This window comes from Pinus tabuliformis, chromosome 6, assembly GCF_031772625.1.
Source record: "Pinus tabuliformis cultivar Carrire ecotype Pingquan chromosome 6, CPIR1, whole genome shotgun sequence".
NCBI lineage: Eukaryota > Viridiplantae > Streptophyta > Pinopsida > Pinales > Pinaceae > Pinus > Pinus tabuliformis.
The window spans coordinates 941,003,792-941,075,880 of NC_142292.1; the positions used below are offsets into that span (position 1 = coordinate 941,003,792).

The 72,089-nt window shown below is 33.4% G+C and overlaps 2 pseudogenes; one reads left to right on the forward strand and one right to left on the reverse strand.

Moving 5' to 3' along the window:
- Window positions 1–17,220: 17,220 nt before the first annotated feature.
- LOC149262012 (uncharacterized) lies at window positions 17,221–50,371 on the reverse strand (annotated as a pseudogene).
- Window positions 50,372–52,041: 1,670 nt separating this feature from the next.
- Window positions 52,042–52,461, forward strand: LOC149262013 (uncharacterized; annotated as a pseudogene).
- Window positions 52,462–72,089: the final 19,628 nt, after the last annotated feature.

Consider the following 72,089-nt stretch of genomic DNA (forward strand, 5'->3'; position numbering starts at 1 on the left):
AGATAGATTACAACGTTGAATTGAGGCTTCTATGATTCATAATATTTGAAAGAATAATTTCGGCGTAAATCACATACTAGTCAACCTAATATTATGATTTTAATTAAAATATATATATATAGAATAAATAAATAAATTATCGTTTCAAACCAACCATTGAAATTATTAATCCTAACTTTTACCTTAATAACCTAACATTATTATATATATATATATATATATATATATATATTAATATTAATTTAAATAAATAAATAAATTCTCTTTTAGAACCAACCATTTTACCTAATTTAACTTATTTCCATAAGAAAAATAATAATTATAATAATAATATTAAATTAATAAATAAGAATTTGCCCTGGGTTCTAAGGTCAAAATTAGCCGTTAATTAATTTAGCCGTTCGAGACTCTGGTCAGACTATTTATCATGTTATTTCTTCAACTTGTCCTAACGATGAACCACATTAGTTGGTTCAAAACGCGTTGACAAATGTATATCTACATATAATTTACACCGAAATTATTCTTTCAAAGATTACAACGTATTTGATTTTTCACGGATATCTTACTAGGCTATGTGTTTAACAACAAAAAATAAGTCCTTTTATTCATGTTTTCCCACAGTGTTGTCGGTTGTTGAGCCAGGGTACGTTATGGGCTGATTTTCTCAATGTCGGCATTATGAAAAATATACAGAAGTGGACAGCAGTGTCAATGTTTTTCTGCATTTCATTGCTTATTACATGAATTTCTTGTTTCTTTGTTTTCTATGGGACTGCTTTTACGGTGAAATTTACTAACATTTATAACATTTTTGAACTATTTTCGGAGTTTATATTATCCGGTTGAAAGATTGAAAATAGCTCGAGTAAGAGTTTGGCAATATAGAAGGTGTCAATTCCAGCAAATAGTTACGAATTTTAAATCCATGATGTTGTGGACGATTTGAGTATTACAGTTAGAGGTTCACTGAGGAAGTTAAACTATATTATTTTGTTTTGAAATTCGGGATAATACGTGCCCTCAAACTTGAGAGTATTGTTTGAACTATTAATTTTATTTTTTTAAGGTGTCAATTAATATTATATTATTTTGTTTGAACTACTAATTTTATTTTTTTAAGGTGTCAATTAATATTATATTATTTTGTTTGAACTACTAATTTTATTTTTTTAAGGTGTCAATTAATATTATATTATTTTTTTTGAAATTAGGATAATATGTGCCCTGAAACTTGAGAGTATTGTTCGAACTACTAATCTTATTTTTTAAAGGTGTCAACTAATATGCAATATTTTGGTGCTATATTTTACTTCAAAGTGATTGTAGGGTCTAACATTGTAAGATTTTCTGAGATTAATATTTTAATATCCCTTCTTAATTTTAATTGTTATAGGTAGAGGCACTTACAATACCTAATTGCTCTCTTTGAAATTCAAATACATTTTTGCCTAATGGCTTTGTGAAAATATCTTAAAGCTGATCTTTGAAACCACAAAAGGAAAGTACTATGTCCCCGTCATGGAAAAGCTCACGGATGAAATGAAAAAGTGTGCCAATATGCTTTCTCTTTTTGTGGAAAACGTTATTTTTTTGATAAAAAAAATTATTGAATTGTTGTCATTGTAAATAGGAGTTGGATCCTTCTGAATATTTGAAATATGTTTCGATAATATTCTGAACCACACTGATTGACAAGTTGCTAAATTTGCTACTACATATTTTTCCTCTATAGAAGATATTCAAATGATTGACTGTTCCTTGGATGCCCATGAGATGAGATTGGTTCCAAGATGAAAATCATACCCCGAGGTGCTTTTGTGATCATCTAGAATGCATGCATAATCACTATCTATATAACCTGAGAGTCAACAATTTTCACAATGTGTGTAGAAAAAACCATAGTATATGGTCCATGCAATATACCTTAAGATCCTTTTTGCAACATTCGAATGAGAAATCTTAGGTGACTACATAAACCTTGAGACAAAACTAGCTGCAAACATGATATCAGGTCTAGTTGCAGTGAGATACAACAAACTACCAACTGGACCTTTATATAATCTGGGATAAATTGGTGGTGCTAAATCTTCCTTTCTTAGCTTGGTGCCTTGAGAAATTGGTGTATCAACTAGTTTGCAATTGGTCAGTCTAAAATTTTGGATAATGTCAGTCACATATTTTTGTTGACCAACAAGAATTCCATTAGTAGACTATTGAATTTCAATTCCTAAGAAGTATATGGCCCCTAGATAAGTCATATCAAACTATGTTTTCATTGCTTCTATGAAGTCTTCTAGCATTATTTTTTATGTATAAAGAAGATCATCTACGTAAAGGCATACAATAATAATTTTATCTCAATGAGTTTTGGTAAACAAAGTTGGCTCATAGCTACTTTTGAAACAACCACTTTTGATGAGATACGTGTCGATGCAATTGTACCAAGCTCTTGGATCTTGTTTTAAGCCATACAAGGTTTTCTTCAATCTGTATACCTTATGTTCATGTCTTGGAACTTCAAAACAAGGAGGGTGTTCCACATAAAATTCTTCCTACAATATACCATTTTAAAAAGCAAATTTTACATCAAGTTGATAGGCTTTCCATTTATGTTGAGTTGTTGTGAATAAAATGGTTCTGACACTGTATAACCTTGCTATTATAGAAAAGGTTTCACCATAGTTGACACCAAACTATTGTGAGAATCCTTTGGTACCCAACCTTGCCTTATGTTTCTCAACTTCTTCTTTTTCATTCAGCTTAGTCTTATATAACCATTTTACACCAACTCTGGTTTTGTCTCTTGGGAGAACAGTTAATTCCCAACTCTAGTTCTTCTCTTTGGCAACAATTTCTTGGTTCATTGCATCAACCCAATGATTTTTTTTAACTGCTTCTTCAAAATGAGTTGGTTGAGATGAAAGAAATGCAAACATATTTTTTTGATCAAAATCATTCTCCTACTCATATATTTCTCCGATGCTTGTTTTTTTCTTATTGTCTTCTAAAGATGTTGAATCACTAGTGGATTCACTGCTTGAAGATGTACCATTTTCAAAGCGGTATGGCTCTTCTTCAACCTGAAATCTTGGTAGTTGTAGTTGATAAATAGGTTGATTTGAAGCTTCATCAACATGATTAAACCAAGATTTATTTTCAAAATATTTAACATATCTACTTAAAACAAACTTCTTAGTAACTAGATTATAAATTTTGTAGACCTTTCACTTCACACTATAGCCTATGAAAATACATATTTCACTCCTATCATTAAGATTCTTTCTTAGCTACTCAGGAACGTGTTCAAATGCCACTGATCCAAAAAATTTAAAGTCAGATACATTTATCTTTTTACCATCCCATGCTACTTGAGGTTACGACATCTTGGAGATTGGTTATAGGAGATCTATTGAGAACATACACCGTTGTCAAAATTTCTTCATCCCAATACTCATTTAGCAACTTCTTCTCACAAAGCATACATCTGGCCATGTTCATGATTGATTGATATTTCCTTTTTGCTACTCCATCCCGCTGTGGAGTATATATAGTTATGTTCTTCTTTATGATTCATTGTTGTTGACAAAAGGCTTTGAAGTCATTGGATTTGTATTCTTCTCCTCTTTCTAACCTGAGAACTTTTAAAGGCTTTCCACTTTGTATTTTTTCTTCTACTTTGAATTCTTTGAACCTTGAGAATTTATCTAATTTATTTTTGAGAAAATACACCCATATCTTCCTACTATAATCATCACTAAAGTGAGAAGATAAAGACTGCCACCAATGGACTGTGTCTGGATTGGGCCACATATATCTGTATGGACTAGTTGTAAATCCTCTTTTTCTCTAGAGGAAGGTGTGAGAAAGTTATCCCTTTTATGCCTGGCTTGAACAAAAATTTCACAATTACAATCGTTGTCATTCATAACAGGGAGATAATTGACCATTGAATGTTTCTAAAGTAGACTTAAACTCTTGAATGGGATGTGGAAATATCTATAATGCCATAGTTGAGACACATCTATTCTTGACACATTGTAGGAAAAAGACTGTGAGAGATTTCGACTTCTAAGAGTCAATGAAAACATCCTATTCTTGGTTTCTTCAACCTTTGCTATTAGTCTTATATTGGGTAGTTTGTCATAATTATACCATGTGTTCCCTTGGAATATTACATCATAACCATGTTCCATAATTGTCCTACACTAATAAGGTTATGCTTAAGATGTGGAACATAATAAACATTAGGCATGTATTTTGGTGGATTTTGTTTGGTAAGAACAACAACAGTACCTTTCCCTTCAGCTTTAATGCAGGAACAATCTCCAGGAGTAATTTCTGATGTAATGGAAGCATCAAGATAGGAAAATAGATTTTTGTTATTGTCATGTGATTGCCGCAGTGATTGTACAACAACCAAATGTCCTCAATATGATTGTCTTGAGAAATATGGGAGGAAATAAACATTGTAACCGAGGATTCTCCTTCACTGTTGTAGAGATGGACACCCCCTCTTTGCACATCTGATTGTCTCTTTCTGCATTCATGTTCATAATGCGCAAATTTCTTGCAGTAATAACATTGCACATTAGATTTTCTCCATGTTCAACTTCTTTGAATTTTGTTTTGTGGAGGTCTCCATTGCTTTGTTGCATGATGATGTTCTGATATGCCTCTGCCTCGCTTGCTATCACCTTTATATCCTCTGCCTCTACTAAGAGAGAGTTGTTCTTTGAAAGTTTATTCCATGGAATCTTCTACCAATTTGAGTCTCGTTTCGTGTTCCAGAAGTGATCTATTCATCTGTTCTACTAAGAAAGTTGTAAAACTTTGGATTCTAGAATGGTTGTTACAATCATGTCATATTTCTTGGCGAGACTTCAAAGGAATTTTTCAACAATCTTCTAATTTGTAACAGTTTCACCAATGAGTTTGATCTGATTAACTATTCTCATGACTCTAGTCATGAACTGATCTACATTTTATGTGTCAATCATCTTCAAGGTTTCGAAATAAGCTCTAAATATTTGCAATTTAACAACCTTCACTATATCCTTACCTTGATACGTCACTTTCAAAGTATCCCAAGCTTCTTTTATTGTTGATGCACAAGTTATCTTGTCAAAAATAGAGTCATCGTTTGAGTTTTGTAAACAATATTTGGCTATCTGCTCTTTCTTTATTAGATTTGCAGTGATATTCCTCTCATTATTGTTCATGGTTGCTAGTTGTTCTTGGGTCGGCTCTACATAATTGTTTGATAGGGTATCCAAACATTCTTGTGCTTGCAAAAAAGTCATCATTTTTAAAGACCAAAACTAATAACATTTTCCAAGTAAAGTCAGTCTCTGTCACAAAGAGCTGTACTTCAAAATGTGAATGTGCCAACCGTTTTACAACCTTCCTTCCAAAAATTTTGTTTTTTTAAACCTCCTTTAAAATTTATTTTTTGAACCAAACCTACCTCTTTTCTATTAAAAAACACACTCTTTCTGAATAGAATAAGCTCCTTAAAATCCCCTTAAAAGAAATCCTGTTTTATAAAATTTAAAAGAATCCTTTTTAGAACGCTTTTTGAAATAATCCTTTTAAAACCTTTTTAAGTAATCAGATAGGAAGGTGTTAAAGGGACTTGTTTTATAAAAATAATCCTTTTAACGTTGATACCATGAACAACAAAAAACGAAAAACGTAATGAATAACGTGAACCGTGATTTTTTGACTCACAAACCTTAATTTTTGACTCAGCAGACTTATCGTGGCTCCTCGCTTGTGGTTGGGAATGCCGCACTTTTGGATGAGAAGTGTATGCGTTGAATGCAAAAATGTGAACAAGTTAATGAAGTTCAACGCATTTGGTCTCTATGGATGGATGCGTTGATCATTCAATTTTATTTTTTTTTAATAAATTTAAACCTTTTTCCTGCTTTTTCTTTTTCTTTCCGCTCAGGGAATGAATTGCTTTGTCAAAATTCTGTGACTTTCCTTCTTAGCACGGCTTCAAATAATTATTTTTTTTAAACAACGGAGGCTTTTCCTCCTATTCGACTTTTTGGTATTAGCTGGTCTCTTTAGAGTTTTATACGACTTGAAGCTCTGATACCGACTTCTTTTTGGTCATTGCAGGTTTCTCTAGAGTCGAGTTTTATATGACTTAAGCTCTGATACTTCTTTTTGGTCATTGCAGGTTTCTCTAGAGTCGAGTTTTATATGACTTAAGCTCTGATACCGACTTTTTTTGGTCTTTGCAGGTCTCTTAGAGTCCTATATTATTTGAAGTTTTGAAAAAAAAAATGAATATTTAAAATATTTAAATAAAAAACATCAGTAATAAATAATTAGAGTAAAACTCAATTAAATTATAATAAAACTAAACTAAAAAACAATAAAATCAAATATAACACTTAGCAGAAAGTTATTCATTAACAGGTTATTCTTTCAATGACCGGTTTTAATAGACTTTTGATATGTCAAAAATCAAATATGAGACTTAGCAGAAAGTTATTCATTAACAGGTTATTCTTTCGATGACCAGTTTTACTTTTGATGTGTCATGGTAAATTAGTTGTTTAGATATAAGTATAGCTAAACTTGATATTTCTCACAAAAATTCAACTGTGAGTTTCCATCTTTATATATTGATTGGAGAAATGTGATTAAATTCCTTAATACTTTAATATTTTATTTTAATATACAGAAATACAGTTATAAATAATCAGATTTAATAAACTTAGTTTACAAAAATTAAAAGTAGTCTTTATCTTCTCTTTTAATTAAATCAATTAATTAAAAAAAGGAAATAAATCTCCATATTTGTGTTTCTTTTAAATATATATTTGTATATTTAATTTTCATATTAATACTTTTTATAACTAACTATTATTTAAAATAATATTATAGTTTAGTTAATTTTAATGTTTTTTTAGCAACATGAAATGTATATGAATTAAGTGTTTTGATGTTTATTATGGATTGATGTCTATTAGTAGTAATTTAATTTATATAATTTCCATAATATTATGTTATGCTTAGTTTTATTACATAAAATTGTTGTGAATTTTAGAAACGCTTTTCATATAATGTTTATAACTAAGTTTTGTAATAAATTAGAACAATTAAAATTCCTTTCAAAGTAGTTATAAACCTATTTTTTAAAAATATTATTTTAAAAGTTAATAAAATTAGAGATTTTTTGAAAAAATTAATTGTAATATAAGAGTCAATCAAAATCACTAGGTCTCTCGATTAACAAATAAGAAAATTGTTTAAATTTTAAAAGTTGTGTTATTATTTACATCAATGATATTTTTGTACTAAAGAATTCCAAATAACCTTGATGAATAATTAAAAATATTGAAAAAAAAATTATATATATAAATTATAAAACAATAACTTTAATTAAATAATTAGAAAAAAAAAAAAACAAAAGCAAGAAAAAGAACAACAACCTCAATTATAATTATTATTATAATTATAATTATATATATATATATATATATATATATATATATATATATATATAAAATATTTATATCAAACCTATAAAAATAATTCACTACCCTTCCAAATAAATGCTTATCCATTATGGCTTCATATTTTCCTATCCTTCATAACTATGAAATGACAAGAAAGTCAACTAGTAAAACATCTTAAATGCAGGTGTGTCCCAAAATAAATTTCTTTTAATATCTTTTAGAATTGGTTCATTTTCATCATGATTATTATGCATACTTTAGAACTGTTTTTACTTTTATAATCACAATTGGATTTCATGATAAATTAAATAATTTTAGTCCCCTTTTACACACCATGTTCGAAGGTAATGAAAATTTGTAAATTTCATTTTATCAAAAAAATTAATTTATACGTTAGAGGATTTCAGATCCACTGATTTGGATAATTAGTTTTAATTGTGTTTCACATTTCGTCGTTACTTTTATACTCTAGTTCGGTAATCCTCGGTTAAAAATAGGCCGCAGAGGACAAACATCTTGTATTAGTATTTTGGTTACATAAAATAGGGTCAGTTTGGTGTTTTCCGTAAGTTTTGTGTTTTCTGCATTTTTGAAGAGAATGAAATTTTACCTTAATTCAAGATTGAAATTTTATCTTAGTTTAAGTTTTTTTAAGCTATTTACATGACCATATTTCAAGAATTAGAATTATTTTTTCATTTAGAAAAACAATACAAAATATTTACTTTAAAAAAATTATAATTCGATTAATTTTTATTTTTGTATTTCAGATGTATTACAAAAAGGTATTTTTATATTTTTATATATGCAAATATAATTCTAATAATTAAATAACTATGAAAATAATTCATAAATTTCATTATATTAAAAAAATTAATTTATAAGTTTCTATATATATATAAATATTAAATGATTGATAAATAGAAATTAAAATTAAAACACTTATTTTGTGATAAATTTCATATTAAGATTCAAAAACATAAAAAAATTAACTAAATTATAATTTTTTTCTTGACTTAAAATTTTTTCATTGCCTCTAAATAAAGGATCACATTTTAATTCTTAGAGTGCGACCCCGTGTCTTGAAAGGCTTGTCCAGAGACAAAATTGTTAGGATATTTCAACACATAGGAAGTAGTTAAGAATAACTTGGTCTAGTGTAGAGTTAGGTAAAGTGTGTTTCTTTACTATGTACTTTTGTAACTTACAATCCGACGGTCACGACATGTAGTGATCCGACGATTCATTCTCTCCTCGGTATTATCGACACTTGATCCGTGACTTAACACCCGATTGGTCCATGATATCTATTTAAAGAGCATGGAGGGTCATTTGTAGGGTAACCGTTCATGAGAGAAGCTTATGTAAATTTTCATTCTTTTATTAATATATTGCCGGAAGTGGCCGCGTTGGCTCAGGCCGTGGACTGTTTCCCTCTTTGAGGGTTTTAACCACGTCAAAAATACTGGTGTATTGATCTGTGATCAGTTTGTAAGCGGTGTTCTTTGGTGTTCTGTCTAAGGAACTTACCCTGTAAATTCCTACATGGTATCAGAGCTATTTGAGGGCCGTGTCCATTGGTGATCCAAATCTGAAGCCGGTAGAACTGCATCTGACTGTCGTTTCCTAGATCTATTGTTTCTGACTACTTTTGGGCCGAGAGGACTGCTCTATTGTGTTAGGAGCATCTGTTCCAGTGAGGAACCCCTTTCGTTTCACGCGAAAAGGTTTCCAGTAGCCCTAGCTACGTCATTTTTAAGATCTGGAGGTATATAGTGTTTATTTGCAGTTTACAGTTATTTTCTCTCTGTTTATTTCGGTTTCGGTTTATTTAGCTTTTTGTTTTTTTATTACCGGATCTATACCTTTCATTTCTGCGTATGCTCTTTGCCCCGCGACTCTTCGATCTGGGCAAATCAGAAACAGAAAGGAAGGATTTTTCTCATGCGTATGCTCTTTTCCGCCGCGCTTTAGTGTGATCTCGGAAAATCAGAAACATTGAGGAAAATATTTAGTTTCCGGCTAAAACTAACTTCGAGCCATAAGGTTTGTTCTTTTTGTATGTCTGTGTTGGGTTTTTGTGTTTTTGTTCTGTAGGGAAAAAGAGCCTTCTCAAGTAAGCACAAAAAAAAGAAGAAAACCTTCCTCGTTTCCAAAAATTACTAAACTTTTAGTTTAGCTCACTTGGTCCAAAGCTACTTTATGAGAGTAGAGGTCTTCAGTTCAAGTCTTCTTTTTGTTGAGATAATTAGATTAAGTTTGGAAAGGGGGCAGATTTTTTTTTAACATTATCATTCATTTCCGCAAATTCCCACACTTCGTCGACATCTTCATCAAATTTTCTTCAAAAAGCCATAACTTCTTCATCTGGAAGCCATTTTCAGAGCCGTTTTTTTTTAACCAGCCTAATTTTTCGAGATATTTACATTGGAACACTTAGTTTCAGCATCTATAGCTTTAGTTTCTGTTAAAGTGGAAAGTTCATGCCAAGTTATTCTTGATAGCACCAACTACTTCCAATGGTGGTCCTACATTGTGGATTTACTTAGAAGTAAAGGTCTCTACAGAATAGCCTCAGGCCAAGAAGCCAAACCAAAAGATGAAGATAAGGCAGCTAAATGAGAAAATAGGCAAGATCAAGCACGAGTGTTGATATGGATGTCTATTTCTCCAGATCTTAGATTCCATATTGCAGAACTTGATACTCCTGATGAAGCAATGAAACAGATTACTAAAGTTTTTGGAATTAAAAATGAACTTAAAGCCCATCAACTCGAAAATGAGTTGCTTACATTGGACCCCAATAATTTTTCTTGCATTGAAGATTTTTTGTCCAAGTTCAAGACCCTTAGACTTCTCTTGGAAGGTGCTAAGGTTAAGAAATAAGATAGTAACCTTATCTATTCCATTCTTACTAAGTTGGGACTAGCCTATTATGTGTTTGTTTCCACCTTCCATTCTACAAGAGAAGCCTTCATTTCTCAAGGACAAGCCTACAGGTCCCCTTCCTGTGATTCATTTTGTGATTCTTTAATAAGAGAACAAGAAAAACTCTTACACCTTGGTCTTCTTAACCTTGGAAACTCTTCTAAGAAAGCGTTAGCTGCCCAACAGCAACCAAATTCAAAGAATCCTAAGAAACTGTATCCTAAAAGGAATGGTCCTAAACCAAACAAGGGTCCTAAACAATTTCAACCTCAAAATGAAAAATCATTTCAACAAAATGATAAGACAAATAAAAACAAAGGGAATAAGACTGATAGATATTGCAACTTTTGTAATCGAGATGGCCACTTAGAATCCAAATGCTTTAAGAAGATGGAAGCCTTGGAAGCAGCAATGAAGAAGCATAACATCAATTTGGAGCACTCTTCAACTTCAACTTCATCTTCATGAATAACACTTTCTGCATGTGGTTATCAAGCATCTCGGTCTGGCTATGCACTAAAAGTATCTTCTTCTTCTCAGTCTCATGAGTGGCTCATTGATTTTGGAGCTTCTTATCACATGGCCAAAAACAAAGCCATGTTTTGTTCTTTAAATGATTGTAACACCAAAAATATATATGTTGGTGATGATAGATCTCTTAGTGTTGTAGGGACTGGAACTGTTCATATAGACAATGGTTAATTTAATAATGTATTATGTGTTCCAACCTTATCCTGCAACCTTTTATCTGTATATCAGATAACTCATTCAGGTGAAGGTAAAATCGTTTAATTTTCACCTCACGATGTTGTAATTAAGGACCTAAGAGATCCTAGATAGATTTTAGCTACTGGCATTGCTGATGATTCTACAAGGTTGTATAAGTTTCACAACCTTGGGTCATGAAATCTTCCCTCGGTATTTGTTGCTCATAACGATGAAGTGAGCAAACTTTGGCATGAGCGATTTGGTCACATAAACTATCGCTCCCTTCAGAATCTATGTAAAGAAAATATGGTGACAGGTCTTCCAATGGTATCTTACAGAGAAGGTGTTCGTTCCGGATGTGTACTCGGAAAACATCATCGATATAGTTTTGAAAAACGTGCCTCTTGGCACGCCTCAGCCCCTTTACAGCTTGTGCACAGTGATTTATGTGGTCCACTTCCAGCGGTTTCATTCTTTGGATACAAGTATTTCTTAACTTTCATTGATGATTTCTCCAGACGCACTTGGGTATACTTCTTAAAACTCAAGAGTGAAGTATTTAACATGTTCTTGGCCTTTAAGGCCTTTGTTGAAAACAATCTGGACATCAAATTCTTAAGCTAAGATCTAATAATGGCGGAGAATATGTTAACAACAAATTCATCAACTTTTGCACTGAGAACGACATTCAAATGCAACATACTGTTCCATATACTCCACAACAAAATGGTGTAGTTGAAAGGAAGAATCACACCTTAAAGGAAATGGCTAATTGTATGCTTCAATCTAAAGGACTTGGTCTTAGTTTTTGGGCAGAAGCAATTAACTGTGCAAATTACATAATAAATCGCACTCCTAGTAAGGTTTTAAAGAATATCACTCCAGAAGAAGCATGGAGCTCAATTAAACCAGATGTGAGTCACTTTTGTGTTTTTGGAAGTGAAGCATGGGCGCATATTCCAGATGAGAAACATAAAGCTTTAGAACCTAAGAGTGAAAAATGTACTTTTTTTGGATATTCTGAAGACGTCAAAGGATATAGACTTATTCCCCTTAAGTCCAAAAATGTGATCATTAGAAGAGATGTAAAGTTTGCTGAAAATATATCAGCCTACGAGCCTAGTTCGGCGGATGTGCCACCTCTCCCTATCTCTTCTACTTTTAAAAATATTTCCTCTTCAGATGATGAAAACGAGGATGACAATCCTCCCCCACCTTCTCAAGATCCTCCTTCAGCTCCTCAGCTTCCAAAATGGGTTCGTGCAACTCGGGATGCAGCAGGTGATCTTGTCGGTGATCCTACAGATCAGCGACGTACACGTTCTTAGTTTGATAGAGCCTCTTCTTTATTGGCTCAAGCTTTAGTGGATTATGATCCTGACACCTTCGCAGAAGCTTCAGGCCATCCAGATTGGGAAGCAGCTATGAATGAAGAATATCATTCATTATTGGCAAATTATGATACATGGGATCTTGTTCCTCTACCAAAGGGACGAAAACTTGTTAGATGCAAATGGATTTACAGAACCAAGTATGGACCAGATGGGAAAGTTGATAAACATAAAGCTCATCTTGTTGCTAAGGGTTTTTCACAAGTTGAAGGCATTGACTACACTGAAACCTTCTCCCCTGTTGCCAAAATTAACTCTATCCGCCTTGTTCTTTCCCTTGCTGCCTCTTTCAAATGGGAAGTCCATCAGCTGGGTGTTAAATTTGTCTTCTTGCATGGGGATTTGCATGAAGAAATTTATATGGAACAACCTATTGGCTTTATACAAACAGACTCCAGCCTTGTATGTCAGTTTAAGAAATCACTTTATGGTCTCAAGCAAGCTCCTCGAGCTTGGTATGCCAAAATGGATAACTTTCTTCTAGAAAATGGCTTTTCTAGGTGTCATTCTGACAATACTGTCTACACCAAGAAAGTGGGCAAGTCTCTTATCATTCTTGTTCTTTATGTTGATGATCTTATCCTGACTGGTAGTGATCCCAACCTTATAAACCATGTGAAGTCTAGCTTGAAAAGGAAGTTTAAAATGATAGACTTAGGACACTTACATTACTTTCTTGGTCTTCAAGTCTTGCAATCCAAGGAAGGTATTTCCCTTTCCTAGTCCAAGTATGACTATGATATTCTATGCCATTTTCACATGGAAGACTGTAAGCCAACCCCTTCTCCCTTTCAATCTGGAGTCAAACTTTCAGTCACTTGTACTTCTCCTGAAGTTGATGCTACATTATATCTTCAACTTGTAGGAAAAATTTTGTATCTAACCCATACTCGTCCTGACCTTTCCTTTGTTGTTGGCCTTGTTGCTTGGTTTATGCAAAACCCACATGAAATTCATTAGAAAGCAGCTAAAAGAATACTTCGTTATGTTCGAGGTACAGTTCTGTTTGGGATACATTACAGTGCCGAAGCAGCTCCTCTATTGGTTGGTTTCACTGATTCCAATTGGGTTGGTGACCCTGATGATCGGAAGTCTACTGCAGGTTATGTGTTCACTCTTGGTTCATGACCTATTACATGGGCTTGCAAGAAATAATGTGCCATTTCTCTTTCTTCAGCAGAAGTAGAGTATCGTGATGCCATAGAAGCTAGTAAGGAAGCCTTGTGGCTTCGTCAGATCGTCAAAGTTTGGCTTTTAGCAGCAACATCCGACTACACTTTGGTGTGATAATGAAAGTGCCATTCAACTATGCAAAGATCCAGTCCAACATCAGCACAGCAAACACATTGAACTGCACATGCACTTCATCAGAAAGCTCATTCATGACTATGTTCTTCAAGTGCAATATTTTTCAACAGATGATCAAGTTGCAGACATCTTTACAAAGGGTCTCACAGAGGTGAAGTTTGCTAAACTTCGATTTATGGTTGGAGTTCAGGAAGTTGTCACTAAGGGGGGATACGCTCTAGTGCCTCCTTCCTTCTCCTATTGTGTCATATTTGTAAATTTTCATTCTTTTATTAATATATTGCCTGAAGTGGCCACGTTGGCTTAGGCCGTGGACTATTTCCCTCTTTGAGGGTTTTAACCACGTCAAAAATATTGGTGTATTGATCTGTGATCTGTTTGTGAGCGGTGTCCTTTGGTGTTCTGTCTAAGAAACTTACCCTGTAAATTCCTACAAAAATTTTAGTCCCTTCAAAAGTGCAAACCCTATCTTTTTTTAACCAAAATGCTAATACAAGTTGTTGGGACTCTTTGACTTATTTTAAATTGGGAATTATAGAATTACAACATATCACTAAAGACAAGAACTTAAAACACAATTAAAAATATTTTTCTAATAGTGGATTCTACTTGAATATAATGTTTGTTGTTGCTACAAGAGTACCCATGTGTAAGAGGGGTTCCTATGTGTTTCTCTATATTGCATAACTACCAATCATTCTTGCAATAATCTTTGTTGCAATAGATCCAAAAAGATAATAATGTCATACTTTCATTTCCATCTATCAACATCTACCAAAGAGGAATTTGAGGTGCTAGCAAATATCCATAGTGTACATATATTGTTTATATCTCTTTTGAGTATGTCCTATATCTATAACCCAATCAATAACTTTTACTAATGCTTCAATATCTATAAAGATGTAATACTTGTTAAATAACTCCCATTCAATCTAAGTTGATTCCTCTTACATTACTTATGAATTAAATCCTTAAATAAAATTATTAAACTCTCAACCCTCAATATAATTATTTATTTTTAATTTTAATAAAATAATTAAACTCCAACCCTTAATATAATTATTAATTATTAATTTTAACTTATTATTATTAGATATCTATATTAAAAATCTAAAAATAATTCACAAAAGTATTTATCCATTATTCCTATAAATATAAGGCTTCACATTTCCCTGTCCTTCATAACTATGAAATGACAAGAAAGTCAACTAGTAAACATATTAAATGGAGTTATGTCCCGAAATAAATTTGTTTTAATATCTTTCTCAATTTGTTCATTTTCATCGTGATGGCGTTAATATCATTTCATTATGCATGTTTTAAAAGGATTTCATGATAAATTGAATAATTTTAATCTCCTTTTATAGGCGAGGTTCGAAGGTATTAACAGTTTAACAATTTCATTTATAAGTTAGAGGATTTTAGATCCACTAATTCAAATAATTGTAATAATTGTTTTTAATTGTGTTTCAAATTTCGGCTTTACTTTTATGTTTTAGTTTTGTAATCCTCGGTTTAAAATAGGTCCAAGAGGCCAAACGACTTCTATTAGTATTTTGGTTATATAAGATAAGGGCAAGTTTGTGTCTTTTGTATTTTCAAAGAGATTAAAAATTATTTCAGGTCAATTCTTTTCAGTGATTGACATGACCATTCGTCAAAAATTAAAACTATTTCTCTATTTAGAGACGCAATACAAACTTTTTTATTTTAATTTTTTTATAATTTAGTTAATTTAATTCATAAAATAAATATTATATATATATTAATATTTTTAACAAAATGAAATTTATTAATTATTTTTATAATGATTTAATTATTAAAATTATATTTGTACACACAAAATGGTTAGTAAACATAAAAAAATATCAAAACACTTATTTTATGATACATCTCATATTGCAAAGATTGAAAAATATAAAAAAATAACTAAATTGTAAACTTATTCTTGAAATAAAAGTTTTTAATTCCTCTAAATATAGGATTACATTTTAATTCTAAGAGTGTGATCCTCTTAGTCTCTGGGAAGGCTCGACCAAAGACAAAATTTTAGTCTCTTCAAAAGAGCAAACCCTATCTTTTGTAACCAAACTACTAATACAAGTTGTTGGGACTCTTTGACCTATTTTAAATTGAGGATTATAGAACTAGAACAAAACAGTAAAGACAAGAAATTAAAACACAATTACAAATAATTTTCTAATAGTGGATTCTACTTGGATGGAATCTTTTTTGTTTCTATGAGAGAAACCAATTTTAAGAGGGATGTCTATGTGTTTCTCTATATGGCATAGTCTTCAATCCATTAATACCAATCCTTGTTGCAATTCATCAAAAAAGAGAATAATGTGATACTTTCATTTTTATCTATCAACAATCTATCAAAAAAGAATTTGAAATGCTAGCAAATATCCATAGTGTACATATATTGATTATACCTCCCTTGAGTATGTCCTATATCTGGAACCCAATCAATAACTTTTATTAGCACTTCAATATTTATAATAATGTGACCCTTGTTTCCTAACTTTTTTTAAACATAAATTAATTTTTCTTGCATTAATTGTGAAATAAGTTCTCTAAATCAAATTATTAAACTCTCAACCTTCACTATAATAATTTATTTTTATTTTTTATTTTCTTATCGAAATATTTATATTAAAAATTTAAAATAATTCACTACACTTCCAAATATATTTTTATCAGTTATTCCCATCAATATAATGGCTTCACATTTTAAAAATTTAATTTATAAGTTAGAGGATTTTAGATCCACTAAGTCAGATAATTATTTCTAATTTTCTTTCACATTTCGTCTTTACTTTTACATTTCGTCTTTACTTTTATATCGCCGGGGCCATATTTTGGTCATAAAATATGGTCGGTTTTGTGTCTTTTCCATTTTTGAAGAGGTTGAAATTTTATCTCAGGTCAAGTATTCTTAGTGATCGATATGACCTCATTTCAAGAATTAAAATTATATCTCCATTCAGGGAGGCAATACAAAATATTTATTTCAAAATAAAAATAAAAAATAAATTTTAATTTTTTTAGATTTAGTAACCCACTGCCACATTGGATCAAATTGGAGAAAACTTTATTTTTATTTTTCTTTTGTCCAACCCCAGTTTCGAATCCAGTGGAAATAAATCAATGCCTAACCGATGCCACTTTCCATTGTTGATTGTCAATTGTTCACACGTCTCCCTCCCTCTCTATTCTCCGCCCTCCCCCTAAAAAAACCAATCTTACTTATTTTAATATTTTGAAGTATCTCCGTAATTATCCACCTTAAGTGTTTTAATATTTTGATGTCTCTCCATACTTTTTTTTTTCAGAAAGAAAAATCAGGATATATATTATATTGAGAATATATAATGATCTTGTTACAAAGAAGACGCATTGTCTCAATCTGAAAATCTGTATATGGAGAGCATACAATCCAAGCCCAATGTGCAGAGCCCAATGTGCAAAAAAATAGCAGCGCCACAGCCAATAACTGAAACGAGGATTGCATAAGATGACAGACCATCAGAGCACTGATCGGGATGTGCATAATGAATATACCATGAGCGGCAGAGAGAAACCACAGTCCTTTTACAGAAAGAAACTAACATAGAAAGGCCCGAAGCCTGTAATACTGCAGAAAATGAAAAGCCACAGATGCTTGACAGAAAGAACATAACATAGAAGGCCCGAAGCCTGAACCACTGCAGAGAATGAAAAACCTTATGACACAGATAACGCAGACACATAGTCAGAAAGATTAAGATCCGCGCCTAGATGAAGGCCCATAGATGTCTCTCCATACTTATCAACTGTATTATTAATTTTTAATGATTAAATGATTAAGAGAATAATTATAAATTAACTTATAAATTATTATTTTTTATAAATTATAATTATAAATTATATTTGTATATATTAGATGGTTGGTAAACATAGAAAAACATTGTGTGAATAAATATAATTTTAATAGTTAAGCAATTATAAAAATAATGTATAAATTTTATTTGTTAAAAAAATAGTTTATATATATATATATATATATATATATATGTGCAATTATATAAATTAGATAGTTAATAAAAAAGGAGACATCAAAATATCAAAACACTTATTTTATGATCCATCTCATAAAAAATTAACTAAACTATAAACTTTTTCTTGAAGTAAAAGATTTTATGAAGATTACATTTTAATTTTTAGAGTATGATCCAAGGAAAGCTTGACTCGATCTTTTATAACCAAAATTATAATACAAGTTGTTGGGTCTCTTGGACCTATTTTAAATTGAGGATTATAGAACTAGAGCACAACAATAAAGACAACAAATTAAAACACAATTAAAAATAAGTTTCTAATTGTGGATTCTACTTGGATGTAATCTTTTTTGTTGTTATGTGAACAAATTTGTAAGAGGGATGCCTATTTGTTTCTGTATATGACATAGCCTTCAATCCCTTAGTACCAATCCTTGTTGCAATTGATCCAAAGAGAGAAGAATGCCATACTTTCATTAACATCTATCAACAACCTACCAAATAGGAATTTGAGGTGCTAGAAAATATCCATAGTGTACATGTATTTATTATATCTCCCTTGTGTATGTCCTATATCTAGAACCCAACTGAAAAGCTAGCAGAACACACAAGGTCTAGAAAATACATAGATAATTTGGGTGTGAGGGAAACAAGAACTATGATCCCACTTTCTTTTATTAACAACTTGAAGGATTTGGAAGAGTAAGCATAGGCCCAATATAGTAACCCATATAGGTATAGGAGAGGAATAACCTTCAAGCACAACTACAGAATACATAGAAAGCTCTTAGCCTAAGCAAGGTGAGGAGGGTTCTTCCCCAAGTGTCTTCCTTGAGGTTTGAATCTATAGTCAAGACCACCAATGGATTGATGAAAAACAATTTCATTGAACCAAAAATTGAAACATGCCTCATTGCATAGAAACAATTGAAAGAAATATTAATGAAACAACATGATGAGAATATCCAAGAAGGAATTTGGTTTAGATCCTTCTCCATGCAAACAATCAATCTTTTATGGGGGTGTGCTACCACATCCTAATAACATGTGGCTTGGTGGGAAGGCCATAGCACACTCCCACCAATTTTCAAGTCAAGCACCTATTTGGGAATTTGAATTATAATTTTGTTTTGAACTATTATTTGCTATTACTAAGTATAAAAAAAAATAAGTATATGAATTAAACATATAAACATTTAAGAAAATATACAAGATTCCACTTTTCAATGAATATAATTTAACTTGTAATGAATATTTTTAATCTGTAAATAAGTTTTATTATGATACCATGGGCTAACAACATAGCTTACTAACACCACATGCCCAAAATTTCATAAATGATATTTATATAGAAAATGTTCATATAACTTATTTTTTTAATTAATCAATTTAATTAAAGTGAACCTAATAATTCACAATTAAATTAAAATTCTCAAAACCATATATCAAAATAAAAAAATATACTTCCACTGGGTTATGTCACCGATTCAATTCCCCACCCTCGATTGGGGTGATATATTGGAGATGATGAAGATGTAGTCCTACCAAGCTTACAAAAGAAATAAAAATAAAGAAACATAGGTAAATAACTATATTTCAACTTAGCATATTCAAGAGGATAAAGATATGATATGTTATGTAATCTACATGTTGGTTACTCTCGAATTGTTTACTTTGCCAAATAAATTGCTTCCTCTAACAAAATACCTAGACCTAAATAAATGAAATTGAATTTATTATTTAATAAATTATTAAATTTTAATTATTTATAAAATAATTAATAAATTTTGATTTGATAAAATATTATATTTAAATCATTTTAATTTTTAAATAAATATTAAATTCTAATTATTATTATTAAATTTTAATTTATAAAGTATTCATTTAATTTTAATATAACAGAATTAACCTTTAAAATAAATAATATAAATAACAAATCCCTGGCCACCAAAACAAAAAATTGAGGACAAAATTCATATATATATATATATATATATATATATATATAATATGGAGGAATGAGGTGTGAATGTTATGCTATCAAGATTGATGCTTATGGGGAACAAGGTTATTGGTTAGAAGCTCAAAAGGTGTTATGGGAAAGATACCACACATTTTCCAGTCACTTCTCCAAATCCAAATAATATTTCCGAGGGTTCTTTATAAAAGAAAATGCTACATAATAAACCATAGGAAAAATAATATCAGCAAGAGAATAGTTTCAGTAAATCAAATTTTAATGCTATCATAATCCTGCCATACCAAGGATTTTTACTTCTTTGCATAGTCTTACATAGTGACATTAACTTGAGGCACAGTGCTTCTATATTCATTTAGTTTAGAATAAAACAAATCCATCTCCACTGCATAGATCAACATATAGACAAAATATATTTGTGGTTGTCCATTCCTATATTTACAATTTCCAGATTAATACATTTTATTGGACAACTCCATAACCAAACAAAATATAGATACAAACAAATCTCTTCTGATTATTCACTGTTCAAGTACTAAATCTCAGTCTGAGTGAAAAATTTATGCCCAAGAGCTTTGATCCGTTGGTACAATTTTGTGCATAAACAACATTCATGTTAGTCTTATTAAAAGGTATGGAATAACAAGAGAGTGGAGTGAAGACTGCACAAACAAGTATGCAAAAGGAATTGGTATAGAGTTTACGAGTGAAAGATATAACCATGCCTACAGTGTGTTCAGTAAACAACACACATGTCGCACTATGTCTTAACAATAAATAAAAAAATCGTTAGCCAAAAAACTCCCATCATCGTTGGGTGTACGAAGGAGGGATGCATCAAAATTCGTGTTTATGTGTAACTGCACATAGAAACTACATCAGATGCATTGAATATGAACTATAACTCCGACCCATATAAATACTAACTCAAATGACCAACATATTAGGTATTTGAACTAGATATATGAAACATCAACCTTGCAACCTCCAAGTGCATATCAGACCTGAGTTTAGATACATAAGTCTATGCTAGTATTTATTCTAAATGTGAAAGGGTTTTCAGATTTTAGGTATTTCATAACCACGGTATTAGAATTAAAATATAGTCAAATGTAGAAATAGCCAAAGAAATACTATAAAAGCACGTTTTATGTGGACAACAACTTCATTATTCAGAAACTAGATGGACCGACTTACATACACTCCCATAAAAATCCAAAAGCATACTACAACCCAACAAAGAGAATCCATTCACTGCAACCCAAATGTTTTTTTTTCACCTATAGTCGAATCCATGGAAGCTGATACAATTGAGGCCAATTCACACTTCTTTAGTCAATACCATCAAAGATGCACCGTCATCGGCTCTCTCCATTAGTAGGTGTCATCTCAAGAGCATAAGCATGGGTAACCCCCTCAAGTCTCAAATTGCATTCAATTTATACAATAGGAGTATCCCAAACACTTGAATGAACGTATATAGGTTGAATGCAGAAAACTCCTTCAAGAAAAAACCCACCGACAAAAACCATGTTCCCATATGAAGGACCCCAAAGACTAGAAATCCTTGTTGGCCCAAAACAAAAGTGAATGGCACAGAACAACCAAAATGCAGAAAAACAGTGTTACATTAAAATTTTATGTCATGCTCAAGGCCTATGGGATTGAAAAATTCCATGACAAGGTTCTGAAGTTGTTTGAAATAATAGAAGTTCAAGGGGTTATACCTGATAGATGCAATTATGCCTTTGCCTTTGTCTTTTAGACACTTACAATTTTAGGACTTGTAGATGTATTAAAACACTTTATTATTAAAATGCAGGACGCGGGTTTTATGCCTAAGTGTTCATCATTTTGTGTTGTTATTGCCACCTATGGAAGATTTGGTCGACTTACAGGCAGAGAAGATGTTTGAAAATATGGTTATGGAAGGTCTTGAGCTAGATGTTTTTGTTTATGGTGCCTTGATAAATGCATTTGCAGAAGCTAGATGTCTGCAAGAAGTTGTATGAAAATTACTAACAAAAACCTTGTTCTAGTATGCAGAACCCCAAAGCCTAGAAATCCCCTTTGGCCCACAACCGAAGTCAATGGCATATAATAACCAAAATTCCAAAAAAAACGATATTACAATAAAATTTTATGCCATGATCAAGGCCTAGGGGATTGAAAAATTCCACGACAAGGTTTTTAAGTTGTTTGAAATAATAGAAGTTCAAGGGGTTATGCCTGAAATATGCAGATATGTCTTTGTCTTTCAGACACTTGCAATTTCACAACTTCTAGATGAATCAAAACACTTTATTACTAAAATGCAAGATGCAGGGTTTCTACCTACTTGTTCATTATTTTGTGTTGTTATTGCCGGCTATGGAAGATTGGGTCAAGCTATAGGTAGAGAAGATGTTTGAAAATATGGTTAAAGAAGGTCAGGATCCAGATGTTTTAGTTTATGTTTCCTTGAAAAATGCATTTTCAAAAGTTGGATGAGTGGAAGAAGTTTTATGCATATGGCCTTTAAAGAGAGGAATTCAAAGGTATCCATTATTTTGTATGGAAAGGGAATCTAGAGGATATAGGGAAACTTCTGAAAAGAGAATATGTAAATTTTCTTCTAATACTAACATCTTCTACCTTTACAATCGCCCTTGCTATATTTCCTAACAGCTTGGAATCTTTGGTGACGTGTTTTGCCTTTGGAAGTCCACCAATTTAAGAAAAGGCAATTGAGGCTCTTTTGAGATTGTGCAAAGACAAGTATATAGCTCTTTGAGATTTGTTGGTGGAAATCGAAAGACGTATTGATGTTTTGACAAATGGAGTCATTCTAGCTTAGAAGTGAAAGCTCAAGGAGCTATTCTTTGTATTTGTGCTGCCAAGGAACATAAGAAAATAGCGTTGGATACTCTTAATGAATATGGGTTATTTTCACAACTTATTCACTCTCTTGTTCGAATGGTGATGCATGCTATGGAAAAAGTTCAAGGTTGCACAAGCCACGAAGGGCATGTTCGAGAAAGATGAACATTCCTAATACATGATTATACATAAATGCTGGGAGAAACAATTGCATTGTGGTTACTATTAATAATTTCTTCCTTGGGACTTGCTCATTGGCTTCAAGTCCCCAAAATGAAGGAAATTTTTTTTTGTTTTCTTTAAATTATGATTTTTATTTCTTCAATCCATAAAACCAGACACAAAGATGATGTCCTACTGCTGGATGAAACTTGATGGCTAATGCCTTCAAGTCAAGTGGTTTGCAACAATTATCGATTTAACTCCCATGCACAACTGCTCCAATGCTTTGCTTCTATTTAGAACATTTGTTTCTACCGAGAGCTTTAACATGTATTACAACTCACTTTTTAGTTACACATTTTGTAACTACGATGGAAAAAATGCAACAAATTCAAAAAGGAAGAGATTCAACAAACTTAAAACATAAAGAGATGAGACCAAAAGCAAGGGAAAGAACCATCGAAAGTGACTGTAGCAGAAAGAGAAGTTGTACCAAAATAACAATTACAATAAACTTGAAACATAAAAAGGTAAAACCACAAGTAGGTGAGAGAGTAAATGAAAGAGATAAAAGGAATCCCTAAAGGAGAAAGAGGTGTCAATAAGAAGAAAAGTGAATCTCTAGGAAGCGACTCTACTAAGTGCTCACAAAGGCACTCCTCATACTATTTATAGAGAAAAATTAGAGATCTTATGAAAGAAGAAGATGGTGAATCTAAAAGGATAATAAAGTTTCATCGAGATATCTATTTAGATAGACGCAAAAAAGTTCTCTTCTGCACGATGTATATCTATATACCCATATCCATGTAACACAAATTTTCAACATGAAAATATACATAAAAATAAAAGGAATAGAGATTTTACTTAGGCCTAAAAAATTATAGCAAACTATAATATTAAAGAAACAAATTCTGATATAAAGAGAAAAGAAGGAAAATCTAATTTTTTGTTTTGAATTGCTTGCTAATTCGAGGTCGAATTATACCAATAGATAATAATAACGACGTTCTTATGGGTACAAAAAATATTATGACTGAATGTAATCTCAAACAAATTTAAATTTGAAGAGAAAGGACGAAAGCTTAATCTTCCTGATCTCAATTCTTTTCCAGTTCAGTTGGACGATAGTACAGAAATTATTGAAAATTTGTAGCTGATTCTTAGCAATATTTTTCTTATGTGGCTCTAACATCTGTTTCTGTGGTCTATTCACCATCATCAAATCTTGTGCTAATGCCAAAATTGATTTTTCATGTTTTAGGCCCATTTGGAACATAAGTGTGAAGTTGGCATTGTTGGTGCTATGCTGGTAGTCGTTGAATAAGCTATTGGTTCCATAAGAAAACGACAATGCGTAACTGTAGATCACAAGCGAAATTTTAAAGAACCATGCACATTATCGAAAGCATAGTTGAAGTAAATGTAAAGTATAAATTGCAAACCCTATGACTCTAGGGTTAATAAAAGACCAGTTGACATAGGGTGACAAAAAATTGACCTCATGGTGAAGGACTCTGTTGCAGAGCGTTTCTTGGGCAAGCGCAAGTTCGAATGAAGTGAGATACATGGTGCTTCTAATAACAGACTGAATGATGTAGACAAAAGTTCACCATCCTGTAGGGGCCTTATCGTGTGCTCAGAATCAAGCATTAATGGCTTAACCATCTCAAAGTCATGGATGCACAATCGTCTTAAGGCCCGAAAACGTCACGAACACACTCGTCGGGATCCTTCCAACATCAATATTCTCAACCTCGTAAAACGTCCTTCGCCGATGATCCAATGGCTGAAAGCTTTTTCATCCTCTAACAATCGATCTAATAAACCACAATGAGACACATGAACTTGGACGAGAGTTATTCTTAGAGAAAAACATGGTGTGTAAAAGGGGATTAAAATTATTTAATTTATCATGAAATCCAATTGTGATTATAAAAGTAAAAACAGTTTTAAAGCATGCATAATAGAATGATATTAAGGTAATGATGATGAAAATGAACCCATTCTAAAAGCTATTAAAACAAATTTATTTTGGGACATACCTGCATTTAATATGTTTTACTAGTTCACTTTCTTGTGATTTCATAGTTATGAAGGATGGGAAAATGTGAAGCCATAATGGATAAGCATTTATTTGGAAGGGTAGTGAATTATTTTTATATTTTTAATTTAAATATTTTAATAATAAGTTTTATATATATATATAAATAAAAGATGTGTTTAAAGTTATTATCTTATAATTTGTTATACATATTTTTTTTTTAATGTTTTTCAATATTTTTAATTAGTTATTTCTTAGTACAAGAATATCATCGATGTAAACAATAATACAATTTGTAAAATTTAAACAATTTTCTTATTACAATTATTTTTTTCCAAAAATCTCGAACTTTACTAATTTTTAAAATAATATTTAAAAAATATATTATTATAATTACTTTCAAAGGAATTTTAATTGTTCTAATCTATTAAAAAACTTAGTTATAAACATTATATGAAAAGCGTTTTTAAAATTCACAAAAATTTTATGTAATAAAACTAAGCATAACATAATATCATGGAAACTATATAAATTAAATCACCACTAATAGACATCAATCCATAATAAACATCAAAACACTTAATTCATAATACATTTCATGTACCTAAAAAAACATTAAAATTAACTAAACTATAATGTTATTTTAAATAATTGTAAATTATAAAAAGCATTAATATACAAATTAAACATACAGATATATATTTAAAAGAAACACAAATATGGAGATTTATTTCCATTTTTTTAATTAATCAATTTAATTAGAAGAGAAAATAAAGACTAATTTTAATTCTTGTAAACTAAGTTTATTAAATTTGATTATTTATAACTGTATTTCTATATATTAAAATAAAATATTAAAGTATTACGGAATTTATTCACATTTTTCCAATCAACATATAGAGATGGAAACTCATAATTGATTTTTTGATATTAGGAGTATCAAGTTTAGCTATACATATATCTAAACAACTAGTTTACAATGACACATCAAAAGTCTATTAAAACTAGTCATTGAAAGAATAACCTGTTAATGAATACCATTTTGCTAAGTGTCATCTTATTTGATTTTACTGTTTTTTCAATTTAGTTTTATTATAATTTAGTTCAATTTTATTCTAGTTATTTATTATTGATGTTTTTTTGTTTAGATATTTTGAATATTCAAAATAAAGATCTCTACTCCGATTTATTTATTTATTTATTTTTTCGGTATCAGAACTTCAAGTCGTATAAGACTCTAGAGATACCTGCAAAAACCAAAAATAAATCGGTATCAAAGCTTATGATCACTTTTTTCATTCACTCTTGATGTAACACAAGAAGCACATATTAGAACATAACCAAGCTCTCATCTCCCTCATGATGAGGATTCAAAAATCAACATTAATTACCGAAATGAAATGGCCAATGCTTCTATGGATTTTGAAAGCAGTGCAAAGCAAAGCTTAGAGGTAATGATAGTAAATGTACCTAGAATCAAAGCCCACAATGATTGGAAGAGAGTTTTGATCTCCATATAGAATAACTGAATAGTAAAAGAGCCTAAAGTTGGAATTTGAGAAGTTGTTAGACTCCACTTATGGACATTCATCAGAATTCTGTTTTCATTGACTCATGAAATGCCTAAATAAACAAATGAAACTAGACCCTCATTACAAGGTTGAAGAAGCTAATAGAAATGAATGAGATAGATGAAATGATATGACTAAGGTCCATGTAGAGAAGATGATGACACTGTGGTTTGTTAGAGTACTCTGTGGTCTAAAGGTTGTTGGTTCAAAACTTTTTAGGAAAAAATCCAGCAATGATAAGGACTAGTGTGACCTATGTTAGCGGAAATGAGAAACAAAACAAGAAACGAGAACGGTACTAGAAATGGAGTTTGGGAGGTTCACATATAAGAAATAAGGAGAGAGAAAAAACATGATTAAAGATGAAAAATATAAAACAAAACATTAATCATAAACATCTAATGTTTCCGCTTGTGAAATTATTAAAAAAAAATCATAAATAGTGATTTAGTTTTAAGAAAGAAATGACAATTTTGTAGATAAAAAAATTTAGACGATTATTAATTCGAAGAAAATAACAAACATTTATAAGAATAAGAGATTTGAAAAATAAATAATTAAATATACAATTTTGAATATATATGTATCTGTAAAGCCACTTCTAACAATTCATATGAAAATTGCAAGTAAACTTAATATTCTAGATTTTCAAGATCATTTTCTTGAATGGTTGTTGAGCTTGGGCCAATTCCAAAAGCATTATTTTCATTAATAGACTTTGTGGTATCATCAATCATGTCTTCAACATTGTATTGTAGCACCTCAAGTGGAATCTCAACATCTCCATCATCTTGTGAACCACCATAATCCCACATTCTCGTGGGTCCAGTTTTGTATTCTAGTTGCTGTCGAGATAAAAAATGTAGATATGAGTGTAAAAACACCAAATATTATGCCATTTGTGTGCCTAGGAAATTCCTCTTCATTAAATGGATAAAAGCATATTCACTCCAATTTCTTTCACATGCAGAGGAACTAGTCACCTATGAAATAAAATTAACATTATGTTAACTATAGTCATTTGAAATCTTAAAAGGAAAATAATACAAAATGAACATTAGACTTAATTGTTTAAACAATAAATCAATACATTAAAAGTATTTGTTATTGTGCATACCTATGAAAGCAAACAGATAGCCAACCAATGAAGCGAGGGGGTCCTTGTACCATATTACATCTAGAAATCCATGTTTCCAAGTTTTTCTATGTTGTATTTGCAGTCTTCATTTGCAAAGTGGTCTTCTGATCTCAAGTACTTTCTTAACTCAAGTCATAAAGTAGTGTGATCCTAACGATCATAACACCTACTTATAAAAGTGTTATAGTTTTGCATCACCTCTACATCTAAACATGGTTTCTTATCAAACCATTTATTATTGAGTAGGAATGAAATTGAATGAAGAGGGCTATGAAACATTTTCCACCTTGTCAAACTAAGTTTCCGCACTTCATTTATGGTGTCTATGTCGATGCTAATTTTTTTATCTTCTATTATGTCATGAAGCTTCTCTCTCATTTTAAACATACTCTCAAACATATCGCCTAAGCATGGTTGATCACTAACAAATATGTGAATGGAGGAAAAAATAGGTGTAATAAAGGTAACAATATGTTCTATTGTCCAAAAGCCCTCTGAAGAAAGACCAATAATAATTTCCTCAAATTTTGGGCCATCCCCAATATGAGAACCCTGCCACCTTTTCCAATCCATTGATAACACCATCTCCCTCCAATATTGGTGCATTTTAATAAGGCGTTGAATCATAATGAATGCATATGCAAATCTAGTCTTGGCATATTGAAAAAGTTGAAGTTTTTCATATTTCTTATAACTTGTTATGGATCTTGCATGACTAAAAATAATTTTTTGTAACATCTTTTCTTCAATTATAGTTTTATTAGCCCATGCAATGTTATTAGTATCTTTTGCGAGAAAATTCATGTAGTGAACAGAACAAGGAGTCCAAAAGATTGTTTGATATTCATTTTAAATCAACCCACCAGCAAGGAAATTGTTTCAGGAACTATTTGTAATAATGGGGATCACATTTTCTCTTCCAACCTCCTTTATTCACTCTATGAGTAGACCCGTTAGATATGGGCCATGTTTTGTCTTACCTATGGTATCATGGGATATTAAGAACATAACACTTTTTGGGCTAGAAACCAAAATATTGATAAGGGGATGATGGTTGACATTTGTCCAACCATCTGAAGCAATGGAGATCCAAATTCATTCCAACTATATTTAATGTCATGAAGTCTAGCTTCAACCTGAGCACTCTCTTCAGATAACACTGTTGTCCTCATCTTTTCATAACTAGGAGGTTTGTAACTTTTATGAGCATTCCTAATTAGATCATTTACCATTTCCTTCCAATAAGGAGACCTACAAACATTGAAAGCTATTCCATTTGCAAAAAAAAATTGTCTAATGGATACATCAAGATTTACCCTCCCTTTTACACACCATAATTTTCAAAGTGGGAAAGAAAAAATTGATGTTGAAAATGAGAGTGTGGACCACCAGCTTTCAATCTATTAGGATTATTTTTGGTTTGAGCTAAACCTTCAACAATATGTATCAACTTTTCAAGCTCATTAAATTTCTTAATTAGAAAGGCTTTCTCTGATTTAAGTACACTCAGACATAAAGTTGTTTGTTCTGTTTTTCCCATTCCAAGTAAATACCATGAAACTCTTCCCACATTCCCTGATTTTTGTACTTTACAAATAAGGACAAAACCAAACCTTTGAACCAGTTGTTCCACTTTCTTCCCCACTATAAAATTGAGTGAATTTCACAATTGTCCATAGTTTTTCTTCAAGTGTTTTTTTTTGCTTCTTGATATTCTTCGCTTTGGATTTTTTTTTTATACCAATATAGAATAATTTTGTTGGGAAAGGGGTGGTCTGCTTTGTGACGTTGATGAACTTTCTTCCATTGCAATGAGAAATGAGTGGAATAAAAAATAGATAATTCTGTAACACGACCAATTTTAATCTGCAAAATTTATATATTAAAATTTGTTTTAAAAAATAAATTAAACTAATACTTAATTTGAAAAGTATAATTAACTAAAAGTTAAAAGAGATAGATGTATTCACATGAAAAATTGGTGTTCGGTACAATGGACTCTACTCAGGGAGCAATCATAAATATACTAATGAGGGACAATATTGCTTTTAATATGGAATTAAATTCAAATCCTTAAATTTCATTATTATAATATTTTCTAGCTTAATTATTTAGGTTGAGAGCTAACGGTGTAAGTAACTCAGTTTGGGTACTATTATTGTTATTGCTTCAAATTCCTGTGAATGGTCTATCTCCTAACTTAAAAGACAAAAACAAAAAATCATTAAATGGAATCTAATAACACTAAAGATCTATCCCAAAAAATTCAAAAATGGATGTGGCGGCTAGAAGCAGTGGTATGAAAACAAATCAAAACGTTTAATGGACTAAGTTCATTACATACAATGAACTTTTAAAATATATTTGACATAATTGATAGAAAATGTGAGGAACATCAACGATATTGGTATTACAAAGAATAAATCTGTACACAAATTACTATCTATTATATAATGCCTATCCGTGTGAATGATGTTATTATCAGTTCTAAATTTTATCTTCTTATTAAAGTGGTTTCATTGTTCTCCCAGCAAGGAGCTCAACGGATTTTAAATGAGTTAATTTAAACATTTTGAAATCATTCAATTTGAATTTACTTTAAACTCACTTCATTAATTTTATATATATATATATATATGACACTGTCATACTTCTTCATATATATAACACTAACATAATCACTTTGATAAAAAATTGATCTTCTTTCTAGAGTCAACCATAGGAACTTGGTATCTTTACTGGGATACTGTAAGGAATCTCGAATTTTTCAGAAAACTTATGCTTATCGATGAACACATGCCTCAAGGGTCCCTTTAAGGACCACCTCTATGATAAAATATATCTATCAAAGATCATTTGTTGGAATTGTTAATGGAATAAAGAAAATAACCAACACCCATTTGGTTCTTATTTTTTTTACCAGGTTCTAGTGCACGGCTCAACGAGAAACAAGAGTCAAATTAGTTTTAGATGCAACTCAACGTAACTTACCATTTATGGAAGTGAAAATCCCGTTCAAGGTATGTATTATAGATTAAAAAAATTCACTCTTTTTGTGACTACTTTGGATGTCGAAGGCTTAGATTTTTGGAAACATCGATTTGATCTTAGCAAAATACTTCCAGAGATTTTAGGTGATTGTAAGAGAATGCATAACCCAAAACATGGAGTAAAAGTTTCAAGCTTGCAGGTAAGGTTGTAGGAGGGACTTTAGCTATGACTTTATAATATAGAATCCTAAATAAGGACATCTGGCAAATGCAGCCAATAAATACTGGTTAGATGGATTCTCCTGACATATTAACAAAGCTATCTAAGGCCCCACCAATTTGTGCATTAGAAGGTCATGCATCTTTTTCCATTAACTGATTTGAGTTTTAAGGACCCTGTTAATGATAACACTTCTAAAAGTAGCCTACAACGTCAATAGACGAAAGATATGAAGAGGTCTATTTTGGCATCCTTGTTTGCTCTTGAAGCGAAAGGCAGTTTATTCCCTCCAGCCAATCATCTGGTTCAATGCAGTGGTATTTCTAATGTGATTGTTTGCGAGAATGAGAATGAAGTTATTAGTCTAGATGATGATATTGAGTTCACAGTTATTGAAAAGGGGGTGGAGATAACCTATGGAAATTTATCAGAATTATTGGATTGCAATAAGAGTTGTGGAGAGATTGGTTTGAAATCTAGAGAAGAGGAAGGAAGCAATGTGAAAGGCACAAGTCTCTCACAAATTCGATAATCAGATTCTCTTTGTCCCTTATCGGAGTAGACTGTTGATGTTCAGGTATCTCAAATGGCTGGTGAACATAAACAAGAGAGGCACAGTGATTTGGGAAAGACATCTACTTGGAACGGTGATGATTTGGTTGAGAATGAATTTCTTAGTATGCTTAATCAAGATCATGATTTGATTTGTTCAGGCCCTGCAAGTGAACCAGAGTCTACCTGAGCAGGACTTTGCCACCAGTTTGATAAAGAGTTTTTCTTGGAAGCAAATAGCCTTGGGACTGGGCTTTATGTTCTCATTGTCTCCAATTTCACAGTGAAGTCCTCCTTTCATGTTGTATAGTGGATTTTTCAGATTTCTATAAACTTTGTGGGAATGGAAAGCTACTAAATTTTTATTCATAGGAATGAGTCGTTTGTTCAAAGTTAAAAAACAACCTATATAAATTGTTTGTTCTTGTCCCTGGACAAAATTTTGATGATACAAAATAAAAAATTCTTCCTGTAATTGCACCTTTTTGTGCAAATCATCAACAAATATTTGTTTCATTTCAAAATTCCCTTCTTAAATCAAAATTCCCAATGTCATAAATGGAGAACATTCTCAAACCATCAACGTAACAAAAATTTATGTGTTCATGAATAAAACTTTCAAGAGTATCAGACACGGTGAGCGAAGAATAGGAAAACTGCACAGATTGGTTTTACGGTGTATCCGAGATTGTTGTTGACAAAAAATGGTCGAGATGGCACTTAAGCTAACTCGCTGGGGGTGTGAAGTTGCTCATTTTTCTCTGATTAGCGCCTTGGATATATCTGCTGAATGGTAATCCTCCATCTCCTGCGAGTCTGTTTACTCCAAAGATTAATCCAAATCTAATTCCCTCTGGTCTATAGTCCTCTATCAAACATAGGTCCTTACACAGACTCAAACACAAGACCACATGCAAACTCAGACTCAAATAAAATCACACACACAACAGAGCATTTGTTGAGAACAAAATAGGTAAGTTTATATATATATATATATATAATATATACATACCCTTCCAACAGATACATTGTTTGTTACCTTTTCCATTCCCTATACAATGAACCGTTGCCACTGACATGAATTAGCTTTCACTTCTCAAAAAATTAGTACTTTATCCACCATTGGAATGGAAATATAAACCCAAAAAGTAGATGACTCACTAGATGAAAATGTTAGTAGCTATGTCAACTGCTAAATCGAGAACGTGGCTTTCATGCTTTTCTCCAATTTCAATTCTGCCTTTAATTTTCAGAATTCAATTCATGCCTTTTGAGAATGATTTTGCTCTGATTTTGTGTTGATTCACGCAATAGTTAATTCCTCTTGGTATGTGCTAACTTAAAACACTCAATGAGCCTAAATGCCAAGGGAAATATATCTGATGCAGTAGAGGAGCCAAAAAGAAATGCACAACGAATCTCCATTTTTTCTTATAAGTTCAAATGTAACCGTTATACAGGTAAAATGATATACTTTTTAAACCCCCACTCATCATTGTTATAAGCAAAATGTTATATTTCTTAAACCTCTTGATATATTAGATAAAAATCAGACTTGAATTGAAAAAGGAAGGAGTTGTAGCTCATAGGTGAGTACTGCACCTGGAGACTGCACTCAAACAAAGAGAACTCTCTCCGTACACTCTACATTCATCAAATGAGAAATTACATCATTAAGTACATTACTAGAACTCAGGAAGTTGCAACCAAACTCCTAAACTCTAGGAATAAATCCTAAATTAAGGAGATACGTTACAACTTGTGTAACCATTTCTCCATTAATACAAAATAATATTAATTATTTTCAACTCCCCCCCTTAATGGAGAAAGGATTATCCCAAACTCCTAGCATCCCTCTAAACAATTCAAACTTTACACGCCCAAGAGGCTTAGTAAAAATATCAGCCATGTTATCACAAGTTTTACAATATTCAACACTTTCTCTTTTGATTGTTGTTTCTCTCAAACAAAATGAACCTGAGTATCGATATGCTTGGTAGTTTTATGAAAGACTGGATTGTATGCAAGCTTGATGGTACTCTGGTTGTCGGTTTTGATAATAGTTGATTCTTTCTGCTCTTCTCCTGCATCGTTGAGAAGTCTTCTCAACCAGATAGCTTCACATGTGGCTGCACACAATGCTTGGTACTCAGCTTCACATGAAGATAGAGCTACAGCGCTCTGCTTTTTACTGCTCCATGCTATGACCCCAGATCCAATGCTGAATGCGAAACCTGTGATAGATCTTCGATCATCCAAGTTACCTTCCCAATCGAAATCTGAAAAACCTGCTAGAATAACATCAGAAGTGTCAGTGTACAAAATGCCATAATTACTAGTACCACTAAGATACCTCAACACACTTTTTGCTGCGACCCAGTGACTTTCGAGTGGTTTTGACATGAATTGACTTATCACACTAACATAGTATGCCAAATCTGGTCTAGTTGTATTTAGATATATCAAATTGCCAACTAGTTTTCTGTACATGGATGCATCCACCTCTTTAGTACCGTCGTCACTACTCAACTTTAAGTTCTGCTGTAATGGTGTTGCTACTGATCTACACTGCTCCATTGTGAACCTTTCCAGCAAGCTTTTGGCATACTTCCCTTGAGTAAGAAAGGTTTGTCCAGAGTCTTTCCATACCTCCAATCCCAAGCAATAATGAAGGTTTTCGAGGTCTTTCCATCTCAAACACTTGTGACATCTGATTTCTTTGATCAGATTGTTAGCATTCCCTGTTATGATCATATCATCTACATACAAAGAAATCAAAATAATTTGCCTTTGTTTATTAAACTTGGTATACAGATTTGGATCATTCAAGCTCCTATGAGAGCCATTTTGTACAAAAAATGAGTCAATTTTCTCATACCACGACCTGGGTGCCTGTTTTAAACCATAAAGTTCCTTTTTCAATTTACACACAAGATGTTCCTACCCCTTTTTCACAAAACCTTCAAGCTATACTAAATAAATTTCTTCCTTCAAGTCACCATTCAGAAATGCAGACTTAACATCTAGCTTGTGTAGCTGCCATTTGTGTTTTGTTGCTAAGGAAATTAGCATTCTAATGGTGTTTAATTTGGCTACAGGAGAAAAGGTGTGATCGAAATCTATTCCCTCTTGTTTTGAGTAACCCTTTGCTACCAGTCTAGCTTTAAGTTTCTCTATACTCCCATCTGCATTTATTTTTGGTTTATAAAGCCATTTGCATCCTATGGGGGTTTTACCTTCAAGCAATTCAACCAAATCCCAAGTATGGTTTCTGTTTATTGACTTTATTTCCTCATACATTGCAGCCCTCCATGCATCAGATTTACTTGCTTCCTCATAATTTGCAAGTTCTACAATGTTTAAGATCTTTGACATTAATGCATAGTCTTTCAATTTAGAAGGTAATCGAGAATTCCTACTTGATCTCCTTGGTAGGGGACTTACCTCAAATCTGTCTATTTCAGCCTTTTCTAGGCTTGCATTATTGATTACATTTCCTGTTACTTCTTCTTCTTGTTTTTGCTCCTGCTCTTCATCTTCCTCACTGTTTTCTTCTGTTAGCAATGGAATGTGCCAATCACTATTAGAGTCATCCTTTCCTTCTTCAACCTGTTCTAGTTCTAACATTGTAAATTCCCCAGGATTCCCAAGATTGAAAGGACCAACATGTTCGCCCTCCATAAGTCGCATAAGGCCTTCAACCAGATCAGAAACGAACTGGAAACTCCGTGTCTGTTTCCCATTTCCATAGACTGTCAAAGGCTCCTTGCGCAAAGCCTGAGCAACAAAATTACTTACAACCCGACCATCATCAAGGCACATTCGCGGACCGTATGTATTGAAAATTCGAGCAATCCGAACCTCAACATTTGCTCCCCTGTGATAATCCATAGTCAGAGTTTTGGCTGTTCTCTTACACTCATCCTAGCAACTGTGGACTCACAAGAAAAATGTTATATTTCTTAAACCTCTTGATGTATTTGGTAAAGATTATGAAAATATTTCATGCTCTTCACATGTTAATATCTAAATTGAGGGTTTTCTTATTGCGTCCAAGAACTTATCGTCACCCAAGAAAAATATTATTTAAGTTAAAAGAAGGTAAGGTAAACTCTAATAAAAAACAAAATGAATATATATTTTTGATGATTTTTAATTAAAAGGAGTGATGATTTTTTAATTCACGACATTTTATATTTATTAGCAAAAGAAATTATATAATTGCCATATCTATATCTAGTTCTTTTATTGAGCTTAATTTATGACTCACAAAAAATAAAGAGACAGAGCCATAATGCTCCTCAAGGTAACAACATACAATAACACAGTTTCTTCACTAGTCATTTTCCAACTATCTCAGACAACACCAAATAGAAATACGATAGTTCTTTCTGGGTCTCTCGTATCCAAGAACAAGAGGCATATCTAGTACATCATAACTTACATTGTTCCCCACATTCATTACTATAACATATGACACTTAAAATATAACATAACAACACATCTAATGTTACTAATAACAACTTGACCATAATTGACTTAAATAGACAATATACACCATGAGAAAACTTAATAGCACTCGCTCCGACATAACAATAACAATATACACCTAGGGCTAAATATAAAACCATACATGCCACAAAAGAAACCACATTTATAAAACAAAGTGCTATGGTGACATGAATGCACCAAATGACTTTGGACCAAAAAACAACAAACATTAAAGCACCAACTTGGAACCGTAGGGCATATGTTAGACTGAAATCCTTACTCGAGGTCCAGAGAGGCCAAAGATATCACCTCAAAACCATACAGAGATACAATAAAACCAACCTAACAAAATCATTTTTTAAAACAACAATAAAACCATCTATAGCACTGTGGATTCATAAAACTGAAAACAAAGACTAGACAAGTTTCTACACAATAGTGCAGTTATATACATAAAACATAATTCAACCAAAACATGTTGAGACCGCCATGAAGAGACCGTACCTGGAACATGTTTGCCAAAATTATAACAAAAAACATCAAACCAACCCTCACTGGTCCTGATTTGAGGGTACTATAGTTGGATCCCGAGCATGCCATCTAGAGGATTAGTGAGATCACTAGAGGCTAGGGAAAATTTTAGGGGCTAATATTCACAAGTGGGCTAATTTTCTATGCTTTTTCAAAAAAAAAGATTCGTTGATTTGCATTTTTTCTAAAAATTATTCGCCTAAATTGTATAGTGTAAAATATTTATACCTTAAAAATCGCCAAAAATTTATATAGGGACTATATAAAAATATTAGAAATTTGAATACTTTTACAAAACCATTTCCAAACATTTCAAAAATTGCATATTATGTCCTAGTGAGATTCGCCAAGGTTTCTAAACTTCAAAATAAATTTTCATCCTTAAAATTTTCCATGCTAGAGGCTGAATCAATCACCGGAAAACTTTCCACCAGAGCCAAATGGGAATCCACATTGTCTGAAGAAAACCTTTGATTCCGAGGCATAGGTTTGATGTCCTCCAATGAAAAAGATACATTGCAATTCTTCACTTTCTTATCTTTGAAAATTAAATGCAACAATCTAGCCATTTGTTGGTGTAAAGCCAAAGAATTCAAGAAATGAAGTTGCCTTTTCCTCAATCTACCAAGATCAGGAACCCATTTCATATCCTCCCCCACTACTCTAGAATATGAGTGATACAATCAAACAATAAAATTTCTTCTTTCCTCACCTCAAGAGGAACAACATTAAAGAAAGTAGCAATAGAGGTATAGGCAAAAGAACGAACTCATTTATACCATACATTACCTACAACACCCCTCCTCCTTATCATTCTTTGGCGATAACGCATGAGCACAGTGGCAAGGGAACAATGTGAACAACCACTAAGTAGATCTCTACCTGAGAAACAAAAAGATGGACAAGACATAGAGCCTTGAAACCTGAGCTAAAAGCTACTAAATCATCCCACAATTACCACATAATAAGATCAAATTCTAGTAAAATTTCAAATTCACCACAAAGAAGATACATAACACACCATATTCCCCAAAACCATAACAAATGATGAAAGCTCCACATACCCACCCCAAGGAAAAAATCAATTACATCGCTCAACATCACAAAAAAAACAAAATCCAAGATAGTAAAAAAAATTACACTTAAAAATACTTTTTTTTCAACCACATGGTGAACTGGTATCTGTTAATCCTAATCTATGGGAGACCCATGATCAATCCTTGGAGCTGCCACTATAACACCAAGCATACATCCAACTACCTGCAATTCGATATACTAAGATCCTTTGATTTTAGCAAAGCGAGACTCACGTGCGGCCAAGGTGGGGGTGGGGAATCTGCTTCTCCACCCGCCACCACAGCAAGTCAGTGTACTCAATGAGATTTGAACTTCGGTCCCCTGAACTTCGCCCAAGTAAACTTATCGTCAAACCACACATCACTGTACTACACTTACATACTTACTAAAATCCCAAATTCACACACTTAAGACACTCCAATAAGTATGACAAAAACACCCAATGAAATTCTTTAAACATTACCCACCATTGTTGACAGAGCAATTACTCTCTAACCACAGTAAAGCAAACGAGAAAACAAACTACCATCAACATAATTCAATGTTTGCAAAAAAAGATTAAATACCTCTTCAGTAACTATTGTATTTTCCACGACAAAAGAGGTGACAAGTATAGAGTTAATTAAAAGAAGTATTATAATATATTATTAAAAATATTACTATACTATAATAAAATATAATATATTATTAAAAATAATATTATAATATATTAATAATGGTACTAAAAAATTCTACTACTGTGGATTCTCCGGTCAAAAATTCAAAAAGCACAAACCACAGATCTCTGAAATCCAATGGTATTTTCATTGCGTTATTATTAACATTACAATTAAATTTCAAAGAAATGCGATAAAAATGTTTTTTTTCCATTATCATCTATATATGCAATATTTTAATGTCCATATAATATAATTTTATCCATTTTAAAAAAATAATATAAAAAAACTTATTCTTGTACTTTTAAATATAAAAAAAAGATTTACAATTTTTATAAAAATATTTCAATATAATATTGAAATAAACTATTTAAATGTAAGTAATTTTTAAATTATTTCAGCATTAATTAATTAATTACATATATAATAAATTAGTATTTATCATAATTAAGTATTTCAAAATACAACGGCCTGGAGTATGCCGTAAAACTGCTTCTGCTTGGCTAAGAGCTCGTCTTCCTCGGACGTAAGGAAACAGGTTAACGGCCCAAGACCCAGAGGCATCTGGCAGGAGTGAGAGCCTGCTCCCGATTACGGACCACCAGTAGGGTTATGTCAGGTGGCGTGGTTTTCCTATTTAACAGTGATGAGTCAACCCAGCGTTCGCGGATAGCAGCCAGAGATGGCTGTCCTCACTGTTGGTTTGACACCTGAGTTGATAGGTTTTACCACCTTCGGAAAAAAAAAAAGTATTTCAAAATACAAACTAAAGTAATTGAAAGATAAAAAATTTTAAAATACTTTGTGGTACTCTAATTTAGATACTGAGAAGGGACGGAGATGCTGACAGACAGTGCGTGAGAAGAATTGATAAGCGCAATGTTGAGAATTTGTTCCGTATGCTAATGATCGCTGTAGAGAGAGAGGACGTTTGTCTCGTTTGTAACTGATGGATTGTTCCAGAGAGGGAAGCACGGGTAGAAAACTATACCTCCGTTGAAGGGAGGTTGAAAAACAGAAATAAATCTCAAATCTGAACTTGTTTCAAATGTTAATTGCAAATGTTTCAGATTTGGTAATGTTTCAATGCAAGGAAGAAAGAGTATCCTTCAATATAATTCAAACCCCTTCAAAACCCTTTCAGTAGACAAAATTGAGCTACAGGTATGTAATAACCTCCCTTTTCTTTTAATAGTTTAACCTTCATGTCGTTGCTCTCTCCATGAATCTACCATGCTGAATAAATTTAGTATTTTAACTGGTTTTTTTCATAATAGTTTAATCTCCTAGATTATATTTCTTATTAATTTAACCCACCTATCGTTGTTTAATTTGTTTGGGGAGTTATCCTACCTATAGGATATATTGTCTATCTTTACGATTTCTGAATGGTTTAGTAACCTCTCAAGTTTAACGAGTTCATTTCTATTTATTCTACTCGAAGGTAAGGTTTTTTTAATTTCACATGTATGTTTTAATTAGCCAATTGAACCGCAAGCAATTTTGTTGCTGTTAGTTTCATTGACCTTCACGTCTTATTAGTTTACCATCGATCCTTATTTAAGTCTTTTTTAAGTCTTTTTTCCTATGCAGATTAATTTCATATTGCCTACTCATTAGAGTTGGTTTTGTAGTTTAAAAATCAACAGAGTGTTACATAACTTCTATTCCATGTTATTTCTATAATCGATTGGTTTGGTAGTTTTCATATCAACAATGTAGATAAGAATTATTTTATTTTATTTTATTTCTCTAATTTATTATAGAAAGAATAGTTAATAAGTTCTAATGTGTTAATTTTTTTAAGGTTATATTGTTTTTTGTTTCGATAATTGCATTTCAATATTTGCATATAAGATTCACCCCATAATAACTTAACATTATTTAGATTTACAATATTATTTAACAACATATGCAATTGTATAGAAAGAACGGTAGCGGAACATAAAGAAACAATAGAAGAAAATCATTCATACGTAGAGATATCAAAATTGGTAGGAAACCAGGGTAAAACTGACAATAAGGAAAACCCTTCAAATTCTTCTTCTTATTAGATTTTCATTGAATGATTCAGCAAAAGAGAGTATAATGATCCATTTCTTCATCCATACAACTATCCAGCAAAAATCAACCAAACAACATCATGAGATGAACCCAATAATGGCAATGACCAAAACCCTAATTCAGAAGCCTGCAATCCACTATCACTCTTTGCTGTCAACTTCTGAACCTTGGCCAATGGGTCAAACCTACGATCGACCGATAAGAACAAACCCTAGGTCCCAACCACATGGATGATGCAATGTGTGTGCGGCTAAAAGGCTTCAACCTAACATATGAGGCCGTGTGTGTGCGGTGTCATCCAAAAATTGCCTGTGACAAGCCTTTTGTTATAACCCAAAAAACCTAGACATGTGTGAGCTTCAGACCCAGTAATCTCAGACTTGTACGAACCAACTTTTTGCGAACTTCCTCAGACTTGTGTGATCCAAAACCAAAGAATAGAAGAGAATAATGTTCTATGAGGATGTTGAAACATGGTTGAGGTCACTTGTATTTGTAGACTTCTAAGGGTATCCAATTTTCTTTAGAGTTGACCTGATCAAATGTGTACATGTGGGATTTAATTCAAAAATACATTTTCCATTGTCCAAATTGAGCACTTCAATAGTCAAAATTGGCCCTCTCAAAAAGAGGAATCTCATCCCATGGTTGGAATTTTTCACTAGCCTACCAAATTAACACTCCCTCTCAGCTAGGGAGAAATTCTAATTGTATCATGTAATCATCACAAGTATTCTGTCATCAAATCATATTCAATCTCAAGTATCTCATCATCTAATGTCGTCACTGCATATATGAGTTCATATATGTTTATCTTTTGATTGTCTATTCTCATATGTCGAATCTAAAAAAAAGGAATTTGATATCGGAGTGGAGCCTAAGCTACCATCCTCTATCACATCGAAGAGCACATCTCAACCTGAAATCTTTTCTAGTGGAGATCTCGATGCTACCACCTAGGAAACATCAGGGAACTTATCATCAAGGAGCACATTTCACCCTGGAACTACATTGGGGAGCACATCTTAACCCAGAATCTTATGGGAGAGAAAAAAATATTTTACTTTATATTGAACAATAGGTGATATAGGGGAGCACAAATCAACCCATCCTATTTCCCACTGATTTTTCCATCAATTACCCTAAAGAGTTGTGTGGTAGAACACTTACATCATAATCAAGTTGGGTTGTACACCCCCAAGTACGCTCTCAACTCGTTGGGCAGATGGGGAGCGATATTACCAACAAGCCCAACTTGTGGGTAGGATGCCAATTCGGGTATGCTCTGCATAGACCAAGATAGGGGAGATAACATCTTCGACCCTATGGGTGACAGATAGGGGAGAAACATCTATAAAATTATTTTCCAGAGATTCCTCAACCCTAGGAGCCCTCTATCCCAATTCCTCACCTTGGGAGCTCAGACAGGGGGAGGAGTTGACTCAGTGTTCTCGATCAATCTTGCTCTCTGTAGATCAGAAACATATCATCATTCTCATAGCCGGTGTCAACCTAATCATCATTAGGTTGCAATAGCATTGTCTCTTTTTCATATAGGTCATTATATCAAATATTATATTAGAACAAATATATATTGCAAAAAGGATACCTTATTCATCCTCCCCCTCATGGAGGTAGCAACCAAAAGCCTAATCTTGTTTCGTACAACAACACCAACTGAATATATCTCAGTCCCAACTATATATGGGATTCTCTGCCAATCATATCCTACTCATTATTATCTCAATGTATCCCTGGCATATCTAGAACTTGCTCAAACAACTCTCCAAAGACCTTCTTCAACATGCCTCACATCTAGTTATTCCAACAATATCATATTCAATCTCAGCGATGATTAAAGCTACAAACTTCTCATCCAAGAATATCATGGAAGATATCACATTAAGACAACACCCATATGTCCTCAACAATAACAATCTAAAATAGGATGAGTACATCCATGGAGTCATATATCATAGGAATAATATCTCAGACCAAAAATTTATCGTCTCATGCAAACATCTCGAAGGGTGTTTGTTGACAACTCAATGTGTATGCAGTGACTCAAGCATGAATTGACTCAGATTATATGCAAAACATATGAATATATAGATGAGTGTTCACAAGAAACATCAGTGCTTTAATCAACTATCAATTGCCAAGGCAAGTCCAACAATATCTATGCATAATTCAATCAAAGTGTTTAAGGATTTGTTTTTCTAATTTCCAACAATTCTTCAATGATATAGATTTTCTTTTTCAAACTTTAGAAAGTAATCCATCATGCCACGATTCTTCATTTTGAACTCCTAAGGCCAACTCCCTCTTATTTTGATCATCAAAGGCTCATTACGTGTCAAGAATACACCATCAACATATAAAACCAAAATCAAAGGCATACATTAGACCACTTCTAAAGTAGAGGTTTGGATCGACACATCTTCAAGGCTTCAACAGATATATATAAAATCCATATTAAATTTCTTTAAGTGATATATATATATATATATATAATAAATTTTTAATATTAATATTTAAAATGTTATATGTCAACTTGATATTGAATGATAAATGAATTACACATCTTTAAAAAAAATAAAAATAGATTACTATATATATATATATATATATATATATATATATATATATATATATATTAGACGTGCTTCAATTATATTTTTAAATTAAAAACATATATTTGTTAAGACTTTTTATATATCATTATTTTTCTTCTAAATATTTTTTAAAATTATCTATATATAATTTTTTATATTAATATATGAAATGTTAAATGTTAACTTTATATTAAAAAATGAATGAATTACAAATCTCTAAAAAAAACAATTAATTGAAATATATATATATATATCTATATATATATATATATATATATATATATATATATATATATATATATATATATAACCATTTTTGTTATTAATATTTTTTAAAGGTTATATATCAACTTTATATTAAAAATGAAATAAATTATATATTTACCATTACAAGTGAAAATACAAATATACAGATATATAGTATGACATTTAAATATTTTGTTTTTGTATAAGAATATAATATTTTTTGGTTATTAGTATATTTTTATTTTAAAAAATATATTCCAATTAAACATAGAATGAATTACATATTATGTAATATTAATTATGTTGTTTTTTCATGGTATGTCAACTACATATTAAATATATTAAGTAGTGAAGGAATTATATATCTCTTTAATATCAAGAATTAAATTATTATTTTTATCTTTACTTTCAATTATTTTATCTCTATATATCTAAATGTAAAATTAATATGAACATTTACATATTTTATTTATGGGAAATGTTGATTTTTTTTTGTTATTATTATAAATTATTAATTTGATATTTTGTTATTATTATTATTTTTTAATTTGTTATTGTAAGTATTATTTTATTGTTTTTATATATAACATTACGTGACATTGGTCCACATTGCAAAGATGATGAACAAAGAGGAAGGGTTGGAAATAAATGTTTTTGTGCTTTCGAAAATGCTAGTAAACCTCATATTCACCTCCTCTGACAAACACAATGATTCTCCTCCGTTAATACAGGTGGAATCTCCTTGAGGCTAACATTATTAGGCGAGCTAGATTTATGTGATATTTTTATATTGAGACATTTTTATAGCCATGAATGTTAATTTTTCGTAATGTACTTACATTAGTTTTCTTTATAGTTTAAATAATATATTTATATCATTTTCAATATGAAATGTTAAGGTTTTGAAACTCTACTATTGGTTTGGCTTCTCAAGTGCCATACTAGTAGTTTATGAAAAACAACTATGAACCTCCTCTTAAAAGTATTTAAAGTGTCTAATCTTAAAAAAATATATATTAGAAAGACATTTAGAATTTTGATTTATTAAATAGGTTGAGAAATCAAATTTTAAAAAATCAAATCAGGGAAAATTTTAGGGGATAATATTGGCACGTGGGTTAATTTTCTATATTTTTTCCAAAAAAAAGATTCCCCAATTTCTATTTTTTCTAAAAATAATTCTCTCGGGATTTATATATAAATTACTTTACCTTAAAAATCATCAAAGTCTTATATAAAATAAAATATTATAATCATAAATCCAAATATTTTTACAAGAATGTCATCAAACATTTTACAATCTTTCTATTAAATACTAGTGAGGTTTACTAATTTTTCTAAACTTTAAGATAAACTTCCATTGTTAAAATTTTCTGTGAATCAAAAATTTATTTTTTTAATATAAAAATTTAACATACAAAGTCAATTAAATAGTAAACACATGCTCTTTTTCATCAGGCTTTTAATAAATCGAATCTTTCTTTTAATAAATATAAGTTATAATCATATTAATTTCGTAAAATGTATTAGAAAAATAATATTTAAAAATACACATTTCTTTAGATATTTTCAAATATAAATTTAAATACTAACTTATGAGGGGGTTGGTCCCTCCACACAAGTGGCATCACACATGTAATAAAATCATTATGTGGGTGGTGTGTGTTATGGTGCAGTGCAGGAATTGGGGTGTCCTTGTAGGACAACTCAATCTACCACTCTATCCTTTGGTTAATCATGCATATAGAATGGAAGGTGGTGATAAGGAATGGACTTGTATCATGTCGCATGGGTGGTGAATATCAAATTCGCTCACATTTCATGTTTAAATGGAAGTTATGCTAGTTGGTTTTTGTGGTACAGTCTATTGCATTGTGTTTTATTACATCTTTACTCTGTGTTAAGGTATTCCTAACCTAGTTTTGTTATTCAGTTCTCTTTTATTTCTATTTTGATAGATTTTTTCAATAATCTATCCATTTAATATTTTTTTCTATTCTTTAATTATCTCTCGATGTCTCTCATGTTGGATTTGTCTTTTGATGGGGGTTGGAGAAAGAATCTAGATGGATTTTGTTTGTTCTTGTACATTGGGTTGTTTGTGTCTAATTCTTGTTCGAAGATCAAGGCATTATTTTCCCCACCTCTAGGTATTGGTCCTTAAGTCGATTTATGTTTCTTATGAGCACTAGAAATCGGCTCTTTGGTTAGATATTTCTTGACTCATATTTTGGATGCTTGGGTATCATAATTTTTGTTCTCTCATTGAATTCTGGTGCTCAATTTATATATGGAGATATTACTTTTCACCCTAAAGACCCAGGGGAGTTTAGTGGTTTTGGTTCTTTGTAACATCCAAAAATCCTCCTTGTTGTGACCTTCTCCTTGACAACCTCTTTATTTTATCTAGAAGGGTGGGAGGAGTTGTGCGTTTTCTTAGTTTAGTTGGTACATAATACTTGGTGGAATTTATTTTTATTCTTTGTGGGTTCTCTGTTGAGGTGTGAATTCTAATTTTATAGTAGGTGGGATAGGCGGTCTTTTGTGTGGCTTCCCTCTTACAATAGTTTGGAAAATGATGAACTTTGTTTTTCAATAGTTGGGAGAAGTGTTTTTTTGTGTGGATTCCCTCTTAAATTTTCTTACCAAAGGACTTCCAGGGGAAGTAATGGAGAAGGAGAGGTTGAATAACCTTGCAACCTTAATCCTAGGTGGAGGTTCGACGATCCAGGGAAAGATTTAATAATACTACCACGGTTGAAATTCATAATATCATATCAAATTTCGAGGACGAATTGTGTTTTAATAGAGATGGAAAGTTGTAATTGGATTCTTGATACTATATATTCCAAGTCTCACTAAACATGTTATATGTAAACAATTGACCTATAGTGGAAAATCGAAAATCACTTGGGAGGGGTTCTTGTGGAGTGCTCAGAAAATCAAATCAAAATAGGGCTATGAATTAATCAAGTTTTGTAAAAGGTGTATAAACTAAAAGATAAAGTCTCAACTTTGATTAAAGGGTTAGATAATCTTAGCACATGTTGATTTTACCTCTCATATATATTGGCTCCCCTTCTAATTAACATGGTCCATAAATACTTTGTCTTTATATATTAATCTCTATCATAAGGTTGCGGTTTTTAAATATGATAGGATTATAAAAATTAAAATCTTACTAATTTACTATAATTTTAGTTATTCTTTTTTATAGACACTACCAAGAAATTAACTCTAGAACAAACCAATAAAAAATCATAAAATATGGTACATTTCCTTTTGCTAATAACATAAATTAACAAGGGCAACTATGTAATGTTAGTACCTGCCAAATTTCAGTAAATACTAGTGAGTAGTTGTTTGTACCAATAAATTGACATGACACAATTTACTGTAATTTTGTTTTTGTAAGATATTAAGCCAAAACAACGTAGTTTAAAGTTCTAAAAATATTCAATTCAATTTAGTCGCAACAATAATTCAATTCAAAACCAAAAATTTCAACTACACAAGCAAAACATTTAAATTTTTCAAATTTAAACTTTTCCAAGATTGATTACCAGGCAAGCTTTCTATTACCATAGATGCAAAGTAACCCCATAACATTGAAGTAAGAATATTTTTAAGTAAGGGCATAGCTGCAACACAAGAACCAACCAACATGGATTGAAACAAATTATTGAGGTGTTGTTCTTTGACCTCAACTGGAAGTAGGTTGTCAATGTCCTTCTCTGGATCAAAAATCAACTCATTAACTGGGGCATCTGAATTCCCAATAGATGCAACTAATAGAATGGTCCCCTATTCAAGTTATTTCAGTGCCTTCCCAAGAGCCAAAACACATCCAAAATGGAATGAGAAAGAACTACAAAATTTTTAGTTCCTATCAAGAACAACCCACAAATTTCTAAATATCCAAAAGCATCATTAAATACAAGGGTCAAAGGTGGCTGGTAAACCAATGGAGTTTGCATTTGCTAATATGATTCTTGCATGTTTCCATACAATTTCCCTAAGATTGAGATTTGTTTAATGTTTTTCTTAGAAATCTTTACCAATCTATAATAGACCAATTGTAGAAAGTATAACACATTAATTTATCAAATATCACATTGTTAAACATTCTTACATCTTTAAAAAACATAAAATCTGAGTTCTAATCGAAAGGTACCTAGTGCTTCAGAGTAGCTAAGTTTCTAGTGTGCATTGGAGATTGGGGTATGACACCATTTGAAAGTTTTGCAACAATCTACCAACATCTTTCCCTTATCAAGATTTGAAAACATGAATTTATTCCCAACATTCATTTCAAATGTGGTTATGGATGTCTCACATTTAGGAAACGAAAAGGAGAATTCTTATAAAGGATAGAATGAGCTCATCAATGCCATTTTTATGGAAAGTGAACATTTTCACAAAATGATACTCGTATAGGTTGTTACATGAACAATATAGCAATGAGCATCCCAAATAGTTCTCCAGCTATCCTGGTAAATCTGTTGATAATTGAACATGCCCGAAGAATGACCAACAAGATTAACAAAAATGTTATTCATATGCATACCATGTTTGTAACAAGCATAGAATTGGTAGTTACTCCAATAGAGTGCAAGCTTATTTGTGAAAATTTCGAGTATCGTTCATGAATAACTAAAGAAATATATCATATTGTCTCGTACCAACATTCATTATACTATTGGAAAAGGGAATAAATATGTGAAAGATCACAGATGGTGACAAACTTTCAAGTACTTACCAAACTCTCTAAGCCAATAACAATTTTGGGCCTAAATCTTCTCTTACTTTAGAAAATTTGTACTTGAATGTATACATAAGCACAGTTGGTTCAACCACCCCAAGAATTAACAGAGGTTGACCTCCAATAAGAGAATGAATGATGCCACATATTGTAGTGGATGACAATGTCTAGACTGTAATAAAGATTCCATCTGCAACACATTTTATTTGTTAATTTTAAATACCATGTATTACTAAAGCATCTGCTAGGATGATAAAACATAACATTAACACCTAATTGTATTGATATTTTTGCTATATTTTACAAATTTTCTTTATAATAATATTAAACTTCTAAAGTGATTGTCTAACTTTATAATGAAATGTGTTCAAAATATTTCACTGAATCCATGCTTATAATCTTTCAGAGAAGTCTTATGTTTTTCTCATAAAACTACTGAAGATCTGCCTATAATGAAGGCTGGTTAGTAAATACCACTATATCATGAAGATTATCCCTTTCTAATATTCTTATTGTGTAGTAACGATCAGAAATAGAAACTCACATTAGAGAATGTCATAAAAAGGATAAACATAATTGTGCTTTTGTCTAGTTGTTCTCCAAAAGAAATTACTACAATATCAAAAGCAAAGAATATGTATGTTGTGGGAGCAAGGATCTTGTTCAAGCACCATTATTCCAACAATTATTTATATCATATAAGAAAATTTATCTACATAAAGTGCATTGGAGTTTGGACATGATGGATATATATCTGAATTTAAGAAAAAAAAAAATATTTATTTAAAAAGAAAGTCCAAATATGGTAGATATGAGTAGTAATTAAAGAAAGGAAATGATTCAATAATGCTCACAGTGGAAAATGGAAAATTGTTTAGAATTAATTCCATAATATCATTGCATGATCATTATAATGAGCTCGTCTTGAACTAAATACCCAAATCTTACATTGAAGTCACCAACCCAATCTTGTTTGTAACATAGCAACCCTCCCTTCAGATCATTCTAGATTCCTTGGAATGGTACAAAAGTCTCCTCCATGACAAAAAATGACTAGTGAAAATTTGCACTTGTTATTGAATAATCCATCCACATGACGATATTAAAAGAAAAATCATTGGAAATTTAAATGATATGAAAACATAATGAAAAAACAAACTTTTATAACTGACATTCTAATGTATGCTAGTACTTCAAGTTAAGTCAACATATCGAGTGTCAAGCCTAAATCTCCTTCATTACATAGTATATGTCTGCTAGACTCTTAGATACAAAACATGGTGATTCTATAGCAAGAAGCTCCATGGGATTGATATCTACATTGACTGAAATCACTTTTTCTCCTACCAATTCATTTAAAACCCAACATCACATTCATCGACACTAAAATATCCATCTATGTTTTTCACCAGCTGCTTATCATGGTCCATAGTATATTTCTCCCATCCACTAGAAGCAAATAGAGGTGCCATTCTACTACCAGATATCCCTTCTACATAATAACAAAATGAAACTTTAGACTTTTCATTGGGAAAACTGACATCAACACTTTCACATATCTTGTCAAAATCTAGATTTCCACTTTCCATTACACTATGAGACTTGGAAGCACATGGATAATCATGACCAATCAAACTTCTTGATTAAAAACCCTCAGACTCTTGCAAAGCATTCTGTCATCAAGAAGTCTAAAACACTAATATTTCCTACTTTCATCATCATAGGTGTTGGAGGTTGTTGACTCAGTTCTATTTAAGGAAACTTTACAACTCTTTGCAACTCCTAACTTGAATACATCTATGTTTTTTTCACTTCCAGGTGCATCTCTAGTGTTGTGGAAACAAATTTTTCTACATTTGGATAAAGACGACTACTTAGAATTTGACCCTCCTTTTATGGATGAGTTCATCTTTTGTGTAAGATGTTGTGAGATAGAGACCGGTGAGAATGTAGCACATAAAGATCCCCTTCCATGAAAATTATTATGACCCAATCTTATTTTGGAAAATAAATTCAGTCTAGTTCTCACAAAAAACTAAGAGATATCAATAGTAGATACTAGAAAGAAAAAGTTGCTCGGAAGCCACCAAAATTTTAATCAGATAAAAGTTTTGATCAACAAATTCATCTAAAATTCTGAATAGATGCTAAGTGTAGTAAAAATCAATAAAAATAAATTACATTGACTTTCCTATATGGTTCTAAAGTTCAAAAATAAAAACTAGAAGTTGGAAATTTGGAAAATGAGAGGATACAAATTGTTTACAAATATCATGGAATTGAAAGTATGTTGGAGTGTTCATTTTCATTCATATGGGTATCCTTCACCTAAATTCATTTGTTATGGATTTATAATAAATTCCAATTATGTGGACAATGACTCATTGCAAACTCATTGTAGAATCTAAAAAAGGCTCTTGGAATTTCGAAAGTAACCACCAAACATGGTGCTCATCAAATACTTTCAAAATGTGTTCAATATTTAGAGTCATTTCCCCAAGAGGAACATGAAGATGAATAAATTATAACAAACCTTTCAAACATAGGTTTTGAAGTCATTTCCATCCTTCCTAGAATTCAATTAGTTGACTTAGATGTGATAATAAATGTGTTTCTCTCTACAATATATGTTGTAATTCAAGTTGATAGAAAACATTCTAGTTTTCCTACTTCTCTGGAAGAACTCAAAGCTTCTACACAAAACCATGTAGAGTATATTATAGTTTAATATCATGATGCACCTCTACTTGCAATACATGACAATGTAAGTATGAAGTAAAAAAATCTATCAGAGTTGTTTTTTGTTTTCAAAAAGAAGGGATTCTTCCCCACATTTGAGGATAACATCCCTAGTAAATCCGACGGCATAGACTAGTTCAACCTAGATTCAAACCCAATGTCCGTTGGTATGGAACTAGCCAAATGGCCAATAACATTGGCAACAATCAGTTTAATGGTTGAGTTAACCCCTTAGGATATTGACATTGGAATTTTATATTGCATACTATCTTGTACAACACCTTAGGATAATTTCTATTAAAAATTACAGTGCTTCTCAACCAAAAAGTGAATCTCTATGGTCAATTTTAAGATAGTTTCTTGTTGGTTTATTTCATGAGCAAGAATTACATTCATATTCACAGTGCTTACCCTTCTTTTATTTTTTTCATGCTTGGAATTAGAATTCCATTTCTATATATTTCTTACGAGACTGCTTTCAATTTCTCTTATTTTGGTTGTGGTAATCTCAGAATCTGTCTGCATTGCACATTTACTTTTGTTGGTTGGGTAAATCTAGAACTATCCCCATTTTGGAATATACATGAGCTTTGTAGAGTAAAATGGAATCTACATACTCTCATTGCTTGTAAAATGGACTCTTCTAGTTGTGTGTTTTAAATGCATTTTCTACTTTAGGAGATTTAGCAGTAGAATAGGAAGGAGTTGTGAGCATATGAAGTCAGGTTTGTAGTACTTGTTAATATATTTATCATCCTTAATAGTAATTTTTTTATTATAATCTATTTTTTGTACCTATTATTTTGGTGACACTGCATGGATGATAGGAATTCTATATCAAATGGTAGACAAAGATGGCTATGGGTCTACGAGTTTCTTGAAGTAGGAGATGACCAGAGAGTTATGGAAAATTTAAAAAATATTGAAATGGGATTCAAAGATGTCCAATTGTATCTACTCACACCTAAGCATAGTGTTCTTGTGAACCTTATTGGTCTGCACTATTGCTTAGTTTGGCTAAGAATCAAGGTAAACAAATTTAATCCTTTCTTTTCTTCTATACATGTGAGAACATGACCATGTGTATGTGTAAGAGAGAGGTTTTTGCTAGAAATAAGTTAATTTGATTTCATATGAAATGAGTAGTGGTAATATTTTTGGTTGAATTCTTATGGTTGTGTCACATTTTTCCTAAGATGGATCTTTTAACTGAATTTGTTAGTAAGTCGGCTGAAGCTTTAGATAAAATTATTTAGATAATTAAAGATTTAAGATTTAAGTCATGTCTATTGGAAACAAAATTGAAATTGATAGAAATTATAGGAAATGTTTTGGAAGCTATTTAGTTTGGCAATGTAGGTAATTGGCTATGACAATTTAATCCTTTCTACTCCATGATGAACACATATGGCGAAACTTTGGCTACCATTTATAAAGGAGAAAAAACCACAACTTGACCTACAATTTTTTTATGAAAAAAATCCTTAAAAATGGATCATGATCTCTACCAATGCATAGAATTTGCATCGATTTCACTGGTTTTGGCATTTCCTTCTAGTGATTGAGCTAAAATTTTGGCATACTAGCTTCAAACAGAGCAAGAAAAATATAGAGATTTAAGTGAATCTTTAAAAAAAAGAAAGCAAAATACCAAAGTGAAGCTTTTAAAGTGCGGTGTTACAGATACAGAGCGAAGAAATGGAGAATGTCTTTGGGTTTTATAAGTTTTAATACCAACAATACCTCTATTGTTACCGATGTTGGCCATTAATATAATTGCCGTCAAACAGAGCAAGAGGGATATCCAAATTTAAGTGAATCTTTTGGAAGTGTATTGTTAGAGGTATAGGGCAACAAAAAGGGGATTGTCTTTGGATCTGAATGGTGTTAGTAGTACCTCCATAGTGTGAAATATTGGCCATTAATAAATTGTAAAATTATAAGTCCTTTGAACATGTATCACATGTTGTAATGTATATTTAACATTCTTATTGTTGCTCTATTACTTTAGCTTAGTCAGGTTGTATTTGATGTTATTAACTACCTTGGGGATGGTAATACAAGTTTAAAAAACAACTTTCACTATAGTTGAACACAAAAAAAAAATTGAAAGGAATTATTGTAATCCTCATAAGGTCTAAATGATATTCTATTCACCATGTTTTGGAATAAATAAATAATCAATGCCGTGAATGTAGAGTCCCTACCATAAGCTTAAAAATATATACTAACCAACTCTTAATAATCATGCTACTTGATCCTACACTTATTGATAACACTTTAGCATTGAATGGTGTATAACGAAAAAGGGAAATAGGATTTATAGGGTATTTATTCATCGAGATTCATAGAATAATATATTGCCTTATCCACAATAATTTCCCAACTTATAAACCTTGTCACCTGTATGAACCCTCACACAAATTAAGACATAAGTAAAGTTATCATGAAATTTTCCTTATATGTATTTAGGACCAAAAACTCAAACATTCAAATCATCATACATTACATTTATGAGAATTAAAGGTATATAAGCCTAGAAAAAATAATTATAAGAGTTTGGAAGGTTTTGTTTAATGGCCAAAATCCATAATTGTGGAAACTACACCCATGCATATAGAGGCCTCATGAACACAATCAAACATAGGCATTATGTGTTATTCTTTACAATTAAAAAGTGTTTTCAGGCCTGATTATTGCCCATTGGTGTCACATATTTCATATATCTATTGAAATCTATAAGTGGAACACTACGCAGGAATCTATATTACATCCTCCAATTATCCAAGCACTAATGAAAATTAGTTATGAAATTAATATTTCTCTTAGAGTTAATATATGTTCCTAAAAATGAAAATCAGTAGAGAAACACAAATGTTACCGTGGATTTTCAAGCGTCTGAATGGATGACTATTCAAAAGGATGAAGGAAGGACGAGGAGACTTGAGCACTTCTCTTGTGTTCCCTAAAGAAGCATATGGGTCGGACCATTAGCAATATGATAGTATGAGTTGAACACAAGGGAAGTGGATTTTTGAAAAGACTAAAACTTCTTCACCTACAAGGTTCTATCGAATAACCAACAGGTGCAATCAATGAAGATGAGGGTCCCATTTTTCATTATAATAATTGAATGGAAAATTAAAAAATAACAAAAAAAAACTAAAAATATTCATAATAAATTAAATTAAATATGAAGAATATGAGATAGGCACACAGAGCTTGCATGCTATCCATGTTCTCCCTATGGAATTCCACATTAAACTATTCACAGTTTAAAAATTAAGAACATTATACAAATTAAGAATTTAACTTCCAAAGATGGTGGCTTATTTGCTTCATAGTCGATTGTCTATTGTGGAAAGAAGAGACAAAGTGTTGTGAGGTCCTTGAGCTTTGTGGAAAAATTTATGTATCATTGCAATCTATCTTCAGAAACTAACAACAATAAGTCCAAACTCTCATCCTCGTCTGAGTTCCAGCCTCCTTCTAGGGTGGGAACTTACATCCATGGAATAATGATGAATAATGACCATGTTGCAGGCGTCTAGAGAGATGAAGCCAATAATGGGGGCTTTAGTGGATCTGTAGTGCTAAAATCCTAAATTTAGTCTAAACCAATGGAGGAGAGGAAACTGTGCAAAGTTTTTGTCGTTAAGAGCATTCTAGGTAAGATCTAAAATCATTGATCAATGTTACTTCTTTTCCTTGGAAAAGATTTCAACAATAATGTCTCTAGACAATTTTCCAATCGATATAGGTGGTGTTACTTAGTGAATTCTGGAAGCCAATTCTTATTAAATAAATGAAATAAGAGAAAAGAAGGAAAATCTAATTTTTTGTTTTGAATTGCTTGCTAATGCGAGGTAGAATTATACCAATAGATAATAATAACGACATTCTTATGGTTACAAAAAATATTATGACTGAATGTAATCTCGAACAATTTTAAATATGAAGAGAAAGGACGAAAATATTAATCTTCATGATATCAATTCTTTTCCAATTCAGTTGGACGATAGTATAGAAATTATTGAAGATCACCCCAAACGGTTCCATCACCAAAAAGAAGATCACCCCAAAAAGTTCCATCATTCCTAGAATTTATGGCGCCCCTAAAATCCATAAATCTGACATTCTCCTACCTACCTACTTGCCAAATACCTAGCTAAAAAAACTCAGACCTTTATTCAGAAACACTTCCTCTTACATAAAAGATTCCACGTCATTTATAAACTGGATTAGAAACCTAGAAGTAAATGATGAAGACCTGTTAGTAAGTTTTGATATTGTATCTTTGTACACAATGATCCTTGTAGATGAAGCCATTAATGTCATGAGAATGATTATTGATGAAGAAACGATAGAATTTTTAAAACTTTGCTTAAAATCTTCTTATTTCATCTTTAAAGGTAGGATTTATGAACAAACCCATGGAGTAGCTATGGGTTCCCCCTTATCTCCTATAATAGCCAACATCTATATGGAACACTTTGAGAAAATTGCCTTAAATTCGTTCCCTTACACTCCTGAAGCATGGAAAAGATATGTTGATGACATATTTGCTAAATGGAGCCACGGAAAAGAAAAGCTTGAAGATTTCCTCACTCATATTAATAGCCTCTCAGAACACATAAAATTCACCATTGAGATCAAAAAAGATAATCAACTCCCTTTCCTTGATATCCTTCTAACAAAGAAAAATGGGAAACTAGGTTTTCAAGTTTTCAGGAAGAAAACTCACACAGAGAGATACCTGCATGCAGATTCCCATCACCATCCTAAACAAAAATCAGGCATCATAAAAACCTTAATGACTAGAGCCTCTAGAATATCAGACTCTGAACACCTATATCCTGAACTTGACCATCTACACAAGGTCTTTAAAAATAATGGCTACAACAAACACACGATCAAAAAAACTATCCACCTAACTCTAAAAAGAAAAGAAAAAAATAAAATATATTATGACACTCCTAAAATCTCCCTCCCTTACATAAAAGGCACTACTGATAAGATTGCAAAAATCTTAAAAAACATAATATCAATGTTGCCTTCACTCCCCACAACACAATAAGGAAACTAACTGACTCTGTCAAAGACCCCATAAACCCTAACTTACAAAAAGGTGTATACATTGTCCCCTTCTCCTGCGGAAAAGAATACATAGGCGAAACTGGCAGATCCCTCAACATCAGACTCAAAGAGCATGCTGTTGACATTCACAGAGATAGAGCCTCTAAATCCGCATTAGCAAAACACGCTTGTTCTTCCTCTCACCACATTTGTATTGAAGAAGCCAAACTCATAATAAAATAAGACCATCATTTAAAAAGGAAAATTAAGGAAGCTATAGAAATTGAGAAAAGAAAAAATAACATGAACAAAGATGATGGCCTAAAAATAAGCAATACTTGGAAGCCTTTATTAAACCAATCCAACTAACCCTTTCTAATATTAACCTCTTTCAAAATTTAATAAGTTCCACCTTTTCTTAAAATAATAATAAATAAATAAAAATAAATTCGTGCTCTAATTCAAATATTCATAAATTACATTATTGATTTAAAAAAAAAAAAAAAAAAAAATTAATTATGTTTTTTAATTTTTTAATTTTTCATATAATCATCAATATGCCACATAAATAAATAATTCATTAGATTATATTATAAATATTTATATATAAAAAGAATTGTTTCCTTTCTAAACACAACCCAATAATTATTAAATAACCCACAACATTTAAATTACATCACATCTTAAATATTACCGCAACTTATAAACATTTAATTACAATAAACTAACATTAAACTAAACTAATAATAATAATAATAATAAATTCTTAAGTTATTAATTAATCCTAATTATTAAACATACTTTACCAAAAAAAAATCATTATTAATAATAACTACACACATTTACAAGGTAAATTATTTAACAATAATGGACATATTAATATTAAGCCAACTAAGCTTTACAAAAAGATATTCACCTAAACACATTAAAATCATTAGCTCTTTTATTTTATATCTTCTCAACATGAAGCGTTCCTCTATGATAGACTCACTTTGTAGTCTAAAACATTGGGTTACCAAAACTCTTTAACAGGCCATTCCACACTCTTTCAATACACTCAACCTATATAGACTCATTATTGAAAATTTGTAGCTAATTCTTAGTAATATTTTGCTTATGTAACCCTAACATGTGTTTTTTGCGGTCTATTCGCCATCATCAGATCTTATGCTAGTGCCAAAATTAAATTCTCATGTTTTAGGCACATTTCGAACAATCAAGTGTGAAGTTGGCATTGTTGGTGCTAAGTGGGTAGTCATTGAACAAACTATTGGTTCCATAAGAAAACGACAATGCGTAACTGTATATCACAAGGGAAATTTTAAAGAACAATACACATTATCAAAAGCATAGTTAAAGTAAATGTAAAGTATAAATTGCAAACCCTATAACTCTAGGGTTAATAGAAGACCAATTAACATAGGGTTACAAAAATTTGACCTCATGGGGAAATGCAAGTTCGAATGAGGCAAGACGGACGGTGCTGGTAATAATGATCTAGACAAAAGTTGACCATCCTGTAGGGGCCTTATCATGCGCTCAGAATTAGGCATTAATGGCTTAACCATCTCAGAGTCGTGGAGGCACAATCGTCTTAAGGCCCGAAAACGTGATGAAAGCACTCGTCGAGGATCCTTTCAAGGTCAAAATTCTCAAACTCCTAGAACGTTCTTCGTCGATGATCCAATCGCTGAAAACTTTTTCATCGTCTAGTAATCGATCTAATAGACCACAATGAGACACGGTGACATGAACAAGAGTTATTCTTTTAAAAAACACCTTAAAACCTAATAAATAACTATATTTCAATATTTATTTATTTATTTATAAATTAAATGAAAAAACTGAAATTATATAAATTTTAACCATATTTTGTTATCTATTAAATTGCAATATATTTTATTATCCATTAAAATGCAACTTATGAAATTGTCCAAGCCGTTATCTATGTTCAAGCTAAAGGCCCTTCCGACTAGAATGCATGAAAACTCAAATAGTGGAGAACTTTACAAGAACATATTTATGCAGGAAGTGAACTGTTCATTACACCTGGAAGTTAATTAAATACGAAATCTTAAGATTGATAGCTTTATGGTGTAAAACAAACTTAAGACTTCCAATGGATTTCCGATTATTTAAATTTTAACAACTCTGGAGAGTGGGCTAATCATTATTAAAAATTTATTACCTTCATTATTAATAAAATGATTATTTATTTATTAAATAAAAACAATATTAAAATTGTTTGAGCGGGGTAAAATTTTTTGATGTAAAACTTGTGAAAATTGAGATATCTAAAGTTCATTTTTTTCGGATTGTAATGGGGTTTACAACATAGTTATCAAATCCGAATTTGAATCCGAATTCAATATAATTTTATAAAAAATTGAATAAAAAAATTAATTTAAAAAATAAATTATATATATCTTAAATACTTTTTAGATAACATATATCTTAAACACTTTAGTTGGTGCCTGAGACTCAATTTCTCTTTATTTTATTTTAAATTTTAAATAATTTCTAATTTAGATAAAAAAAACAGATTCGAAATTATTCTTATTTAGAAAAATCAATCATTTTTTTATAAAAATTAAGTAATTTTCACAAATACTCTCCTTTATTGTTTTTTTGGTTTTTACTTATGTTTCCTTTTTTTGGTTTTTTACTTACGTTTCCCTTCTTTTTTTTTTTGGCTTTTCAAACTTATTAGTAAAAATAAAAATAAAATATAAAAATTTCCAATTTCTCAATTACCTCCATTTTGTTTTCTTCACCATGCACATAGTATTACCCTTGACCAGTTTGGGTCATGTGAGAAAGGATTATGCTTAAGAGCTTTGGTTATCCTAGAAAAAAAAATGAATGAGAAAAAAAATAAGATTGAATCTTACTATCAAGGCTAGTAATTTTGCCTTATGAGTTGCTATTGCATAACCATTTAGCTAAGGGGATCATGGTTAGAGTATTTGTTTTAGCATACTAGAGAAGTTTTCAGTTAGTTTTCTAAGTTTCATTTAATTTTTTAGTTAACAACATTTAGGATTTTATGTCAAGTTTAAGGTTGTCCCAGCACACTATTTTATTTTCATTACTATTTTTTTTTAATTTATTGTTTTAGGTTAACTTTAGAGTTTAGACAAAGATGAACAGTTATCAAGGAATAACTAAAATGTAACTGCTGACAGTTTTAAGTAACTGTACAGTGACTTTATTAAAGGAAAAAAAAAATCAAAAACTGGAATCATCCATCATACTACGGAATAAACAAAAGTATACAATCATTTTGAAAGCAAGAGTGTTAAAATTGGAAACTAGGGCCAAACACCATGTGGGTCATATTATTTATGGCAGCGGATATTTTTATTGGATCTCTCTCATTGAGAGGTGTAGGATTGATTTAAAGATCATCCGATTTCGATAAGTATTTATGAAGTTATGAATTTATTTATGTTATGGACAAATTGTTAAGTCGGCCAACAACTTATGTAAGCTCAGAAGCCCAACAGTCATGTCTATTCAACCTCTACGTTTTAGTATAAATAGAAGAGGACTTCAAGTCATTTCTACACACACTTGGATCTCTTCCTCTCTCTACTTGTCTTTGGGTTTTAGTAGGAGGAGAGATCCTAAGGAAAAGTCGGAAAAGCCAGAAAAGCTAGAACTACCAGAAAAGCTAGAAAAGTTAGAACTTCCAGAAAAGCCAAAATAGCCGGAACTGCTGGAAAAGCGGGAACTTCCAGAAAAGCCGGAAAAGTCAGAACTGCCAGAAAATCCAGAAAAGCCGGTATAGCTAGAAAAGCTGGAACTGCCGGAAAAGCTGAAAAACCAGAACTGCCGGAAAAGCTAGAAAAGTTGAAATAGTCGGAAAAGTTGGAACTACCAGAAAAGCCGAAACTGCTGGAAAAGCTGGAATTGATGGAAAAACCATAATAATCGGAAAAGACGAAAAATCCGAAACTGCCGGAAAAGCCAGAACTGCCGAAAAATCCAGAAAATCTGGAAAAGCCAGAACTGCCGGAAAAACCGGAACTGCTGGAACTACCAAAACTGTTGGAAAAGTCGGAAACGCCAAAAAATCCAGAAACACCAGAAAAGCCGGAAAAGCTGGAAAAGTCGGAACTGCCGGAACTACCAAAAAATCCAGAATTGTCGAAAAAGCCAGAACTACTAGAAAATCCGGAAATGTCGGAAAAGCTGGAGATACCAGAAAAGCCAGAAAAGCCTGAAAATCCAGAAAATCTAGAAAAGCCGGAAATGTTGGAATTGTCGGAACTGCCGAAAAAGCCAGAACTGCTGGAAAAGCTGGAACTGCCAAAACATCCGGAGCATTTGTCTCCAAAGGAAGGCAGCATGATATATGAGATCATGGGTAGCATAATAAGCAACACAATGATATGAGCATTGGCAGCATAATGATGCATGACGATATGAGCATGGGCAGCATAATGATAAACGAGATCATGAGCATGGGCAGCTTGATGATGAATAAGACCATGGAAGATGCAGCATGAAGATGAGAGCAGCTCAGTCATCAAGGTTCAACACATGTGACAGTACAGCAAGGTGTCACACGGTAATGTGCAGCAAATAGGCGAGATGCAGCACTGATAGGTGAATGAGTCACCTTAGAGAATCAATTGAAGCAATATGTCTTCAACTTATCTCATGCCAATATCAAAAGTCAAAGTGATTGACTTCTATTGTAAATGTACTATATCTCTCACTTTCTCTGCTGAACTTTGAAGAACATAAAAGAAGAATCGATTAAGGGTTCCCCACATTGTGGGGTTTGTCCTTGGCTAGCGCCACATCTTGTGTCCTCTTGTCTTGGCCTGTCTTCTATGATTTATATTTATGTTCTATCTGCAGTTTACTTTATGTTGATGTGATTGCTAATGTGGAAAAGAAATTGAAATAAATTGCTCTAGCATAGAACATACCTAAAACTTAACATGGTATCAGAGCTCAGGTAAAGACAATGCCCAAGCAAGAGTGAAAGAGAAATCACCTAAGACAATAGGGACAAGACAAAAGGATCAATGGGTTTCACATCTTTCTTCTGAGTTCACATAGGTTGAAGTCAAAGAAGAACATATTATCATAATGGCGTAGCGGAAGTTTCTGATGGCCCATTTAAATATCACTTCATTGGGAAGTTTGGATCTAAGGGTGGAAGGAATTGCGGATGCCTTGTGTTGCAATAAGTTGGGCCATCATGCAAAGGAGTGTCCGAATAGCAGAGAGACATCTCTTGATGAAGATAACAATCATTCCAGGGACATATTCAATGATGAGAGGAATGATAAGTAATGCAGGCCATCAAGGAAATGGTCAACTCTTCAAAGAAAGCAAGGAACGCGAGAATCTCTTTTATGTACCTGATCACAAGAAGAACCTGGTGTCCATCTCAGAAATGGAAGTCAAAGGTTTTAGGGTGGCGCTCATCGATGGAAAGGTACGTGTTTGGAAATAGAATTTTCAAAGATGTTTTTGAGTTCAGGGTTGTCTCAAATTGCAGGAAGTCCTTTGGGGACCATGTCCATTTTCACGTAGCACTGAATGTCTTTGAGTCAGATGGTGACAGGGATGCCTGAATTCAAAGGGAGCATGAAAGTACAGGTCTAAGATGTACCAAAGGAAAATCTTATAAGGGGACCATTCCCCTCATGTAGCAGGTCCACAGGTCTGGAACAACCAAAGGGGTTTTAGATTGATAATCAGGAATCTCGCATATGTAGGTGGAAGAAAGCCCTCTATGGCTTGAAGCAAAACACCTTGGGCATAGTATGAGAGGATCGATAGCTATCTATTAAAGCTGAGATTCACTACGAGTGAAACGGATCCAAACCATCTGAAGGTTGTGTATGATAAACCTCTCATACTAGAACCTTTTGAGGACGACCTACTTCTAACAGGTGCAAACCCTCTCATTTGCTGAAGTAAGAGGGAGTTGGATTCAGAATGTGGAATGATAAACTGCAAGCCTGTGACTACCTCGAGGATGTTAAATTTCATAAGTTATATGGTAGTGATGTCAGACCAAATTTGGGAAATGCCTCTAAGTTTCATAAACTCAATCACATTCATGTTCTTGGTGAACTCCAGGCATATGTTTTGCAGTTAGCATGGTGAGCTCATATTTGGTTGAGCCTCACTGGATCAGTGCCAAGAATCCTCTGAGATATCTTCGGGGCACAATCTCTCATGGATTGAGATACACTACTGGAAATATGAAAACTGCATGATTATTTGAATACTGACTGTACAAACAGTGTGGAGGATCACTAAAGCACTTCTTAGTGCTGGTTCTCCTTGGATTCAGCTTCGATATCATGGATGAGAAGGAAGCAGAAATCGGTTGTTATAAGTACCACCAAGATCGGATACATAACTACGCGGATGACCTCGTATGAAGTTACCTGGTTGTGGAAACTCTTCACTGAGTACACATGATGAATACCACTATGATTCTTTGTGAAAAACAAAGGTGGGATTCGATTATTGAGGAATCCTATATTCATTGATTTCTCCAGCAGATAGACTCAGATACTACCTTATCTGGGATATGACAAGTCTATGAGCAAGGGAGCTCCATCGCTATGGGATGATGTATAGGTTGCTACACTTTGTCCAAGCCGCGGGGGAAAGATGAAATCTGTGATTTTCCCGAACGACTTGGAGTCATCAGGAGACCCTTGTACAAGGGTCCTACATGTTTTATACATTGAGCTCTAGTAGCTCTAGGGGCTTGTGGTTCTTATGGGAGCAACATACGACCACAGGGTGACTGACCCTCCCTTGGTTGTGCGCACTGGGATAGGATGATTAACTCTCTTGTTGACAGGATGATTCGCTCTCCTGTGGACAAGATGATTCACTCTCTTGTGGGACAAGATTATTAACACTCTTGTGGGATAGGATGATTTGCTTTCCTGTGGACAGGATGATTCACTCTCCTGTGAACAAGATGATTCACTCTCTTGTGGGACAAGATGATTCACTCTCTTATGGCACAAGATGATTCGCTCTCTTGTGTAGCAAGATGATTAATTCTCTTATGAGGTCTGGATGATGTGTTCTCCATGATGATTATGTAGCAGGATGATTAATTCTCCAGTAAGGTCTGGATGATGTGTTCTCCATGATGATTGTGTAGCAGGATGATTAGTTCTCCTGTGAGGTTTGGATGATGTGTTCTCAATGACGATTGTGTGCCAGGATGATTAGTTCTCTTGTGAGGCTTGGATGATGTGTTCTCCATGGCGATTGTGTAGCAGGATGATTAGTTCTCCTGTGAGGATAGGATCTATTAAGTTCTCCTATCGAGGCATCCTACCCATGCAGTCTGGGACTCATGGGAAGTACCTCTCATCTGATCAATGAGCAAGGAAATGAGGATAGGGACCATAGTAGTACCAATGGATGCATCGATGTATCTACCGTACTCCCTATGCTAGGATGACCTTGATTGATTTGGGATCAATGATACTGGTCTGTGACCAGTGGTAGGAGTTGTACCCACTAGGACACTGACTTCGGGTTGGTTGAGGACTGGTCGAGGACTAGTGGTACATACTCTGAGACTGACTTCGAGTTAGTAGAGTACTGGTCTGGGACCAGTGGTAGGAGTTGTACCTACTATGACATTGACTTCAGGTTGGTTGAGGATTGGTCTGGGACTAGTGGTACACACTCTGGGACTGGCTTCTGGTCAGTGGAGAATGGTATGACACATTCTTGATCAATTCTTCTTCTTCATGGTTCAACAGAGCTAGCAAAGTTGAGCAGAGCTAGCAGAGCTCAGTAGAGCAGAGCAGAGCCAATAGAGTTGAGCAGAGCCAACAAAGTAGAGCAGAGCTAGCAGAGCTGAGCAGAGGAGTGCAGGACACTGATGGCAGAGATAGTACAGTTGGACATATGGATCAGCAGATGGAGTTCTCCCTAGTTGAGAGGGAGTGTTGAAATTGGCAACTAGGGCCAAACTCCATGTGGGTCATATTATTTATGGCATCTGATATTTTTATTGGATCCCTCTCTTTGAGATGTGTAGGATTGATCTAAAGATCATCCGATTCCGATAAGTATTTATGAAGTTATGAATTTATTTATGTTACGGACAAATTGTGAAGTCGGACAGCAACTTATGTAGGCTCAGAAGCCCAACAATCATGTCTATTCAACCTCTACGTTTTAGTATAAATAGAAGAGGACTTCAAGTCATTTCTACACACACTTGTATCTCTTCGTCTCTCTACTTATCTTTGGGTTTTAGTAGGAGGAGAGATCCTAAGGAAAAGCCGGAAAACCCGGAAAACCTAGAACTTCTAGAAAAGCCTGAAAAGCCAGAACTGTCAGAAATTTGGAATAACCGAAAAAGCCGGAAAAGCTGGAACTGTTGGAAAAGACAGAAAAGTCGGAAAAGCCAGAAAAGCTGAAAAAGCTCAAACTGCCAGAAAAGCTGGAAAAGCTAGAAAAGCTAGAACTGCCGAAAAAGCTAGAATAGCCGGAAAATCCAGAGAATCTGTAACTGTCAGAAAAGCCAGAAAAGCCGGAACTGCCGGAAAAGCCAGAATAGCTGGAAAAGCCGAAAAAGCAAGAACTGCTGGAAAAGCCGGAAAAGCCGGAACTGCTGGAAAAGCCAGAAAAGCCGGAATAGCCAGAAAAGCTGGAAAAGCTAGAACTATCAAGAAAAGTTGGAACTACCGGAAAAGTAGGAAAAGCTGAAAAATCTAGAACTGTTGGAAAAGCCGGAATAGCCGGAAAATCCGGAAAAGATGGAATTGCCGGAAAAGCTGGAAAAGCCAGAAAAGCTAGAAAATCCGGAACTGCTGGAAATGCCGGAACTGCCGAAAAAGCTAGAACTGCCGGAAAAGCTGGAAACATCATAAAAGACAAAAATACCAGAAAAGCTATAAAATCTGGAAAAGCCAGAACTGCTAGAATAGCCGAAAAAGCCAGAACTACCAGAAAAGCCAAAAATGCTACAAAAGTCGGAAACCTCGGAAAAGACAGAAATGTCGAAAATGTCGGAACTGTCGGAACTCTTGGAAAAGCCAAAACTACAGAAAAAGCTGGAACTACCAGGAACTGTCGAAACAACCAGAGCATCTGTATCCAAAGGAAGGCAGAATGATGTATGAGATTGTGGGCAACATAATAAGCAGCATGTTGATATGAGCATGGGCAGCATAATGGTGCATGATGATATGAGCATGGGCAGCATAATGATGAATGAGATCATGAGCAAGGGCAGCTTGATGATGAATAAGACCATGGAAGATGTAGCATGAAGATGAGAGCAGCTCAGTCATCAAGGTTCAACACATGTTACAGTACAGCAAGGTGTCACATGGTAATGTGCAGCAAATAGATGAGATGCAACACAGCGATAGGTGAACGAGTCACCTTAGAGAATCAGTTGAAGCAATATGTCTTCAACTGATCTTATGCTGATATAAAAAGTCAAAGTGATTGACTTCTATTGTAAACATACTATCTCTCTCACTTTCTCTGTTGAACTTTGAAGAAGATAAAAGAAGAATCGATCAAGGGTTTCCCTACATTGTGGGGTTTGTCCTTGGCTAGCGCCACATCTTGTGTCCTCTTGTCTTGGCTTGTCTTCTGTGATTTATATTTATGTTCTATCTGCAGTTTACTTTATGCTGATGTGATTGCTAATGTGGAAAAGAAATTGAAATAAATTGCTCTAGCATAGAACATACCTAAAACTTAACAAAGAGAGAATCTGAGTCCATGTCCATTGCAGCATAAAATTATTTTCTTCCTATCTAAATAATTAAATTGAGTTCGTTTATAATAGTTGTCGAGGACAAGAAATTGAGTTCATTTCCTAACAGTACAGAGAACAAGTAAATATTGACAGAGGCTAGTCGAATTCCATCAATTGACAGAGAGGGTTTTGTAGAAGAAACCAACACAGTCATAGCAAGAAAGCAACGAGCATATATAGGTACCAAGCATCTAACTATTTCTTTCTTTTCAAGATCTTTGTATATATATATATATATATATATATATATAGAGGTATCAAAATTTATACTCCAAGTTATAGACAAAGTTACAAACCAACTGCAAGACCGAATAGTGAGACAGTGGTCCAAAACCACAAGACTATAATTTAGCCAAAGACCCAACATAAATTACAGGGTCATCATAGCTGAAGACATAATTACACAGTGCCCAGAAGACAACGAGGCTGAAGCCCTAATACCCTTAATTATAGACCCAACGGAAATGACAAACAACAAAAAGCTCGAGATAGGAAAACAAGAGGAGTAACGTGGCACGACTCTACCAATTACAGTGTATAGGTATTAGGACAAGAGTCTAGTGACAAGAGAGGCTCGATGTCCACCTACAGCGACCACAAAACAGGCCATCAGTGACCAGGTAAAGAAACCCTAAATGAATAGAAATCCAGAGATGAGGGTTAGCAAAGTATCTACTCACCAGAGGAGCTAAGCTCGTGCAGGCAGAGAAGCCGTGGACTAGGTCACAAATGCCACAACAACCCCTGCTCACAACGAGCGAAAATAATTAATACCAACAACAAAACGAAATAGAATTGTAAATCATAGACAGAGGTCTTACCTTTGTGAAATTGCCGAACAGGAGTTGAGAGCTAGGTCACCTCATGACAATGGCCTAAAAAACCCAATAAATTGACAGTTAAACAGTGGAGCAATCACGTAGAGAGTCAAAAGCATAAACAAAACCACAACAATGAGCGCATTCACAAAGCTGAGGCAACCATGAAGTGAAATTGGATCAGCGCCCGCAGAGCCACCAAGGAGGTAGCTATTACCACCACCTAAATGGAGACAATACCTCGTAGAGCCCAGAGATTTGATATCCATGAAAATAAGCTTCAAAACCACATACAGGACCGGCAGACAGAGAAGGACTGTGACTAAAGCCAAGCCATACAACCATAGAGACAAGAAAGCCAACGCACAGTCGAGGCCCACAACTACAGGAGTGGAGTTCATAACTAGGGTTTGCCAACAACTACCCTCACAGAGCGCCATCGAACCCTCATAGATTCTAAACAAAATCAGTGATAGAGAACCCTCTCAACAGAGTAGCATAGTGCCGAAGCAAGTGACCAAATGAGTGAGGTTAGGGTTTCGAGAGTAAGTTGTAGAGGCGAGAGAAGTGGAGCTCGAGGACAGGATAATTGTCCTCACCACATTAAAAGCCATTACCATATCATTAAACACATCATCAATGCAATCAACCACCAAAAATATTAACCATAATCATATATTAATTATTAACTGTAAGACATCAGGGATGGTCCCATCAATTTTGGTATCGGAGCAGGTTAAGATTATTTTTTTTTACTATAAACGGAAGTCGAAAGAAGGGGTCGTGGGAGAGCTATTCAAAGAGTAGCAAATGAAGGATTGAGAGAGGAGATTAGGATCCTGAGTTCCCATTTGGCGGCAGTAGAAGTAGGAAGGAGAAGGGATCCAGAAGGAGGAGATGATAGTGAGGAAGAAGCTGCAACTACGACAAATGGATCAGATGAGGAAGGACCTGAAATCAGGTTGTTAAAGTTGGTTTTGTTGGCTAGCAGTAAGCCAAAGCCTGAGATTTCAAACTATGATGGTAGTTTGTCCACATAAGTACTTTTGGACTGGATCAGTGAGTTAGAAAAGTACTTTGAATGTGAGGAGATAAGTGAAGATAGAAAAGTTAAATTCATTGCCACCAAGTTGAAAGGACATGCAGCCTTATGGTGGAACACTGTCCAAGCAGAGAGGAGAAGATCAAATAAACAACCCATTAAAAAATGGACCAGAATGGTAGCCAAAATGAAGGGTAAGTTTTTTCCCAAAGATTATCAGATTGCTCTATATCGACAGGTGCAAAATCTGAAGCAGAAGGGAATGATTGTGAAAGAGTATACCAAAGAATTTTATCAAGTGAATATGAGAGTAGGTTACGTGGAGGACACCCCAGAAAAAACAGCAAGGTTTGTAAATGGCTTAAGGCTGGAGATATTGGACGAGATAAGTATTCTTTCTCCAAAACCATAGAGGAAGCATACTAGAGTGCCTTGAAGGTAGAAGAGAAGAATGCTAGGAAATAGAATGCTAGAAGAGGACATGGATCTGGCAGAGGAAAAGGAAAATCCTTTAGCAAAGGTACAATTGCGAACCACAGTGAAGAAGGCAACAATTCAAAGACCTCAGGAACAACAGAAAAGGAAGGTAGCACTAGGAGAGGAAGGCCATACCAGCTAGGAAGAGGTAGTGGAAGAGGCAGAGGAGCTCCCTACCAGTGTTACAAGTGCCACAAGTGGGGGCACAGATCCTTTGAGTGTCCTAATGGTGAATAGGCTGGACAAAGAGGAGCATATGTTGCTCAAACAGAGGAAGCAAAGGCACCATCCCAAGAGGTAGAGAATGTTCCAGAGACACGAGAGGCCTTTGTATTAAATAAGGTGCTGCTAAAACCGACAAAGGAGACAGCTGACCAAACCCAAAGAAAGGCATTATTCTAGACTGTGTGTAAATCACACAGAAAATGCTGCAAACTGATTACAGAGAGTGGAAGCATTGATAATCTAGTTGCTACAGAGATGGTGGAGAAGTTAGGTTTGAAAAGGTTGAAGCACCATGTTAACTCTGCTACAAACTTCAGCATTTGGAGGACCAAATACCAGCTTCACCGTCTGTTCATGCTCAGAAGGTAGATCACATTAGTCTTTTCCTCCCTCCTCCTTCATTTCCCTTGCACTCCCCTAGCCCCGCTATCTCTGTTTTCTTCCATAAAACCTCTCCATTCCCTGTTTAAACCCTCCAAAACCCAACAAAGCCCTCTTTAGCCCCTTTTCAGCCCCAACCCTTAAGTGTGAAGCGCAAGCCTTCCATAAGACCCAACCATATGACTTGGCTCTTTAATTCCTCATCGCAATCGACAAATCGCTATAAGGCTACACCCCCCTGTCTTCCGTCGACGCGATATTGTGATCGCTCCTCCACCATTGATCGCCCTGATCCAACGGTCCCCACCACCAAAACCTTCTTTCCCCTGCTCTTAAACTCTGTTTGCTTTTCGCACCGCCTGACCGTCTGTCGCGTGATCCGACGGTGTTCGCACCTCCTGATCGTGCAAGCTACCCACTCATTAACCAGCGGGGAAAGCGGATTGTCGCTGGTACCTTCTGCCACGTGTCACACGTTCAATGGTATCGCGCCCATTATACGAATTCCACCCCCCCCGTAATCGGTGCGGGGAATACTACTTACTGCCCATCATACATTCCCCCACCCGTTATCACCCGTGCACGTTAGCCGCCCAACGACTGTTGGATCTCCCCGCCGAAGATCCAACGGCCCGTGATCTTCCTGCTCTCATATCTCCCAATACCCTCTACAAATCAATCTCCGCCATTCGTTTGCTTGATCCAATGGCTGATGTATAATCCCCGACCTGCTCATGCATCCACCATGTTGTACTTGTGTATTCGACCTGTATCATACACTCGAAGGACGAAGCGATCAACTACCAAGTACTATGTGCAGTTACTACTTCAACTACTGCATTCAAGAGCAATATGTCTGAAGGACGACAAGGACATGCCTCGAGCAGATTATGGTGTTTATCAGTTATGGAGCTTCTTTCAATCAACACTCCACCTGCTCGAGAAGGAAAACAGAGTATCTCAAAAGGCCAATTTTGTTCATTAAAGCCAGCAGATCGTAGCAGAGACTCCATCAGAGAGTTAAGGTGGTTGGTGGTCCATTATGACCCCTCCACGCATAGAACAATAGAATATCTTTGTAAACAAACTCTATATATACCCAAAACACAGATGTAATCAGGGTTGATGGTTGTAGTTTTGATGTAAGGTTCAACTTCTGGAGATTGTAACTACTGTGATACCTGCAGCGTCTAGTCTTCATTTTCAGCTAATATAAGCTTCTTTTGATGTTAATTGCTCAATTTCCATTTCTGCTCTGTTCTAGGTTGTGCCTGTTATGTATTTTTCATGTGCTCTTGGTTTTTAGCATTAGAGGGGCTGTCATCCCACCTCTGTGTTAGAATCTAGTATGTATCATTGAAAATGCTATGTAGGTTTCTGTTTACTTAGCGCCAGAGAGCTATCATCCTGTATATGCATTAGGAAATAGATTTGTAGACCTCTTTACTGGTTGCAGCCGGCCATCACATGGTCTTGTGCATCTGCTGGTGTGGTCAGTATTCTCCATGTTCACTTAATCCTCAAACTGTGAGTAATTGGTGGTCTAAAGCCTTGTACTATGGGGGTGTTCACCCATGTCTGGGGTTAAGCATAGTAGAAGTGGTTATCTGGCTTGAATATGCATCATTCCTTCCATTCATCCACCTATTTCCAACATTTTTGTTGAGTTTGTAATGTTCTCGAGCATCTCTGAGATACAACCTAGGAGATTTTCTTGGGGTGATAACATAAATTGGCGTCGTTGCCAGGGAGAGGAGATTGAAGCTCATCTTCCCTGGGAAGATGACATAGTTCCATATTTTGATGATAGACAAGGTTTGTGCACATTTCTGGTTGTAATCATCTATTCGGCGACTCCATTGGAGGAAGACCAACCTTTGGCGAGTCCAAATTGCAGTTCCGGCTCAGTTTGTGAGGCATGCTCGAACAAATCTTCAGAAATCACCAGCTGAACCAGTGCCTGACCCTGAAAATATTGTTAAGCAGAAGAAAATTTCGTAGAAAGGAGCATTAGGATCAAGTAAGCCTTAAAATTCCCATGTATCTCTGCTAGTGAGGAAGTCACTTTCAGAGATTCACAAAGCTCGTGCTCATTCATTTCCCTTTCAGACCTTAGTCTAAAGAAGCATCCCATGTTGTCCATCATATTCCTCTGTCTCTGTCATCCTTTTCATTGATCCATACCACTCAGTCTACCAGTATCCTTTCATACACCCCAGTCATGGCAGGTCAGCAAGCTCTTACAAAGATAGAAAGAATTGTTACTGCTAGGTATGGACCCTTGGTCTTGCCTATCCCTTTGAATGCCATGCCTATAGGAGATTATCAAGAATTTATACCTAAATTTACTGGTACAAAAGGAGTAATAGCTGAAAATCACCTTGAGTCCTTTTATTGCTATGTTGATAGCTTAGATATCAATGAATAGGATGTGTGGATGAGGGTTTTTGTCCAAAGCCTAGATGGGGAGGCTAGAAAATGGTTCAGAGAATTACCCCCTAGGTCTATTGCATACATTGAAGCTTTATATGTGTTCCTAAAGCATTGGGGGGATAAGAGAGATCTACTCTATTATCATACTGAATTTGGGAACTTGCAGAGAGAAAATCGTGAGCTGTTGTCTGATTTCAACATCAGATTCAACCATATGTACAGCAGAATACCAGCTGAAATAAAACCTTACCCCACTTCTTCTATGCTTACTTATGCGAATGCCTTCGATTCTCAGTTCTTCCTATTGTTGAGAGAAAGAATATGTGCTTATTTGGCTGATATGCAAAATGGAGCCTTTGAAGTAGAAGCAAACATCATTGCTGCAGAAAGACTCGAAGGTGATGCTGAAAGAAGAAGATAGGGAGGTGAGTCCTCATCATCCTCTGATTATAAGATCGATAAATTGGCCAGGATGATAGAGCTATTGGCCTCTAAAGTTTCCAGATTGGAGGCTGAGCAGTATTCTCAACAAGCAGGAGATCCCTATTCCTTTACTCTTCCAAAGCCAAATCCATATAGAGGAGCACAGGAGCAGTTGCAGATTTTTCAAAGAAACAATGATGCAAACGAAGATCAAAGGGTGAAGCCCCTTTTTTAGAATATAGTCATGAAAAGAGAGCTATTTGAAGAAGAGGAGGAGGTCCATAGTTTGGAAGATAAGGGCAGTGCCCCTTTCTTAACAAAAGCTGCATTTGAAGAAGCATTATCCAAAGGCACTTCTCGTGAGTTTGTCGTACCTGCAAAACAACAAGCTTATTAGCAGAAGCAATTAGCAGCAGGTCCTACCATCCTCGAAGAGCCTGAAGCCAACCCATCTTCCAACGACTATGCAGATCTGCAACTTGACCAGCCTACTAATATCCCCAGCCCCATGATCAGAAAGGGAGAAGAAAGCTCCCCATCATCTTATGTTTCTCTGTCTGCTCAAATGAGAATCCCTCAAAGTTGCCCCCTGAACACTGAGGCAGGCCATAACTCAATGCCCAGGGCTAATACTAATCATCTCAGTCTTGATATTCTAATGCCTGCCCAGGTGGCCTCCACACAGACTGAAAGGTTAGCTTGTCAAATGACAGAGGAAGAGGGTGCACAGAGATGGGACACCTCCTCGGATGTTCACTGTTCTGAGCAAGACGCAGGAGAAAATGATGTCTCTGTGTCCCCCGCACAAGAATACATTGATTCACCATTCGTATTAGTTTTGCAGGCCACAAATGACACAGAGAAGTACACATC